The sequence below is a fragment of the Candoia aspera genome, chromosome 4 (genome assembly GCF_035149785.1).
Source record: "Candoia aspera isolate rCanAsp1 chromosome 4, rCanAsp1.hap2, whole genome shotgun sequence".
In the NCBI taxonomy this organism is placed as follows: domain Eukaryota; kingdom Metazoa; phylum Chordata; class Lepidosauria; order Squamata; family Boidae; genus Candoia; species Candoia aspera.
Genome location: NC_086156.1, coordinates 107,306,254 through 107,378,342, shown reverse-complemented (window position 1 = coordinate 107,378,342; position 72,089 = coordinate 107,306,254). Strand labels below are relative to the sequence as shown.

The window sequence follows — 72,089 nt, the reverse complement described above, 5'->3', positions numbered from 1 at the left end:
CTAGATATGAGCTCACTAATACTCCTAAGGAATATGCAATGGAGGTGAATAATCAATTTAAGGGACTGGACTTAGTAGATAGGGTCCCAGAAGAACTATGGACAGAAGTTTGCAACTTTGTTCAGGAGGCGGCAACAAAATACATCCCAAAGAAAGAGAAAACCAAGAAGGCAAAATGGCTGTCTGCTGAGACACTAGAAGTAGTCCAAGAAAGAAGGAAAGCAAACAGCCACAGTGATAGGGGAGATATGCCCAATTAAATGCAAAATTCCAGAGGTTAGCCAGAAGAGATAAGGAATTATTTTTAAACAAGCAATGCACGGAAGTGGAAGAAGGCAATAGAATAGGAAGGACAAGAGACCTCTTCCAGAAAATTAGAAACATTGGTGGTAAATTCCAGGAAAAAAATGGGTAGGATCAAAAACAAATATGGCAAGGACCTGACAGAAGAAGAAGAGATCAAGAAAAGGTGGCAAGAATATACAGAAGACCTGTATAGGAAGGATAACAATGTTGGGGATAACTTTGATGGTGTGGTCAATGAGCTAGAGCCAGACATTCTGAAGAATGAGGTTGAATGGGCCTTAAGAACCATTGCTAACGAGAAGGCAGCAGGACATGATGGTATCCCAGCTGAACTGTTCAAAATCTTGTGAGATGATGCTGTCAAGGTAATGCATGCTATATGCCAGCAAATTTGGAAAACACAAGAATGGCTATCAGATTGGGAAAAAAACAACTTATATCCCCACACCAAAAAAGGGAAACACCAAAGAATGTTCAAACTATTGAACAGTGGCACTCATTTCACATGCCAGTAAGGTAATGCTCAAGGTTCTGCTTGGTAGACTTCAGCAATTCATGGAGCGAGAATTGCCAGATGTACAAGCTGGGTTTAGAAAAGGCACCAGGAACTAGGGACCAAATTGCTAATATCCGCTGGATAATGGAAAAAGCCAGGGAGTTTCAGAAGAACATCTATTTCTGTTTTATTGACTATTCTAAAGCCTTTGACTGTGTGGACCACATGGTGGGGAAAAGGCTGGCCATCACTCTTGTCCTCTCCTGTTCCCTGGCACAACTGACCATTTGTGTAGTGTGATTGATAATTTCTCCCTCATTCCCAGATTCAGATATACATTCAGTGGTTGAAGAAATTGTCCTGCAGTTTAATGAAAGTTCAACCACAATGTTTTATGTTGTCCTTAGTTTTTTGGGGTTCCTGACTGCTATCAGTTTGACGGTGGCTTTTGCAGCCCGGAAATTGCCAGACAGCTTTAATGAAGCCAAATTTATCACCTTCAGCATGTTGGTCTTTTGTAGTGTCTGGATATCGTTTGTTCCCACCTATCTGAGCACCAAGGGCAAATACACAGTAGCTGTGGAGATCTTCTCCATTTTGGCTTCTGCAGCTGGCTTATTGTGTTGCATCTTTTTTCCCCAAATGCTACATTATTGTCCTGAGGCCTGATCTGAACAAAAAGGGACAGCTGATAAAGAAACAAAATTAATTTGTTTGGGCCACTATGATGTGAATCCTCTGAATTTTGACAGAAACCTCATTTGCCTCCTTAGGAGGCTACTGTCAGTCTTGTAGAACTGAATGGAAACTATTTTGTTTTGGTTTTTATACCTAAAGAATGCAGGTGTGAGATGTGTGACTGCAGTCCTATTAATATGGTTCCTTTATATCTCATTTTGGTGGCTCTTGGTGAGAGATACAGAATTGTATCCCAGCTGCTATTAGAGCTATTGAAGGCTGACCTATATAAATGAAATAATAGGAAAATGAGGAAGGACAAACCAATGAAAAAATATAGGGAAGGGAAGTAAAGTGAATGGGGAGGGGAATGGGGAAGGGAGGGAGGGAGAGAGGGAGAGAGAAAGGAGAGGAGGGAAGAAGGAGAAATGTGGTAAAATTTGAGTGTACTGCTTCTCATGTTGTTCTATTTAAAAAAAAAAAGTAGCCCAAAAACAGAAGAGAGAAGTAAAAAGGTGAGAAATAACTCACTTAGATAATGCAGGAAAAAAATGGCGACCGATTAACATCTAAAAGAGAACTGAATAAAATAAAAACAGGGTACATATACTGTGCGAGTATGTTGTGGTGATGGGGAGATGGGCAGTTGCAAAATTTGAAAAAAAAATAGAGTTAGTGTGAGTGATCACATTTAAATCTTGTAGCAATCTTGACATTACCTGCTTCCCAATGTACGTTTCATAAACAAAATAAATAATGAAACTAATTATTCAATAGTAAGTAATAAACAGCAAAGCTGAAAAAAAATGTGCATGTATGTATATGCATTTCTCTGTGTGTTCATATACAAATAAAATCTCTCTCCCTCCTTCTCTGTATATATACAGTCAGACAGACAGACAGACAAAAACTTATAAAAATATAATTCAAATATAGAAAAGTGTGTATTATTAATAACTGGTTGCCAATCTGTACTGAATGATAAAAGCCTTTCAACTCTACTTTAACACTTTTATTCTGTTATTGATGTTTGTTATTATTTAATCTTGATCCGATCATTTTCAATCTTGTATTTGCCATAATTGAGTGATGTGCTACTATATGAATCAATATAATAAACAAACTAATTAATTAATTAATAATGAACACAGTTGTCTGGTTAGTTTTGGAGGGATGAAAGCATACTCTAAAAATTTCATTGTCAATCTTTTAAGTCATGCCATAGTCAATGTTCATCATGGAGAACATGTAAAATATTCTAGTAAATTTTGCTGATATATAATTGGTTGTGTTATTCAAGAAGAAAGTGACAGGGTGGGAAATGAAATCAAAACTAGCAAGTTTTCTATATTGACTTATATCCCATTCTAAAACCATTGAGCTTTTCAACAATTCCACTACAAATAATATATTTGTAATTCATTATCACATTTCCAAAGAATATCAAAATATTTGGCATTCAGGTTAAGAATCATAACTGGGGTAATGTGCGAACACATATCAATATTATCTAATAATGAAATTTACAGTAAAGCTAAGTCATTCATTAATAATCCCATTGCTGCATATCAATGGTCAGTAATACATGAGGTATCAAACATACAGCCCCGAAAGTCTTTAGTTTAAGAATATAATTCACAAATGAAGCCTACTGAATGTCCAGAGTTTTACATTATAACATTTCCAAATTCTTTGAAGACTCTCATATGCAAAAGAGCTGATCCACTCAATTAAACCATGTCTTCTTTGTTGCAGCACCTGCCCTCTGGAACAAGACTTTCTAGAGTTCCTTGGATGGTGGCATTAATTTGAGTAACTCATGTCCCTCCTGGTTTGCCAAAGCTTTCTAGGAGATAATATGTGGTTAGGTCCAGACAGTGGTGAATTCATCCTTGAAATAAGTGGTGGTCCAAATGATGCAGGAAACCAAGGATGGGCCCAGCCATATTGGATATATTTTGCCCTGTACTCGATTTTCCCTTAAGGAAAGGTTGTTGAGAAAGTGATCATGCTGTAGCTTCAGATAATTGCAGAAAAAACAGATAATCTAGACTCCTTTCATTGAGGTTTCAGGCCTGGGTGTGGAATGGAGGCATTGATCATGCCTGTGAATGATCTCTTGTGGGAGTGGGAGATAGTTGGCCACCCATCCCAGCTTTCTTGATCTCTCAACAGCTTTGAAAGCCAACAATCATGGTACCCTGCTGGATTGGCTTAGGGGGTTAGGAGTGGGAGACACAGTGAAGCTGTGCTTCTCCTCTCTTTGAGGACAGTTTGGATGGGGAGGAGAGATCTAGTCCAAGGTTCTACTTTGTGGAGTCCTTCAGGTCTTGACACTGTTTGATATGTACATGAAGCCTTGGGTAAGTCATTTAATGACATGGGGTATAGTGTCAACAGTAGAACTGATTCTCAATTATACTTCTCCGCCCCAGGGGCCAGATAATACTGCTGGAGTAATTGGAGGGAGAAGAACAGGCTTCAGCAGAAACCTAGCAAGAACAAATAGCTTTCTTGAGGAGTGGGGTGTTGTTTGTGTTTTTGTATGTGTGTCTTTATGTCAGTTTTGACTCCTGGTGATTGCTTGGACTGTAGTTTTCTTGGTAAGAATTTTCAGAAGTGGCTTCGCTTGGCTGCTTCCTAGCTGGAGAGAGGAACTGACCCAAGGTCACCCAGCTGGCTTTGTATCCAAGCCAGAACTAGAACTCACAGTCTCCTGATTTCTAGCCTGTTGCCTTAACCACACCACTTGACTCTTGACCTATCCTTAATGTCTCACAAGTCAAGGATGAAACTGGATGTACAGTATAGTGGCTTGCAGTGGTCAGTAGCAAACATAACTTCTTTCAGCATATTGCTCCCTGCCACTGTGTTAGATCCATGTGCAATAACCACTGTACCTTTTGCTAGCTATACCATTAGTAACGTATTGAGTAACTATTTTTTATTGGGATAGCTAAAAGCAAAAGAGAAAGAAAGAACAAGTGTGCAATTCATAGTTCATGGTAAACATTTTCATTTGTAATTAGACATTATCTCAATTCAAAAATTCTAGTATTTCTTCATTCTCCTTTTTGAAATGTCACCTTTGCAAATTAGAAAAGGAGCTGACCTTTTTACTTTCTGAATTATTATTTTTTTCCAGACTTGAATATTTTGCTTTTAATTACAGGCTTCAATTGTCATGGTGTTTCAAAATTGGCCATAGCTGATTAAAATAGTAATAATAATAATACATGACATATTCCTCAGCCACATCAGACCAAAAGGTTCCCAAAGCAGGGGTGTTTTGCCCGATCATTATCAAATTCTCTATTATTATCTCCAAGACCCTAAGGAGTTTCAAGAGATGGAAAATAACAAAGAATTAAGACAATAGACTATATTGCATCTGTGCTGTGCAAGATGAGGTTGGAGAGAGAAAACTCTTTCAGTCTTATTCTTCACAGAGTATGTTTCAGCCAGAGGAAGGATTGTTCTGCACAATGATTTTATTCCTTGCAAACATATTAATGTTACTGCCTCATATCAAAGGTTCTATTCCCTGTGGTAAATGTACTGTGGGGGACCCAGACCTTATTAAGCACAAGAAATATCATTCAGAATATTTGGTTATTGGTGGCATAACTTCTCAGATTTACATGGTTTCAAATGAAGTAACATTCACAAGGAATCCATCTAAGGAACTAATTGATGATTTCATGTAATTATTTTTACAGGAAGCAAAAGGGGAAAAAATAGATATTATTTATTGCAGATATGCAGTATTTGATGGAAATATTTGGGAAGGGAGCAAGGGAATCATGGATTGAAAAAAATACTTGCCTCTTTAATCCATATTAATGTTTTTGTGCTTATGATAATTATTGATATGCTTATTGGTGTAATCATTTCAGTTATAAACAAGTTTTCTCTTTCACCAGATGTTTCCTCATTCTACCATTATTATTAGCAGTATTTTTAATCACATTTTGTTTTAATCCCTTGACATGTTACCTTTGTCTTCAGGTATCTGAAACTTATCTCAACTGCTACATTATTATTAGATAAAGAAAATCATATCTGTTATCTTGTATCCACAGCTTCCATCACCCATTTCACTCATTGCCTTTTACTTATTCATGTATCTATTGGCATCCCATTCCTTTGAACAAACCATCACTTTTAAAGGGCAGACAAAGTGCTAGGTAGTTCTAAAGGAACTAGTTATAGAACTTGTACATATTTATGTTATATATCCCTATATAGGTATTTTGAATTTTTTGGATACACAATGGACTTCTAACTGAATCTCCCCTCAGAATTATTTGATAAATCAGAGTGAAAAAGGGAATATGTTGTATTGGAGGTAGTCACAAGGACAAAATGGTAGTTGTACACATGGGGGAAAAACAACAACAACAATGGATTGGGGAGATCCTAGAATGACTTTAATTTTTTCTGCTGAATTTGAATATTTTAAGGTTAAATTAAAAGTTTCGAGGTTTGAGTCTGAGTCAGACTCCAAAAACGAAACTTATCCGAAACAGTCTGAGGGAAATGAAACTTATTGTTTTGGAATCAGGGAAAGACATACCTAGAATGATTCAGCAGAGAGGGAGAAAGTGCAAGACCTGATTGGGCAAACTCCAGAGGAAACTGCCCATCAGCGCATGAGACAGGAGAGCAGAGAAGCACGCAAAACAGAAGGCAGCCCGATAGGCTGCTGAAGAGAAAAGGCATGGAATGGAATGCATTAAAAAGCAAGCTCATGCTTAGCAAGCTGCCGGAGACAACCGATCCTTTGAGCTCAGAGTCTCAATGGACGGGTCCTTACCGGAATCAGAAGCCTCGTCTGTAGCCATTGCAGAATCAAAGCCAGCTTCTCCTACTATCGTGGGATCACTCCCTTTGCATGTCACTCCGGCTGAGTCCAGCTTTGTTGGTCCAGCAGATCATGTACAGTTCCAAGTCTTGCCTTGCAATTTCTGCCATGTGCGATCCTGCCTCCAGTGTCAAGCCTCATTGTGCAGCTCCAGTCAAACCCACCTGGAGTTCCAGATCCATGTCTTGTCTTGCTACTCTTGTCCAGTCCAGCCTTGCTTCCAGTTCCAAGTCTAGACTCACTGCTTCAGTCATGTCCAGTCTTGCCGCCATTTCTGGGTCCAGTCTTGTCATTCCAGTCAAGCCCAGCTCCACATCAAGTCCCTTGCCTTCTTCCATCATTCCAGTCATATCCTGCCTTGTGTCTGGATCTGAGACTTGCCTCATCACTCCAGTCAAGCCTAGTGCAGCTTTGAGTTCATCATCTTGCCTCGCTGCTTCAGTCGAGCCCTGCATCACCTCCAGAACCTGAGTTGTGCCTTGCCCAGCCTCCATGCCCAGGTCGAGCCACGCATCTCCAATCTCCTTCTTGCCATGTGTAATCACCACCCTGAGTCTTGCTACCTCCTTGAGGGGTTTAGCTGAATTCTGCCTAGCTGTTTTGCCTCAGCCCCCATTGGATCCTGATCCTGCAACCTTGCCTAGTTCTCCTCCACTGCCTGGGTGGATCTGATTTATCACTGTTGCATAATTATTGAATAATTCCTTACTGTAAATAGTTATTTATAATAAAAGAGTTTAAGTAATCCTGCCTGGCCATCTCATAGTCTTAACAGGATAAAAGTACTGATAGAAGAAGGAAAAGTAGGAACAAAAATATGGTGGAGATGATTAGGGTAGAAATTGAAATTGCAAGCAGTCTCATTAAATTGAGGTTGCATTTTTTAATTGCTCTGATCATTTCACTACCCCAGCAATATGATCTATTGATCTAACTTTGCATAGATTAGTACAGGTAAATTAGAATGGAGCAAAGTTATTCCAAAATGGTAGAACAATAAAGGTTCTAACTCTCTTTTTAGGATTCATATGCAGAATTTTCAGCATATCCTGACCTTCGAATTTGCTATCCAAGAAATCAATGAAAATCTCAGGATCTTGCCCAATATTACTCTGGGCATTCATGCCTCCAATAGCTATTTCCTGGCAAGTTGGATCTATCTCGCTTCCATGGAACTTCTTTCCTCAAAAGGAAGATTCATCCCAAACTACAAGTGTGATCACAGGGATGGTGTGGTAGCTGTTCTTGCAGGACCTAATGCTTATATTTGTCAGCTCATGTCAAATATTCTGAGCATTTACAAGATCCCACAGGTAAGAGGTTTTCTTCAGGATTGGTTCATTAAAGAAGGTTGGTTGTCTGGACATAGAAAATGGTAAATAAATAAAAAAATAAAGACATAGGAAACAATGCCTTGGGTGTATTCTTCCACATTCTGATGGCTATGTAAACGTAACTTAACAAAACCTCTATGTTCATTTTAATGGTCACTGATGCAAATACCAGGACTTTCTGTAATTGATCCCATTACACATTATTGCTGGTTTTCGAAAAGTCTATACAATATTTATCCATTCAGAGAATTATCAAATATGTGTACATTTAGAGACTAACATTGGTTTTTGTATTCAATCATTGTAACTCAGTATATTCTGAGAAAATGATTTAACTGCTGATTATCAATTATTTTATTCCATTGAAACATTAATATATAACAATTGGATATGAATGGAACTGTTGATTTAATTTTATTTCTAAAGATAATAGGACCAGCTGTAAATCTAACATTTGCAATAAACGAAACAAAAATGGTGATTAAAATATATGTTATAATGAAATTGTTTCACTAAATATTGAAATACATTGTTAGGACTTACTGTAGTTCAAAGTTAAATGCTCCATAGAACCACTCCTAGTGAAATGAATGTATAATAAGACCATCTTGGTATAAATATCATTTAATGCACCACACATATTCTCTATAATTTCCCTAGTATTTAGTATCCTAATAGCTATATAAGATCATCACATTCATAGAACTTTAGAGGAAAACCCTCCTTTAAGTATTCTACTTCAGAGTGGAAACAGAAATCTAGACTGGGACTCGGTTGCATTGAGATACAGTAATTATCACATTATAGCAGTTGGTCCTGCAGATATTTTTACAGTTCAGTACAAAACTTTTGTAGGGAAATTCCTGTTTTGTCATTTTCTTAGGTGGCATATGGCTCTGCTCCAGTGATAGATGACAGCACACAGGCTGTTTTCTTGCACCAGGCATTTCCAAATGAAGATCTTCAAATTGAGGGGATGATCCAATTGTTGCTACATTTCCAGTGGATATGGATTGGGCTGATTGTCCAAAGTGCTGAGAAAAGAGACAGGTTTCTGCAGAATAGGCTTGCCATATTTTCTCAGAAAGGTATTTGCTTTGACTTCGTGGAAGAATTGCCAAAGGAACCTGTTTCCAATGAAATAGATAATCTCCTTAGACATTATATAAGAATGTACAATGTCATTATGACAAGTAGTGCCAACGTTGTGATCATCTATTGTGAAAATGAGAAAACAGTTGTATTCAGAATGTTACCCTATATTTCAGAATTTGAGGACACAGCAGTGAAGAGAAAAGACAAAATCTGGATATTACCAGCCCAGATGGAATTCTCATCACTGCCCTTTCAAAGATATCGAAGTATGGATTTCATCCATGGTTCCCTGTCTTTTCAAGTAGCCTCAAAGGAGGTCTTGGGCTTCAAGAGATTTCTTCAGATGAGAAAACTTGCTTCTGCAGAGGAAGACAGTTTGATGAGAGTGTTTTGGGAAGGTGCATTTGAATGTTCTTTCTCCAATGCCATGATAGAGGAGGATGCTGAGAAGAAATGCACTGGTGAGGAACCACTGGAGACCCTTCCTAAGTCGGTTTTTGACACTGTTATGACTGGTCAGAGTTACAGTGTCTACAATGCCATCCATGCTGTGGCATATGCTTTGCAGGCCATGATTTCATCAAAATGCAAACTCAAGGCAAGAGGAAATGGCTCAAAACATAAGACATTAAATCACTATGTGTGGCAGGTAAGGGTGGAATGAATCCTTTTACCCCCTTAAGCAGGAATCACTCATACAACAAGATCCTTCTAAGTATATCCAACAGGATCTGAGTCATATGGTAGACTAGCAAAAGAGGGTTATTTTTTCTTTATATGTTTAAGGAAGTGCATTTTATTGCAATATGCTGTGCAGAATGTAGGGAAAACAGGAGGAAGTGGCATTATTTTGGAAGCAAATGCTGCGGGCAAAAGGTAGGCAAAAATTGAAGAAAGCCAACAAGGCAATCAAACTGCCTAGAGTCACTGGGACTTGGCTAGCATACAGATTTAATGTATTATTATTATTATTGAGGTTGAGCAGGAATTTGATGAGAGGTAGCAATGAAGATGAGGTGGTGATGCATACAGAAAATGGGGGAAAAGATGGGCAGCAATAAGGAGAAAGAGGAGGTTGGGATTGAGGATTAAGAGGCAGGTGGACCACAACAGAATGATGTTTTGATTTGAAAGTGGGAGATGGTGGCGGGGAAAAGTTTCTGTTGAACATGATTTGGAGACCAAGAAGAAGAACAAACTGAGACTTCAGCTTGGACCTCATTGATGGACAAATGGCTCAGGTTTCTGTAAGATGCATAAAGGCTATACAATGAAAAAAAAAAAAGGTTACAAAAACATTAGAACTATGTAAGTTATTTCTTCGTTTGTTTGATGACCAGAGACATAGCCTGATTCAGAATTATGGAATTTTAGTCTATCTCAGAAAACTCATGCCTCCTTGTTTTGTTTTGTTTCACTTTGTTTGTTTTGTTTTTATGAACTGAAGAAAGAAACATGGAATTGACTTATTATCTTAATTCAATCACTGGATCCATTCCCCAGCCTGACAGCCACCAATTATGGTTTTATATAGAAGTGGAAAAGGGTTTTTTTTTTCATTCTTTGATTTTGGCATGGCTCCTGCAAAGTAACATTTGCCATTCATGGGACCTCTGGAAGAAAGTCTACTTACCAGGTCTCATGCTGGGTTTTTATGTGCTACACCCTGAGATTGAGCTGACTGCTACAACTCAGTTAGATGAAATTATGCCACCCAATTTCATCTAGATGAGGATTTTGCCTTTTTGACATGCATGGAAACTCTCAAAGTATCTTTAGCCATTACTTCTGAAAAAAACATTGTTCTACAGTAGATGTGACTATTGCTATATATTCTCACCACTTCTTTCCATTTACTTTGGTTTAGCTTCATAAATACCTGAGAACTGTTTCATTTAACAACAGTGCTGGGGAAAAGATTTTCTTTGATGAAAATGGGGAAATAGCAACTGGCTTTGATGTGATCAACTGGGTCACTTTCCCCAACCAATCCTTCCATCGAGTCAAAGTGGGAAAATTAGATCCATTTGCTCCCCCAAACCAGCTGCTCTCCATTTCTGCAGAAAACATTATCTGGCCCACCATGTTCAACCAGGTAAGTTCTCCATGTCCATGATGGGAGGGCTAGGAACATCTTTCAGGGTCCTTGTTTTACTCAGTCAATAGACCAGATAATCCACCTGCTGAAATTATCAGGATCTCCAGAGAAAACTAGTTTCAAAACACATTAGAAATGTTTAACTAAGACATAATAACTGGATGAGTAAGCAAGATAGCATATTTATTTTTGTTTAAAACATTTGAGAAAAGAATATAAGCAACAGCAGAGAGAAAATGTGTAAGAGAAGTAAAATAACACAGTACAGATAGGGAGATACAAATAGAGAGGAAAACAATCTAAAATATCATAAAGACTAGGATTTTCCAAATGTTATTAATCCTGTTATGCTAAAATCAGTCAAGTTTTTAAAAACCAAAAATACCTGAAAGGTTGTATGCAGCTTTAACCTGAAAATACCTGTTTAAAACAGTGTAAATCATCATGTAAAGCAATAAACCAGAAATCTAATTTCCCATAAAAAGAGAAGGTAGATTCCAGACATAAAAGCTCCTAACTTTAGGATACGTTACAAACCCATTTATAAAGTTACAGGCCAAGAATAATTTCCAGTTAGAATTAACTTCACCATTTTTAAAAGCAAAGATCTTCTGGACATTGATGTGTACTTTCACAATTTAGTTATCCATTCTTCCAAAGAACAAAGAAATAACACTTTTCAGAAGACGGTGTATAAGATCCTTGCAGCCATTCAGATCTTATTTCATTATATATTAGGTCATACCTGACATTTCTCTCACATGGTGACCTAAGGCTGTATGCTGCTTGGAAGAAGGTCAACCCATTATCCAGCCTGCTTACTTGTTTAATTTGTAAACACTTGCTCAACATCAAGATCTTTGCAACAGAGTGGCATTTCCCATCTCCCGCCCTTTGTTTTTAAGGTGACTAAGGCTGTTTGCTTCCCACAAACTGGATAGTTTCTGGCCTGTTTGGTTATGCTTTGTTAATCTAGAATTGTGTGAATATTATCTCAAAATCATAATATGTGCAATAGTATCCAGAATTTCTCAAGGTTCCAAAAGAACACCAGTTTTAATGTAAAGTGATGTCAGCACAATTTAAATGAGTCATGCTATGTCTAGTAGGAAAAAAAAATACTGACAAACATGGATGAAAATATTTGATAGGCCTAACAAAACCAATGAAATCCAAATTCGACAGATCCTAGGATTTCTTCATGTTATAGAATAATGTCTGATTTTACCTTCATAATGTCCAACAGGCACAGCCCTTTTCTGTCTGCAATGATAATTGCTTGTCAGGTTATAGCAAGATAAAAAGAGAAGGAATGCCATTTTGCTGCTATGATTGCCTTCAATGTCCAGAAGGGAAGATGTCAAACAAAACAAGTAAGAGGTTGAAAGGACAGACTTCATTGCTGTGTGTTTTCTGTGCCCCCATAGCCCTATTTTTTTAATATATATATATATATTATTAATATAAAAAGTAGTTTCCAAACCCTTTAAATATTGTGTAATTATTATGTTTTTTTTAAAATATCCTCATGAATATCTTTTAATATATCCTCATGTCATCATTTCTCTTTTTGGGAAAGATAAACTAGAACTTAAAAATAAATCATTTCACATAGGGTATCTGTCAAAGGAAATAGATTGCAAGGCTAGGTGGGATGAACCTCCTTTCAATTTGGAGAATTCCAGTTCAGAAGGAGATTTATTGAAATGTTAAAGAGAAGGTCTCAGTTAGTTAACCATACTGAAGCAAGTCAAATGTCTGGATAGTGTATTCTTGGGACCATATAGAAATGTAAGCAATAATATGTCTCAATACTGTTCTTACAAAAAGTTGACTGTAAGAGAAGTCAAGTCTCTGGTGATTGCTAGAAGATACATTGCTAGTTAACTATTGGTTCCTTAATCATGGAAAAATAATAAACCAACCAACAAAACATGTGTAGAACTAAATGTTCATCAGATTTATTTTCCAGAGAGACGTTCTAAATTGGTAGGTAATTCAAGGTTTATAGAAAGATTCTGGCTAATTTTAAGTGATGCTGCATGATTTCTCAGATTGGGGAGCAAAATGAGGAGCAATAAAAGAAATTCAAAAGGTCCCTGTCTTACTGTTGATCTACTTCAATTATATTCCTCTACTTTATATGACTGGAATCTTTTGGCATTTCTGTCCAGCCACAGAACCCTGAGGATTGAGAGAGGACCGTAGACATTTTCCACATAAAAACAATCATAAATTTATTTTTCTTCATGCAGGATAGCTATCAGAATTAAAAGATGAAGAGAAAATGTTGATCGGATTTTGATATGTTAAGTCTTCATGACCAGAAAGTGGGCATCCAGACACTATCAGGCTTACATCGTTCCATGATTAGACTCAGCTAAACTAAGCTTAGAATGCCAGATTAGCTATTTTTCCTCCAATTCTTCCAATAACATTTCAAAATTTGATTCCAATGCTTTCTTTTTCAGATGCAGATGACTGCTTCCCATGTTCAGAAGATCAGTACCCAAACATTGGAAACAGTCTTTGCATTCCAAAACACATCACTTTTTTGTCTTCTGAAGAATCTCTGGGAATCACTTTGACAAGTGTTGTTTTCTTCTTTTCTTTCATCTCAGCCGTGGTGTTGGGGATCTTCATTAAAGAGCGGGACACTCCCATTGTCAAAGCCAACAACTGGGAACTCACCTACATTCTTCTCATGGCTCTCCTTCTCTCCTTCCTTTGCAGTTTGCTCTTCATTGGGCAACCTGACCAAGTGAAATGTCTCATGCGACAAACTGCTTTTGGCATCATCTTCTCTGTAGCCCTTTCTTGTATATTGGGGAAAACAACCATTGTTGTTCTTGCTTTCATGGCTACCAAGCCAGATGACAGAATGAGGAAATGGGTGGGGAAAAGGCTGTCTGTCTCCATTGTGCTATCTTGCTCCTTGGCACAACTCACCATTTGTGTAGTGTGGTTGGCAATTTCTCCCCCATTCCCAGACTCAGATATACATTCAGTGGTTGAAGAAGTTGTCCTGCAGTGTAATGAAGGTTCAACCACAATGTTTTATATTGTCCTTAGTTTTTTGGGGTTCCTCGCTGCTATCAGTTTCACGGTGGCTTTTTCAGCCCGGAAGTTACCAGACAGCTTTAATGAAGCCAAATTTATCACCTTCAGCATGTTGGTCTTTTGTAGTGTCTGGATATCATTTGTTCCCACCTATCTGAGCACCAAGGGCAAATACACAGTAGCTGTGGAGATCTTCTCCATTTTGGCTTCTGCAGCTGGCTTATTGTGTTGCATCTTTTTCCCCAAATGCTACATTATTGTCCTGAGGCCTGATCTGAACAAAAAGGAACAGCTGATAAAGAAACACAATTAATTTGTTTGGGCCACTATGATGTGAATCCTCTAAATTTTGACAAAAACCTCATTAGCCTCCTTAGGAGGCTACTGTCAGTCTTGTAGAAATGATTGAAGACTAGTTTTTGTTTGTTTGTTTGTTTTTTTTATACTAAGAGTATGCAGGCGTGAAACATGTGATATTTGCAATGCAGTCCTTACAATATGGTTCCTTTATATCTCTGCCTGCTGGCTTTTGGTGAGAAATAGAAAAGTGTATCCCAGCTACTATAAGACCTATGGAAGGCTCTCAGAGAAACAAGAAACAATAGGGAAATGAGGAGGAACAAGCAAAAAAAATAAAAGGAAAAATAAAGGGAAGGAGTGGGAAGAGGAGGGGAGGGGAGGGTGGAGGAAGGGAAGTAGGTAAGCAGGGAGCGAGGGAAGGAGGGAGGAAGTGAGAAGGGAGGGGAGGGGAGGTGGGGTAGGAGAAATGTGATGAAATTTGAACCTGTTTTTTTTTCTCATTTTTATCTATTTTATTTCCTAATAATAGCCCAAAAGAGAAGAAAGGAAGAAAAAATGACAAATACCTCACATAGTTAATGGAAAACATTTGGCAGTAGATTATCATCTAAAAGAAAACTGAGTATAATGAAAACAGGTTATTTATAGGGTTAAATTTAGGGATCACATTTAAATTATGTAGCAATCTTGACATTTACATAATATTACCTATATCTTTGTGTGTGCATATACAAATAAAATGTGTCTGTCGCTGTCTCAGTCTCTCAATCTCTCCCTCTCTCTCTGTTTACACACAGACACACAGACACAAAGACACACATAGAAATAAAATGAGAGCTCAAATATAGGACAGTGTTTATTACCAATATCTTGTTGCCAATCTGTACTGAACTGATAAAATCCTTTGCAACTCTACCTTAACACTTTCATTCTGTTATTGATGTTTGTTATTATTTAGTTTTAATCCATTGATTTAATCTTGTGTTTGCCACAAATGTGAGATGGGCTACTATATGAAACAATATAATAAACAAATAAACAAATAAATTAATTAATTAATAATGAACTCAGTTGTCTGGTTAGTTTTGGAGGTATAGAAGCACTCTAAAAAATTTGTTGTCAAGCTTCCCAGATATGGCATACTCAATCTTCGTCATGGAGAACATATATACCATTTCAGTATATTTTGCTGATATATGATGGGTTGTGTTATTCAAGAAGAAAATTACAGCATGGGAAATAAAATCAAAACTAGCATTTCTTGCATCATGACTGATTTCCCATTCTCTAACCATTAAGCTTTTTTTCACAATTCCACTACAAATAATAACATGTTCCTAAATATTTCTCACTTTTCCAAGGAATATTAAAATATTTGGGATTCAAACTCACAGTTGTAACTGGGGTAATATATGAATGCATATAAATGTAATCTAATTATGAAATTTGCAGTAAATCTAAGTCATTCCTTGATCCTTCCATAGCTGCATATCAATAGTCAGTCCTACATGAGATATTAAGCTTACCGTCTTGAACATATTGCGTTTCAGAATATAATTCTTAAATAAAGCCTAATGAATTTCTAAAGTTCTTCATTATAACATTTTCAAATTCTGGTAAGACTGTCATATGCAACAGAGCTACCTACTCAATTAAACAATGTCTTTTTTGTTGTGGGACCAGCCTTCTCAACAAGATCCTTCCAGAGATCAATGGGGACATATTAAGACCTACTTTGTGGCAATAAGGGTGGAAAAACATGATGTCATTGTATTGAGTCACTCATGTCCCTCCTGTTTAGCCAGGGCTTCCTGGGAGATAATATGTGGTTAGGTCCAGACAGTGGTGAATTGAATTTTGAGATAGGGGGTTGTCCAACTGATGCAGGAAATCGAGGATGGACCCAACCGTACTTGATATTTTTTTCCCTGTACCTAATTGTCCCTTTTAAGGAAAGGTTGCTGAAAAAGTGATCATGCTATAACTTCAGAGAATCCCGAGGGCGGGGGGAGATTATCTAGATTCCTTTCATTGAGATTTCAGATCTGGATAAGAAACTGAGGCATTGAGCATGCCTGAAGATGTCCTCTGGTGGTAACAGGATACAGGTTGTGCACCCATCCCAGCTTTCCTTGATCTCTCAACAGATCTGAATATCAACAATCATGGTATCCTTTTGGACTAGTTCAGGGGATTAGGAACAGGGACACAAATATAGTCCAAGGCTCTTCTTTCTGGAGTCCTTCAGGACTTAACACTATTTGTTATATACATAATACATCTCTCCTGATATTTTAAAGAAAATAATTACACAATATCCTCCAAGGATTGAACAACACCCCTAACAACACAAGCAGGGCAAGCCATGGTATATAAACTGAGAGCAAGGTCCACTCCCTCTTTGCACTGAAGATGTTGCCTAGTCTGCCAATGAAATGTCTGCCTCTGTTTAGAAACTCATGGTAAAAACTTGTACAGATTACAACAGTGCATTTTAGCATTCTCCAGGGATAATATCATGGTTTGCAAATATGATTAAACCCAGTACATATCCGTATTTTCTTTGGTTTTCCCTCAGATAAAATCTGATTCTGAAGTTGAGAATTCACTTTTCTCCAATGCCAATTTACCCCACCTACTTCCTGCTGTTGAACAATGAAAGTAGATTTAATCTGTATTGCAGAATGAACCTCCAGTTGATGGTGGTTTGTACTAGTTGCTTTAATTTGAAGGCAACCTGTTAATCACCAAAACAATTTCTTCTCCCCTGTTCCCTCCCACAGTGGCATTTTATGCAAGTAGCAACAAAAGGGAAAAAAAAAAAGAACCTTGCTTCCTTGCTTCCTTGCTTCCTTGCTTCCTTGCTTCCTTGCATCCTTGCTTCCTTGCTTCCTTGCTTCCTTGCTTCCTTGCTTCCTTGCTTCCTTGCTTCCTTGCTTCCTTCCTGCTTCCTGCTTTCTTCATTATAAACATTTGTTAGTGCCTATTTCTATTAATCTTCAGCAAGGATTGTTACCTTGTCATGGTGCTGGAGCTTGAGCACCTCAGTGATGCCATGAGCTAAATCGTGAAGGGCCAAACAAGACGGGAAGGTCATGACAGAGAGGTCAGACCAAATGTGATCCCTGGGGAAGGTAATGGCAACCCACCCCAGTATTCTTGCCATGAAAACTAAATGGATCAGTACAACCAGAGATATGTCGGTATACCATCGGAAGATGAGACTCCCAGGTTGGAAGATGGTCAAAATGCTACTGGGGAGGAACAGAGGATGAGTTCAAGTAACCCCAGATGTAATGTCGAAGCTAGTTCAAAGCCGAAAGGATGGCTAGTGGCTGACGGTGCTGGTGCTGAAAGGCGAATCCGATGTTCTAAGGATCAACACACCATTGGAACCTGGAATGTGAGATCTATGAGCCAGGGCAAATTGGATGTGGTTATTGGTGAGATGTCAAGATGAAAGATAGACATTTTGAGTGTCAGTGAACTGAAATGGACTGGAATGGGCCACTTCATATCAAATGACCACCAGAACGACTACTGTGGACAAAACCACAGAAGAAATGGAGTAGCCTTCATAATTAATAGTAAACTGGGTAAAGATGTGTTTGGATACAATCAAAAAAACAATAGAATGATCTCAATTCAAATTCAGGGCAAGCCATCTAACATCACAGAGATCCAAATAGATGCTCCAACCACAGTTGCTGAAAAATCTGAAGTAGATCGGTTCTATGAGGATCAGCAGCACCTACTGGACAAAACACCTAAAAGAGATGTTATTTTCATCACGGGAGAATTGAATGCTAAGGTGGGCAGTCAAATGACACCTGGAATTACAGGTAAGCATGGCCTGGGAGAACAAAACTTAGCAGGACATAGGCTGATAGAATTTTGCCAAGACAACTCACTCTGCATAACACGCTCTTCCAACAACCTAGGAGATGGCTTTATACATGGACTTCCTCAGATGGACAACACCGAAATCAGATTGACTACATCCTTTGCAGCCAAAGGTGGTGGAAATCTGTACAGTTGGTAAAAACAAGACCCGGAGCTGACTGTAGTTCAGATCACGAACTTCTTATTGCACAATTTAACATCAGACTAAAGAGATTAGGGAAGACCCACAGATCAGCTAGATATGAGCTCACTAATATTCCTAAGGAATATGCAGTAGAGGTGAAGAATCGATTTAAGGGACTGGACTTAGTAGATAGGGTCCTGGAAGAACTATGGACAGAAGTTTGCAACATTGTTCAGGAGGTGGCAACAAAATACATCCCAAATAAAGAGAAAACCAAGAAGGCAAAATGGCTGTCTGCTGAGACACTAGAAGTAGCCCAAGAAAGAAGGAAAACAAAAGGCCACAGTAATAGTGGGAGATATTCCCAATTAAATGCAAAATTCCAGAGGCTAGCCAGAAGAGATAAGGAATTATTTTTATACAAGCAATGTGTGGAAGGGGAAGAAGACAATAGAATAGGAAGGACAAGAGAACTCTTCCAGAAAATTAGAAAAAAATGGAGGTAAATTGCAGGCAAAAATGGGTATGATCAAAGAAAAAGATGGCAAGGACCTAACAGAAGAAGGAGATCAAGAAAAGGTGGCAAAAATATACAGAAGACCTGTATAGGAAGGATAACATATATCGGGGATAGCTCTGATGGTGTGGTCAATGAGCTAGAGCCAGACATTCTGAAGAATGAGGTTGAATGGGCCTTAAGAAGCATTGCTAACAACAAGGCAGCAGGAGACCACGGTATCCCAGCTGAACTGTTCAAAATCTTGTGAGATGATGCTGTCAGGGTAATGCCTGCTATATGCCAGCAAATTTGGAAAAGACAAGAATGGACATCAGATTGAAAACAACAACAACAACAACTTATATCCCCATACCAAAAAAGGGAAACACTAAAGAATGTTCATACTATCGAACAGTGGCACTCATTTCACATGCCAGTAAGGTAATGCTGAAGATCCTGAAAGGTAGACTTCAGCAGTTCATGGAGTGAGAATTGCCAGATGTTCATGCTCGGTTTAGAAAAGGCACCAGGAACTAGGGACCAAATTGCCAATATCCGCTGGATAATGGAAAGAGCCAGGGAGTTTCAGAAAAACATCTATTTCTGTTTTATTGACTATTCTAAAGCCTTGGACTGTATGGACCATAACAAATTGTCGCAAGTTCTTAGTGGTATGGGGATTCCAAGTCATCTTGTCTGCCTCCTGAATAATCTATATAAGGACCAAGTAGCGACATTAAGAACAGACCATGGAACAACGGACTGGTTTAAGATTGGGAAAGGAGTATGAAAGGGCTGTATACTCTCACCCTACCTATTCAACTTTTATGCAGAACACATCATGCAACATGCTGGGCTTGAGGAATCCAAGGCTGGGGTTAAATTCGCTGGAAGAAACATGAACAATCTCAGATATGCAGATGATACCACTTTGATGGCTGAAAGCGAAGAGGAACTGAGGAGCCTTATGATGAAGGTGAGAGAAGAAAATGCAAAAGCTGGCTTGCAGCTAAACCTCAAAAAAAAAAAAAAAAAAAACAAGATTATGGCCACCAGCGTGATTGATAACTGGCAAATAGAGGGAGAAAAAGTAGAGGCAGTGAAAGACGTATTTCTCGGTGCGAAGATTACTGCAGATGCTGACTGCAGTCAGGAAATCAGAAGATGTTGAATCCTTGGGAGAAGAGCAAAGACAAATCTCGATAAAATAGTTAAGAGCAGAGACATAACACTGACAACAAAGGTCCACATACTTAAAGCAATGGTATTCCCATTAGTAACATATGGCTGTGACAGCTGGACCATAAAGAAGGCTGGGAGAAGGAAGATAGATGCCTTGGAACTATGGTGTAAGAGGAATATTCTGAGAGTACCTTGGACTCCAAGAACATCAAACCAGTCCATACTCCCAGAAATAAATCCAGACTGCTCACATGAGAGAATGATATTAAAGGCAAAACTGAAATACTTTGGCCACATAATGAGAAGACAGGACACCCTGGAGAAGAAACCGCTGCTAGGGAGAATGGAAGGCAAAAGGAAGAGGGGCTGACCAAGTGCAAGATGGATAGATGATATTCTAGAGGTGACAGACTCGACCCTTGGGGAGCTGCGGGTGTTGACAACCAACAGAAAGCTCTGGCGTGGGCTGGTACATGAAGTCATGAAGAGTCGGAAGCGACTAAACGAATAAACAACAATTTCTGTTAATATTCATGGAGTGTCTGATTGAATTTTTGTCCATAGTTAATGAAAAATCTTTAGCTGTGTAAGATTACTTTTTATTACCTTTTGTATTACTTTTCTAGCTTCATGAGCATCTGAGAACTGTTTCATTTAATAACACTGCACGAGAAAATATTTTCTTTGATCAAAATGGAGAAGTAGCAACTGATTTTGATGCCATCAATTGGGTCACTTTTCCCAACCAATCCTTCCATCAAGTCAAAGTTGGAAAGTTTGACCCATTTGCTCCCCCAAACAAGCTGCTCTCCATTTCTTCAAGGAACATTATCTGGCCCACCATGTTTAATCAGGTAATATCAGAATAGATGGAATAATTTCCTCAGTATTTAAATAGGTTACTGAGAATTTTCTATATATATGGGAAAGTATTAAGTAATTACTAGAATGAGTGGGAGAAGCATTGTTTAACGTTCCATCCACAAACTGATTTCCAACCAAGCCAGTAGAGCCCAATTGTGCATCAACTGAAATATTATGAACTTCCTACATCCTGTCCATTATCTCTAGGATGACTGGGTCGGTTTGTTTCCCACAACCTGGCTAGGTTCCAACTTGATTTCTTCAGTTTGGTATAATCTTTTTGAATATTTGCCTAGAATCTAAAACTCTCATGGTTCTAAAGGAATGCCACCCTTGGATTGGGAATCCTACAAAACACTTGAACTGATCATCAATTTTTAGACTGTCTTAAATAACTTACGATGTGTCAAGTGAAAGGAATATTCATATCAACCCAGATAGAAATGTATCTATTGATATATATATCAGAGCCAGGGGAATCCAAGGTTTTAACTGCAGTAAGTTTGAATATGAAGGACAAATTTATCAATATTCCATTATTGATTATCAACAGGCACAGCCCTTTTCTGTTTGCAATGACCATTGCTTTCCAGGCTATAGCAGGATAAAAAGAGAAGGGAAGCTGTTTTGCTGCTACAATTGCCTTTGATGTCCAGAAGGGGGGATTTCAAACAAGACAGGTAAGAGATGTAATAGACAGTAAGGCTTCCCTGCTTTAGGAAATGAAGCAAATGAAGATCCATGCTGAAGGTGTCCAGCTTGGATAACCTACAGTACACATTGCTATGCAATCCTGCAGAATATAATAAAAATGACCTTAATCAAAATTGGAGCAGACATGCGACATCTGCTAATGACTGTGCAAGAGGAATGGAAAACAAGAATTCTATTACAGGAAGATTCTATGTGACCTGAAGTCTGTTAAAAGAAATGAAAAATATGTAGCCTAAATAAATCTTACACCTGTTATTTTCATCAAGGAAAATCATTCTTAAAAGCAGTGAACTAACTATTTGGGGTCACAGTTAAACAGAATAGTTTCATTCTGATTTATTGATTGGTTTATTATCTGAATATATAGCCTTATTTTAATATTTCATCAATAACCAAAGGGAAGTCCTTGTTGCACAAAAGCAGCCTCAATGCAATTGATCTGAAAATATGGTCAGAAACTCTTTATTGAATCCTTAATACCACGAATATTGAAATTTTATGTAGTTTTCATAGATGGGGCTACAGTCTCCTCATTATAGAGGAGAGGAGAGGAGAGGAGAGGAGAGGAGAGAGGAGAATAGATTCCCCCCCCCCCACTCTCCATTATTCTTCTCAATAAAATTCTAGGTTGTGAATCTAAATTATTTACTCTAACGATTGCATTTATTTTCAAGTTTGTTTCTTGATTATATTTATATATTCAGCAACAAATGTATATTTATACCACCCCTTCAGCCCAAAATGGCAATTCAAAATACTTATCATTGCAACTATATATTTTTAAGATGCAGATTACTGTTTTCAGTGTTCAGAAGATCAGTATCCAAAGAAAGCTCACAAACTTTGCATTCCAAAACTTATCATATTTTTGTCTTATGAAGAAACTCTGGGACTCACCTTGACAACTATTGCTTTATTTTTTTTCTGTCACCTCCGATTTGGTGCTTCAGATCTTTATTAATCACCATTATGCTCCCATAGTGAAAGCCAACAACAGGAACCTCACCTATGTTCTTCTCATTGCTCTTCTGATCTCTTTTCTTTTCACTCTGTTGTTCATCGGGCAACCGGGCCAAGTGAAATGTCTCATGCAACAAACTGCTTTTGGCATCATCTTCTCTGTAGCTCTTCCTTGTATATTGGGGAAAATGACCATTGTTGTTCTGGCTTTCATGGCCACCAAACCAGGCTCCACAATGAGGAAATGGGTGGGGAAAAGGCTGTCTGTCTCCATTGTGCTATCTTGCTCCCTGGCACAATTCACCATTTGTGTAGTGTGGCTGGCTATTTCTCCCCCATTCCTTGTTTCTGACATGCACTCCATGGCTGAAGAAATTGTCCTGCAATGCAATGAAGGTTCAACCCCAATGTTTGTATAGTCCTTGATTTTATGGGATTCTTGGCTGCTGTTAGCTTTATAGTGGCTTTCCTTGCTAGGAAACTACCTGACAGCTTTAACAAAGCTAAATTTATCAGCTTCAGCATGTTGCTCTTTTGTAGTGTCTGGATCTTATCTATTCCCACCTATCTGAGCACCAAGGGAAAATACATGGTGGCTGTGGAAGTCTTCTCTATTTTGGCTTCTGCAGCTGGATTACTGGGTTGCATCTTTTTCCCAAAATTCTACATTATTGTTCTGAGGCCTGATTTGAGCAGAAAAGAGCAGCTAATAAAGAAATAAAACTGATTTTTGCTCCATACACTATAAATCATCTAAGCTCTGACCTGAGATTTATTCCTCTGGTTAAGAGGCTGCAATCAGCTTTTATTTATTTTTTCTTTCCTTTTTCCTTTAACTATAAATAAAGTTATGGAACGTGCGTAATGGTTTAGAATGCAATTCTCATAATGAAGTTTCTTTATAGGTAAGATATAGGTGAGAAACAGAGAAGTGGAATGCAGCTGTCATAAGAGCTATTGAAAGCTGCACCAGAAAAGCAATTATTATAGGAAAATGCTAGTGAGAAGAAGAAGAGGATGAAGAGAGGAGGGAGAAGAGGAGGAATGAAGCTTAGTATATATGATTTGAAGCTTATTTTTCTCATGTTGCACTAAAATGTATGACTTATTTCTTTGCTTTAAATTCATAGACCAAAAGAGAAGAAAAAAATAGAAAAAATATATCTTATAAAAGTGTTGGCAATAATTTAAATGTCTAAAAGAGAATTGTGACATGAGAAAAGAGGTTATATAGGTGTTAATGTATGTGATGGGGCAATAATCAGGGTGGACTAAGTAGAATTGGGGTCAAGGCCTTTCATGTAAAGACATTGTCTTCTAACTGAGTTTGCAGTCATATATAATTTTATGAATTTTGTAGAAAAAATATTGGGCTGACCTGTCAGTAGAAATAGCTGCAATTACAGACATTGAAAGATCAAGCAATGAGGGGCGAGATTATCTCTAAGCATCCAGATAAATTACAGACAGAATTCAGGGAAACACATGAAATGGATCTCAACATCTCCATCTGAACAGATTTAGAGGTTTTCTTCAAAGTGGATGTTGTTAAATCTCTTTCTAATAATTTGAAAATAGTATGTCAAACTTTCCCAAGGAGAATAGCCTTTTATATGGAGAAGCCCTGTGTTCTCTCTGAATTTAAACCTTTTAGAAATTTTGAAATGTACTTAATCCTGCTTGCTTTTCAATAGAAGTTTAATAAGAAAAATAACACATACAGCTAATGAAGAAAAGGCAGCATTAAAGCAAAAAATTGTATATATGAAATATATAGTAAAGCAGATTAATCCATAATTTGGATGTGAAAACTTTCCTGAATGTTAGAATCAATAAAAGGTTGCTGAGTTCAAGTTAAGTTCAAGTTGCTGAGTTATTGAACTGATCAAACCTGTTGTACTATGTAGTTATTTTTTTTCCATTGAATAATACTCCCGCAGTATCAATCGCCAGGCTTCAAAGAGAAGTATTCTTGGAAGTTGCCAATATAGGGCACATTTAGTCCCTGACTTTATATATCATGCTAATTCTCTAAATAATATTGATGCAAAATATTTTGTGATATTAAAAAGAAAACAATGGGATGGCAAATGATATGAAACACTACAATTTATTGTATCTTTATATATGCCACATTCCAAAACTCTTTGTATGTGTTTGTGTATGTGTGTGTGTTTGTATGTTTGTGTGTATTAAAGTTTTTCAACAGAATTTAAAACAATACAAATTTTGAATTAAAAAAGAATAAAAAAAAATAATAAGAAAGTGAAAAAGAGAAAAAGAAAAAAAGAAAAAAAGAAAAAAGAAAAGGAGAAGGAGAAGAAGGAGAAGGAGAAGATAAAAAAGAAGTGGCTTCTGATCTTCTTGACAGTGGTTATAGATACATTTGCATTTTTTCCTCTCTCTCTAGGGTTACTTCAAAATTTCTTTCTTTCAATAAACTACACTTTCTAATCATCAAATCCATAAATTAACAATTCATTGTTTTTTTTCTTTTTTGAGCAAAATATCCATAAGAGTTTCAAGTCACAAACAAATGCAGTTTTTGTTCATTCCTTAATCCAACAAGTTATTTTTTTTTCCATCTCTGCTAGCTCTGTCATCTTTACCAACCTATCCTCCATTCGCACTGCAGCCAATGTTGATAAGGATGAAACTTTCTCCCATACTTCTATTAAATTATTTATAATAGTATATTCTGTTCTTTTTTAATCCCTTCAATTTGTTTGGATGCGTAATAATGTATGCATTAGGATGGTCAAATCCTCTCCTTCTGTCATGGGTATTTGGTCACAAAGGGCCTCTATCTATTTCATAATCCAATTCAATTGACCAGATAATGATGCAGTTTAAGATTCAGAGTAATCAAGCCACCTCTTTCTTTTGTACTTTAATTGTAACTCTTTCCAGCCAAGAAAAACTACTGTACGTCTAATGTAAGGTTTGGAGGTTGAGATCACCCAACACTAAAGGCCTTGGGAATGCAAACACCGACCCTGAGAGCAGAACCAGGAGCTTGTGGAGTTCAATCATTACTGCAGCAGGAACTCTTGATTGTCTCAGCATCCAAATTCCATGAAGACTTTTATCCTACTACTTCCAGGGCAAGGAAGTTACACATTCCTTTGTTGTTTAATTCTTCATGTGCATTCTCTCTCTCTCTCTCTCTCTCTCTCTCTTTCCACACACACACACTGTATATGTATGTGAAAAATGAAAAACAAAGGAAAGAAAAAACTAAAAGTGAAAAAAGAAAAAGAGTAGCAGAAAAACAGAAAAGAAAGAAAGAAGTTATAAAGAAGTGGCTTTCAATCTTCTTTAAAGCAATTATAAGTACTGTACAATCCTAAATTGACCTCTCTGTCTAATGTTCAGTTGTGACTCTCTCCTTTCTATAATCTATCCTATCTAATCATCAAAACCATAAATCTTAAGTTCTTTTAGTTTTTAATTTTTACACAAAAGTCCATTAGGGGTTTCCAGTCACCAATAATCACAGATACTGTCTTTTCTCTAATTAAACAAGTCAGTTTGGCCATTTTGGTGAGTTTTGTCAACTTCACCAACCATTCGTCTTTCGTAGGTATCTTTCCATCTTTGTCCGTACAGTAATGTTGCTGCAGTTATCATACATAAAAACAACGCACCATGATTTTTTTTCCAACTGCTTATCCATCAGTCCCAAGAAAAAAAAAATGTGGTTGCAGTTGAATGTTAATCCTTAAAAGCCTCTGAAGCACTGTATGTATTTGAATCTAAAATTCTATAGCTTTTTTGCACATCCACTGGCCATGATAAAATGAGCCTTTTTCTTGTTCACCTTCCAACATAAATTTGAACTACCTTTATACATTCTAGATATTTTTGTTCTGGTGTCATATACCAATTGTATATCATTTTATAAAAAATATTTTTTTTAAGATTATAACATAGTGTAAAGGTTAGCCCTTTCAACCATATATTTTCCCATTGTTCCATCTGTATATTATAACCAAAGTTTTAGCCCACTTTATCATACATTCCCTAACTTGTTCTTCTTCTGTTTCAAATTTCAGTACAAGTTTATACATTTTAGCAATCACATGTTCATCATTTGTACACAATTTCATTTCAAAATCAGTCTTACAATGTTCAATACGATAAATTATTTTACCTACTTTAAATATTTCTGATAACTGTCAATAAGAAAACCATTGACAACTGTATGCCTCTGCCATCTGCTTTTATTTTTCCTTTCCTTTATTTTATATTCCCCTTGACAAAATTCTAGTATTTCATGATATGTTAACATGTTTGTGTTTGTCTATTATTTCTCATCTATAGAATGATTCTTATGCTTAGGACCACAATAGCATTTTCAGGCACAGCCTGGATTTGTATTTATTCCATATTCTCAATATGGCACTTGTAATTTCTCCCATCTTAACATATATTTTTAAATTTCATTCCATGTCTTGACGTAATTATTTCAAAATAAAATACAATTCATATTTGTCATAGTGATACCCAAATACTTGCTTTTTTTTTCTCAATCTTAAGACCTGTTTTCATCAATTCATTCTAATCCTCTATTTTCATGATTTTTGTTAATATCTTATTCTTCTAATTATTAATCTTAAAATCTGCTAATACACCAAATTCTTTTGATTTTCCCATTAACGTTTCTATTTCCTTTAGTGGATCCTCCAAAAACAACACCAGGTATTCAGCAAATGCCCTTAATTTATAAGATTCTTTTAAAATCTTTACTCCCACAAATCTCTCATCTTGTCTTATATGCCTGTTCGATATTTCAAGAACTAAGATAAATAGCAGAGGAGACAACAGGCATCCCTGTCTTGTCCTTTTTTGTATCTCACAGGGTTTTTTAAAATCTCTATTGACAGTTATTTGTGTGTTCCATAAATTTTAAATTGATTTTAACCATTTAATAGCATTCTCTCCAAAATTCATATCTTCCAAAACCTTGAACAATAAAGCCCAGTTCCAATAGTCAAAGGCCTATTTTGCATCTCAGAAAAACAATGTGGCTTGTTTTTCATATGTTGCTCCAAGTATTCCAAAATGTCCAACACATTTTGTGTTGAACATATATTGTATTATATTTGATATATCTAGATAGATAGATATTTGATATAGATATAGATATAGATACAGTAGAGTTAGATATACAGTAGATATAGATATATATGATATACATATTATATATATATATATATATATATATATATTCCATATTCTCAATATGGCACATGTAACATAATGATTTTTGAAATCTACATTAAACTTGACTTTATTGTACCACAAATATCCATGCTACCCAAATCTCAGGTCATGTCCTGAGATGTACTATACATACATACATATATAATTTTATCTATAGTATATAAAATTATACTTTAACTGTCTTTTAGGTAAAAACTCACATTGACATTCACGAATAAATTCTTGCAAAATTATTTTCAACCTCTCAGACAAAATGATTATAAACAACTTATACTTATTATTCAATAATGATATCAGCTGATAGTTTCTTGTTAAAGGCAAATCTTGTCCAGCTTTAGGTAATAATGCTATAGTAGCCTCTTTCCAGCCCCCTGGTATCTTTCCCTTTGTAAAATATAATTCATTGTATTTTCTAAAGTTTGTAAAAGTTCATCCTCAAAGCATTTTTATTAAGAAGCAGGTAACCCATCTAGTCCAGGCATCTTTCCTAATCTTTTTTATAGCTTCAAGAACTTCCCTTACATTAAAGCAATGATCCAAAAAGAAAGCTTTTGGTAGCTTACCTTGTGTTATGTTAATATTAAAGCTATGTTATATAAAGGACTTATGGACAGACCGATGGGCTTTTATTATGAAACTTGGTGTTTAATGCAAGATTGGAATGGTTTTCTCCTCACAAGTAAACAGAACTTCTGAGGAAAAAAATGTTCATGTGCATTCTCAAACTAGAGACCTCACAGCTATTTGTTTTTGCCTGAGCATCATACAGAGGCTTCAGGACATACCCCCATCCCTCCCTCCCCCCAGTTCAAGGTCTCTGAGTTCAAACCTCAGTAATGGGTTGAACTTACATATAGAAGAGCTAATATTGAAGAAAAAGCTAACCTATCCTTTTGTTTGATTTGGTTTTTTGCGCCTTCAAATCTGTGTGGACTGCTGGCAACTACCCAGACAAGTCCCTACACTTTTCTTTGCAAGATTTTTTAGAAGTGGTTTGCCATTGTCTGCTTCTGAGGGCTGAGAAAGAGTAACTGGCCCAAGGTCACTTAGCCAGTGTTTGGATTCTGAAATTTCCTCACTTTCTCAGTTTAGACCAGTTCACAATTTGTCCTCCATTTCTTACATTTTAGAAATAAGGACTAATATACCTTTCCCTCTCTGCATTATTTTTTCCATATTCTATTCTGTCTGATCCTATTTAATTACTTAATTATGTCACTTGCCATGACTTCAGATTTCCCTTGATTTTCTACAGTGTCGCTGAAAAAATATATATTTGTGACCTGTACCAACCCCTTTAACCTCCTATATGTAGGGAATCTTGAGCTTCTCCATCTGGAGACAAGCACACAAGACAAGCTTGCTCTATATAAGAGATGAACTTCTGTTAAGTACAGAGCTTTGAATGGTACCTGGAATGCCACTAAAACATTTTGCAGCACCTGAAACAGAGATGACATGTTGCTGTAGAGGGCCTTGCCTGACAGAAGGTGGGCTGCTGTATATTGCACCAATTACTGTTTCTGAGGAGTTTTCAAAGCCAGCCTCATGTAGAAAACATTGCTGTAGCCTTCTTCTGCAATGCTCAAAGCATGGTTGCTTTAGCCAGTGCTTCCCACTCCAGATAAGGACAAAAGTGGAGCAGCAGCAGTAGTTAGAAGAATGCTCCCCTAACCATGGTCTTCACTGGCAAATCCATCGGTAGCCAGAAGTCCAAGAGAACTCTCAACTTAGAGGTTTGCTAAGTTATGCCTGGAGCAAGAGCAAAGAGAATAAAGAGCAAGCCAGTCTTTGGAGGACTGAGCCCCAGCTCTTTGCATAGCTTCCAGGCTCTCATACCCTTTAGACCCTGGGTCACAAGCTGTACAGCATCTCAGGTGTAGCATGGGTAGAGTTATTTAACTAAGCATCATCATGTAGATATCAAAAAGTAGCCATATTAAAGATACTTCCCATCTGTATGCCACAGAGACTGGACTGAAGAGCATATTTTCAACAGCCATAATATAATAATCCAACTGGTACTTCATCAAAGCTCTTACATCTTGCAATCATGGAATTCCACATAGTGAGATCCAAGATTAAGATCCATTTCCATGTTTTCACCAGTAAATCCCTCAGTAGCCAGGGGTCCATGAGAATTCTCAGCTTAGAGACTCACAACCTCAAAGGCAATGTCATCTTACCCACAGTTAAGATTTCAGCAGAGAGAATAAACAGCAAGCCAGCTTTTCTTGGGTCTCATTTCAGTTATTTTCATCTCATCCAGTTTCTCATAGCCTTAAGCGCCTGTCAGAGCCTCCACTTGTGTTTGACACAAAATTCACCGGGATAACGTTGAGCCAGTCACTCCCTCTTAGCCCTAGGAAGAAGAGAATGGCAAACCACTTCTGAAAAAGTTGACCAAAAAAAAAATATATCCATGGACTTGTTCTTGTAAGCACCACAAGTCAAGGTTGATTCAATCAACCATTAAATATATATATATATATATATATATATATATATATATATATATATATACATACATACATACATACATACATATACTGAACATACATTTTGTAAAATGAACCATTTCATTATAATTATATAAAGGATTGTTGGCCAGAGAAGAGGAACAAACTCTTGGTGATTTAAAACCATGGATGTTTTGTGACAAATAATGAAGGTTTTTGTTTTAAAAAAATCAAACTTTATATTTATCTATCTATCTATTTATTTATTTATTTATCTATTTATCTATTTATTTATGTATTTATTTCATTTTGGAAGTCTACTCCAAGTGCAAAACTGACTTCCATGTCATGCCGCTTGTTCCAGTACAAAGCTGACAAACTTGTTATTTTTCACTCATCAAGTTATTTGTTGATTTCCCTTGGTCTTCTTTGCCTTTGATTGCAATATGTTTTTCTCTTGCTGCTACACACAAAGCCCCAAACCATTTACACCAAGGTGAGATCAGTTTTTTGTCTCTGCGATTTCAGAAACAATTGATAAGAGCTGCTGTGCCCTATAATTGACCGTGTGTAATTCTACCACTCTGGACCCTAGGGAGTTCCAAACAGCAGAGCCAAACTTGAACCCAACCAAGACTGACGGATGTTATTAATATTCCTTGTTCCTTATCATATTCAAATATGAGGCATGAGAGCAAAGCTGTGTGAGTCTGAAAGTTTTTGCTATACATTTCTGTTTTCAGATCACCGAAAAGGAACAGCCAAACTGTTAGGCTGTCCTATATTCACAAGCTACTATCAATGATCATTTGGGAAACAGACATCTGTAATCTGCTATGTTACTCTCCATGCTGTGCATGATAATATGGCTTCCTCAGGTCATATGCCAGGAAGCTAAATGTACCATGAACAACCGTAGCATTAAATACAAGTCTTACCATTCAGGTGACCTCACCATTGGTGGCATTATTTCTCTGATCTATATGATATCTAATCTGATCACTTTCAAAACAATTCCATCTGAAGAACTTCTTGATGATCCCATGTACGTAGTTGTCATTCTTTACTATACCAGCTCCCAAATCTGGCTGGATAATGAGTCAATGTATTTTGGGGAGGGCATAAACGATAGAAATATAACTTTAATCTTCTTTCAGTTATTCTTCTTCTGCTCAGGGATTCTGTTCTATCTCTTACATACTTCATAATATGAAAGACAGTGATTTTTTTTTCCCCACTTCATTTCAGGCTTCATAAATTCGGTAAAACAGTACTTGCCTTAGTCTCACTTACAGATATCTGAGTGTTTTCCAAACCCCCTGCTTCCCGGTTTTCCAATGCTTCTGTCCTAAACTTTCATGACACACCAATTCCATAGTATATCTTTAAATGGTCAGATAAGGTACTGCACAGAAAATAAATTTGGGTGAGGTAAACCTAAAGTTGACCACTGTATCTATCACATTATATCCCTGTTCTATATAGAAGAATTTCTACTGTTTCCATTACTATATGTGGGTATGATTATACTGTATGGTTCATGTTACTTTTTCTGTTGATTGAGTTTGGCAGGAATTCAACACTGAAATATAGAGTAGACATAACCACAGTTTTGTCCCATAGACTTCCGTGGTCTACATCCCATTTCATCAGATATATGGAATAAGACAAGAGGTGGGGGGCGGAATGGTGCTAGAGAATGATATAGAAAAAATCTTTGAAGAGGGATCAGGAAAAGAGCATTATTTTAGAGGTGAGGGAAAAGCAAGATTATTATACATCTTGACTGTAAGCAAACTAGTACAAAGGGCCAAACATGTTGCTTCCAGAGGTACACATGGGCCATTGTTTTGTAACAAAAATAAAGAGTCCTAGATATCCCAAAAATAAATTAATTATTTCATGAGATTATTATTTTGAGAAAGGAGTTTATTTACACTTGAATAGTGAAGGAAGACAGAAGGGGGATGGGAAGAAATAATGGAAAGGAAGGTTAGAGGCAGAATCCTTTTAAATGTGACCACATAGAAAGCACAGATATAGAAGCCTGGCACTCTGGCTTTACCTAGTATGTAGGAGGAATGTTGAATCTTCCACTGAATTTCACCTTGGTAGTTTTACAGCCTAACCCATCTGTGTTATTCCTTTTCTTTTTTCAAACCCCCTTGACATCAAAGACAGGATTTCTTAGAAGCTGGAAATACTTTCTTTCCAGGTTTTAGATATTGCCATTTCTAATGTGGTTTAGTGTAGAACACTGGATCTTTTAAAAGAAGGTGGAAATATACAAATATACAAACACTATGAAGAGGTTATTTGCCAAAGAGCTTGTTCTGTATTAACTTATGGAACAGTGAGGGCAATTATTTTCTACACACTAGATAGATAGATAGATAGATAGATAGATAGATAGATAGATAGATAGATAGATAGATAGATAGATAGGGTGTAGAGTCTATTTTTGGACCTTGTTAACAAAGATTTTTTTTTTTTTTTTAATTTGAAATGCAACTAATTCTCTGTTTGGAAATGCAAGTGTTGTGACAGAGGCATTACCCTCCCTTGAAGTTTGTTTCTACAGAACTATCTGCATATCTTGTCCTTCATCTTTTCTGTAAAGGAGATTAACGAAAGTCCTCAGATCTTGCCCAACATCACTCTGGGCTTTGGCATATCTAACAGCTATTTCATGGCAATGTGGACCTACCTTGCTTCTATGGAGCTTCTTTCTTCGCATGACAGATTCATTCCCAACTACAAATGCAGCATCCCCCAAAACTCTGTAGCTGTTATTGCAGGACCCAATTCTCATATCTCTCAAGTTATGGCTGACATCCTGAGCATGTACAAGATTCCACAGGTAGGATCTGCTCAAGAAAAAACAAAACAAAACAAAAATCCTATTGATGTGCCTTCCTCTTTAATGATTTTTTCTGTATTGCTTGTAACTAAAGGAACCAGAACATAAGTAAAATCTGGCCACACAGCACTTCCATATTTTCCATTCCTAATTTACTGAAGATTGTGCAAAGAATTTTAGGAGAAGACATCTTGTCTCTAATTAAAACAAAAGAAAAAAAAAAAAAAGGAAATGAGGTCAACCCTCTTGGTATTAAGAGAGATTTTTCTTTTAATTTGAAATATTTCTCTCTTGGTTTCCATGGAAGTTCCATAGCAGTTAAGATAATAACAAAACCTAAAATAACAACTATAATAAAACATACTATACATCTAGAAGATCAAATGGTACAGTCATAATGAAGAACCAAAATATGGATGAAGAGTGATTTATATCTACAAATAATTCAAAATAGTGTTTTGGCTTCTCTGCAGTCAAGTGTGGAAGAGGCTGCTCTGTTGAAGCTAGAAAGTTTTTCTTGCTTCATTGTTATCCCTTTCCCTCAATGGAATCTGGAGCAGGTAAACCTAAAGTTAACCACTTTAGATAAACCTAAACTCATCACAGTTCTGAGAAGGGGGATTGGAAATTGCACCTGGGAGGCAGCTAAAACTATGCAGAAACTATAGAAGACATGCAATTGTAATAATGGAGTATTACTGCCATGCCAAATCTCTTCTGTTGATAGCTAGTGATAAACTGATACAGAGAGCTATAGATCAGATAACCTCAGTCACCGGACTTTCTTCTGTGAAAGGTTATGATTGCTTCAAGCAATGCATTCATACTGAAAAATCTGCTCCAGCATTTATGTACTGAAGAATTTAGCTGCATTGTGATTCTTAGGGAAGGGAGGGAGGGAGGAGGGAAGGAGGGAAAGAGGGAAGAAAGGAAGGAGCCCAATAACTAGAAGGTTCTTCACCCCTAGGAAAAATGGCAGAGGGAGAAAATTGGTCATCTTCAAAACGAAGGTGCAGAGAATTAAAACTTTATTAATTTACCTTCTCAGAAATACAGATTCAGTGAATGAGCAAAAGAACTACCCTACCCCCACTCCCATGTCTGACATTGTCTGAAAGCACTCATGATATGTTCCCAAAATGCTAAATATGTCCCTCGGGCCCAGGGGACTGGGAACTCCTTCACTGGAGTATTTCCTAGGGAGCTGTTAAGCAGTGAAACAGTCTACCTCATGGAGTCATCCGTGTTCCATCACTGAAGGTCTTCAAGAAAAAGCTTGTACAACCATCTGTCAGGGATGGTACGAGGACACCTGCCTCATATAACGTCTCCAAGGTACCTTCCAACACTCTGCTGTATGGTGCCACAAAAGAAAGTTGATCGTGTCCAGCTGGCACAGTCACTCATAATAATGATGCTTCTTTATCTAATTTCTGTTCTTGAACTTGCACTTTTAGAAAAAGTGTGTGTGTCTGTGTGTGTGTGCACGTGTGTGTGTGTATGGATGATGTGTTTCTGAGCAATCTTAAAAAAAAATGTTGTTAGAGACATCTACTCTTATGTAATAAATTTTGTAAAGTGTGAAAAAACAACAAGGTAGTGCCAATAATGCATTACTGTTAAGCCAGTTTGGTCTAGTGGTTAAGGCAACAGCCTAGAAACCAGGAGACTGAGAGTTCTAGTCCCACCTTAGTCATGAAAGCCGGCTGGGTGACCTTGGGCCAGTCCTCCTCTCTCAGCCCAACAGCCAATTAGGTGTGGTATGAGAGTTCTAGTCCCGCCTTAGGCATGAAAGCCGGCTGGGTGGCTTTGGGCCAGTCACTTTCTCTCAGCCCAACTCACCTCACAGGGTTGTTGCTGTGGGGAAAATAGGAGGAAGAAGGAGTATTTGGTATGTTTGCCACCTTATTTTTAAACACAATAATGGTGGGATAGAAAATAAATAAATACTTAAGTAGTGGAAATTCAGTGTCACAAATTCTTAAGAATTCAAATTTTGCTGATAGAACCTTTTGCTAGCCTCTTATCTCTCCAGTTTTGTATGGATAAAAATGCAGCAGGGTTGTGCCCATCAGCATCAGCTATGCCTTGGCAAAATTCAGAGGAAACTTGGTACTAGATGGTTCAATTAGACCCCATGCACAAATTAGATGAAAAGCAGTTTTTCAAAGGTTCTAAGTACTCCATTGATGGTAGAAAAGAAGCAGTTTGGGGAATTTGGGGTAGTGAATGATTTTTTCAGTCAATTCCTAAATGTCAAATAGTGGCTTACTGTTGATTACATCAATCTTGAACATCAACTGCATATTATGTAGATAGCCTCTTGCTACACAGAAAGAGGCTATCTACATAATATGTCATTGTTTCCCTAGACCTAACACATTCTGCCTACACTGAAGGTGATCAAGCTACATCATATTTAAAATGACAACAACAATAGGTTTCCAAATATGGTGTCTGGGTAGTGCCATTAACTTCATAGAAATTAAAGGAAGACCCTCATAGAATAGGAATACACCCTGAAAATCAAAGCAACAATATGAATTGGTCAGGTTGAACAATTTAAAAATTATATAAAATACTCTAACGGTATGTGGGAATGACCTTGGGAGACAGGAGGAAGGGCCACAGAATAGACAACCATCAGGCAAAAGGTATCACTGCCCACAGAAGGAGAGGTGAAAGGAAAGTGTTCCAGAAGGGACCCTCCCTAGTTTTCTGGAGAGTAAAAGGAAAAGAGAAGATCAGTACTTGCAGACTTGTACGATTGATGTTAGTCCCTCAATACAGTCCAGACAAGAAGCACAACAATGAATACTAGCACTATCTTCATCGTAAGATTACATTAACATAATCTTGTTTGCCTGAAAGTATCTAGAAGGGTCCCTTCTAAAAGGTGTCCCATGCTGTCTCTGTTTCTATTGTCTGGTCTACAGCTCTTCCTTCTGACTCCCAAGGTTGTTCCCACATATCATTATAAATACCTATGCATATATTTTCTTTTCTATTTATTTTTTCTCTTTAGCTCACATATGGCTGTGCTCCAGTGATTGATAACATGGTTCATACAGCTTTTTTTCACCAGATGTTTCCAAATGAACATCTTCAAATTCTGGGGACCCTTGGGTTGCTGCTGCATTTTAAGTGGACCTGGATTGGGTTGATTTGTCAAGGAAATGAGATTGGTGAAAGATTTCTGCGGGAAGTGCTTATCATGTTTTCTGAAAGAGAAATCTGCTTTGATTACATTGAAGAGCTTCTGCTAGAAGCTTTTTCAAATGAGCTGGGAGAAAAAATCAGTAAGGCTCTTAAAGTATACGAAATCATTATGAGAAGTACCTCCAGTGTTGTGATTGTATATTGTGAAAACCAGGTCATGAGTTTTTTCAGAATGATCTCATCTGTTTCAGAATATTTTGACACATCAGTTGAGAGAAAAGACAAAGTCTGGATTTTTCCAGCACAGATGGAATACACTTCAATTCCATTTCAAAAAGACAGGAGTATGGACTTCATCCATGGTGCTCTTTCTTTTGCAGTTTCATCCAAGGAATTAATAGGATTCAATACATTTCTTCAGATGAGAAACAGTGTTCCAGAAAAGGAAGACAGTCTTTCAAGGGTCTTTTGGGAACAAGCCTTTGAATGTTCTTTCTCAAATTCCACTTTAAACCCAAAGTCGGAGAAAAGGTGCACCGGGGAAGAGAAGCTGGAGACTCTTCCAGAGTCTGTTTTTGATCTGAGCATGACTGGGCAAAGCTACAGTATCTACAATGCAGTCTATGCTGTGGCACATGCTCTGCAAGCCATGCTTTCATCTCACTCCAAACACAGAAAAGTGGCTGGTAGTGGGAAACAGAAGCTTCTGAATCATCAGGTGTGGCAGGTAATCTCCTATATCTTTTAATCTAGCAGATGATATTGCTTCCATATCTACAAATTATGTCAAAACCAATTTAAATCTAAGGTTAGAGGAATGATTTAGATGGATAAGAACATCCACACCTTCCTATCCCATATCAAGTGGTTGGTTTCTCCCAGATTGTTTTTTATGACACAAAGTTCCTGATATTTTAATTACTTTTTATAATAATATTTTATATGGACTTTCTGTAATATTATAAATAAATGTTACCAGTTCTGGTTTGTAAAAATATAGCTAACTTAGTTACCTGGTGATCAAAGTGTGAGTGCAACTATATCCTCCTCCATGCCATTGTTTGATTAAATTGTCAGTGACGATTATAAAAAGGGAATGTCTCCCATAGAGATTTCCCATTAGGGGTACTACTATCACTTAAAGGTAGAGTTCTGATGTTTGGAATGGAGGCAGAAGCTCTTCTTCCTCTGGAAAAAATCAGGGAAATTATGCATGCTCTTTCTCTCTCAACACATAAAGTAAAGAATTTTGAAAGGTGATTTGTGCTTTAAAGATGGATGCATAACTATTGGAGGGAAGGACAAAACAAAATGTTGGTGGCTTCAGACACTGAGAATGAAAATTACAACACAGATAGGAGAGAGGCAGTGGTAAGGAGGGAGATAGAAGAGGATGACAAATGCTAGTAAGGGGGAGGACATGCTCCTGCTGGTGGTGGCATGTACCTCTGGGTGAAATTCAGAGAAATCATACACTATTTTTCTCTGTTAACACACATAATAGAGTTTTGAAAGGTGATGTGTGTCTTTATATTGTCATTTTGTTCTCCCTCTCCCTCTCTCTCCCCTTCCTCTCCTCCTCCTGCTCCTTTTCCATCTCCAATCTAATCTAATTGATGTGTAACTATGAGAGGGAGGAAGAGAACAAATGTTGGTGGCTTCAGGCACTGGCAATAAGAGCTACAACATGGGGAGGAGGGACACAATGGTAAGGAGGGAGATGGAAGAGTGTGGTGTGGTTGCCAAATGCTAGTAAGGGGGAGGACATGCTCCTGAGGGTGGTGGCATGTACCTCTGGGTGATAGCCATGACAAGAGGGCTGTTAGGCTCCCTTAGAAGTTCTCTGTCTCTCCTGGTGATTCTTCTGACTGCTGCTGATGGAAATGATGAATTAATGCTATTATTATTATTATATGTAGGGGGCACAACAATTTCTTCAGAAATAATATTGCTGTATATTTTTGCCATTCTTGTATACCTTAATGAATTACTGTCATGTTCTTCCCTTGAGCTTCATCACTACCTGAGAAAAGTCTCTTTTAACAACAGTGCTGGAGAAAATATTTTCTTTGAGAATGGGAAGGTTGCAGCTGGCTTTGATATTATCAACTGGGTCACTTTCCCAAACCAATCCTTTCTTAGGATCAAAGTTGGAAAAGTAAATCCATCGGCTGAACAAGAAAAGCTTCTCTCTCTATCAGCAGATAACATTATCTGGCCCAACCTTTTTAACCAGGTATCTTTTATTCTTTGTTCAAGGGGTGCTTCACTGCTCATGCTGCAACTGATCTCCAACTAGCTTGCTTCAACAGCCACACAAATCAAGGAATCAGGTTGCTGCTGATCAATTTTGAAACTATAATGAGAAAAAAAACAACATGAAAAGGCTAGATAGATTTCAGTGCATTTTTTGCAAAAAAAATGTACCTTAAGCCAGAACACAACCAGACTTCATTGCAGTCTAGAATTTTGGGAATATTTCTCACAAAATCCATCAAAGTATCCAGCAATATTCTTGATGCACAGGACTTCAAAGAGGATTTTGCATAATAAATAGTAACTCAATATACTCCTACCTCTGAACTAATTAGCCCTAGTCTTTGAGATCTATCAGATGAATAACAGACTTTTCCATTGACATGGACTCATTATGCCCAAGGATGTTTTAAGAAATAATACAAGCCTTGCACACCAGCATAGAATGTTTTACAACTCTAACCTAGTCAAAAAAGGAAAGAAAGGATTCCAGAAAAATGGTAATTTCTAGATTGCTAATGTTCTAAATGCATTACACTTTCATTTCTTAACAGACACAACCTTTTTCTTTGTGCAATGACCATTGCTCCTTGGGTTATAGCAAGATCAAAATAGAAGGGAAGCCATTTTGCTGTTACAAATGCCTTCCTTGCCCAGAAGGGAAAATTGCTAACCAGACAGGTAAGAGATGTCCTGCAAAAACTGTTGATATCTATTAGCTCTGAAGGTCAAGAGCCAATATCCAGCATTCTGATGATGGGGCATTTAACCTTACAGACCCTGAGGATAGGGATGGTGACCATAACAACCATGGGATTGTCCCAAGTCAACACTGCTCCAACTCACAAAAGGGCCAACAACAACTGAACTAGTCGTCAAAACCACTAGAATGTCATCTGAAGTCTCCCAAGCTTTTGGTTAGGGTGGTTGGTGTATGGAATATGGGAGTATGATATGATTGTTGCTGTTGACCAGATCCGCCATCTTCTTACTCTTATATACTCCTTTTTTCGACATTCTATATTTATTGTTTTGTTTTCATGCTGTGAGACGCCCAAGGTCAACTGGAATCAGGCGATGACTAAGTAGAGTAAAATAAATAAATGATAAATGATAAATCAAGGATATCAAACATAATTGGCACAGTCAGATCCCTTTCCAGTCACCATGAGTCTCGCTGCCAGTGCCATTAAGAGGGAGGAGGGACCTAAAAATTTGTCCACCCCAGGCATTTATGGATACAAATGAGCTGAATCCTAGCAACATGGAAGCATTTGTTATGCTCAAGCCCTCCATCTAAGTCCACACCAGCTCTGGATTAGATGGCACTGCCCCTGAAGGTACAGGTGATTCAGCCCTGGTTAGCCTACTGTAATTTGTTTAACCAGCTGCTGCATTTGAAGAAAAGTCAAAGCTTCAGCAGGCAAAAGCCACTTGCTGGTTTTAGAAGCCTGAGTAGAAGAGTGACAAGTATCCTGAAGCACCTGCAATGGTTGCTGATTGGCTTCCAGGTCAAGTGCTGGTCATCACCTACAAAGCCCATTATGGCTCAGATTCTTGCTACCTTGAGGTCCATCTACTCTTGTTAAATTATATCTGCTGAATATCTGCAAGTCAAACAAGAAAGCACTGAATTGCTGTCTACTGCAGGAAGTTAGTGGTGGGAATAGGAGCTTTGAGGAGGAGAGCCTCATAGAAATCAGATAGCAATACTGGAGATTATGATTAGGTGTTAGCATTATGCTGATTATGCTCTCAGATTTAGTTTAGGTGCTATTTACCAGTTATAGTTTTAAGTAACCCAGTAACAATGGAATAGACAGCTATATAAAAATATATAAAGCAACAACCCAATAAATATAAAAATAAGTTTATAATTTTTGCCATAGTAGTCACTATTAAAATCTTCCTCTACCATGAGCATAGAATACAGATAAATTTGTCCAATGGAGGAGCATCTCAAAAGGAAGGATGTCTCCCCTCCCCTCCCCTCCCCTCCCCTTCTGTTCCCTTCCCTTCCCTTCCCTTCTTTCCTTTCCCTGCCATTTTAAACAGAGTAGGGAGTATGGGAGACATCCTGTTCATCCTTTGAGGGAGCTTATGCATTGCTTTCGGATTTGAGCTAATAGCCCTAACTTATTCCTCTTTTTTCTTTTTTTCCACTGACATACTGTATATTTGTTTTTGTTTTTGTTTTTTTTTCCCTTTTCTTTCTGCCATTTTAAAGGAGGAGAGAGTATGGGAAACATTATGTTTATAATCGTGTTTGGAGAGAGCATATATATTGGTGTCAGATTTGAGATAACTGCCCTAACTCACATCTCCCTCTTTTTTAACACTGAAATACACTTTCAAAAAGAGAGATTATTATGAAAATTGTTCACATGTATTCACAGAATCAAATTATATCTAACTAAGTAAAGTCAAAATAATTGCAAATGATCTGCTCGCAGCCAATTTAGTTTTATAACTTTCCTGGCCTAGAGTCTTACATATCAGTTAGATTTCAAATTCCCAAATTCCCAGTCTGTGTGATGAAAGTCTGGAAATTCCAGGTACTGAAATACTATATTCTGAAAACTGGGGAAGGCTGAGCTGACTCTGAAATCTTATATGCTTGTCTACTCTGTTTCCTCTTCCAGATTTAGATGACTGTTTTCCATGTCCTGAAGAAAAATATCCTAACAAAGACCAGGCTCTGTGCATTAAAAAACACACAACTTTCTTCTCTTACAAAGAACCCTTGGGAATCACATTGACCAGTGTCACTTTCTTCTTTTCTCTCATCTCAGCTGTGGTGTTGGGGATCTTCATTAAACACCAGGACACTCCCATCATCAAAGCCAACAATAGGAACCTCACCTACATTCTCCTCATGGCTCTCCTCCTCTCCTTCCTTTGCACTTTGCTCTTCATTGGCCAACCCGACCAAGTAAAATGTCTCTTGCAACAAACTTCTTTTGGCATCATCTTCTCTGTAGCCCTTTCCTGTATATTGGGGAAAACAACCATTGTGGTTCTGGCTTTCATGGCCACCAAGCCAGGCTCGAACATGAGGAAGTGGGTGGGGAAAAGTCTGGCCAACACTATTGTTCTGTCTTGCTCCCTGGTGCAAATCACCATTTGTAGTGTGTGGCTGGCAATTTCTCCCCCATTCCCGGATGTTGACATGCACTCAGTGTCTGAAGAAATTGTCCTGGAATGTAATGAAGGTTCAGCCATCATGTTTTATACTGTCCTTGGCTTTATGGGGTTCTTGACTGCTATCAGCTTCACTATGGCCTTTCTGTCTAGAAGGCTACCAGATAGCTTTAATGAAGCCAAATTTATCACCTTCAGTATGTTAGTCTTTTGTAGTGTCTGGGTGTTGTTTCTTCCCACCTATCTGAGCACCAAGGGGAAGTACATGGTGGCAGTGGAGGTCTTCTCCATTTTGGCTTCTGCAGCAGGATTATTGGGCTGCATCTTCTTCCCCAAATGCTACATTGTTGTTCTGAGGCCTGATTTGAACAGAAAAGAGCATCTGATAAAGAAACAAAAGTGAACCCCAGTTTTTGTTTTTATTTCTTTGATAAGCTTATTACTCTAGATCAAGCTTCATTCTGATGAACTGCTTTCAGTTTGCAAAAATTGGTTCAGAAACAAAATAGTCAAGAGCAATGTATGCACTGCATAAGAAAGACAGCCCCATTCTTTGTCCTAGCACTGGATACATTTTCTTTTAAAAACAGAGGAAAAGCCATATATTTCTGTTTGAGCTATTTATATGTGATGCCCAAAGAGGCTGCATCATTTCCCCCAAATGCTATATTATTGCCCTGAGGCCTGATTTGAACAAAAGGGAGCAACTAAGAAAGAAACCAAAGCAAATTATTTTTCTCTGCATTTTATGAGGTGCCACACCTGCCTTTCCTTTATAGTGCTTATGAGGCTAAAGACAGAGTGCCAGAGTACCTGCAAGTTTGGATATTATGACTAATTAGAAAATTGGCATATGCTGAACCCCAGAAGGATAACTTTTGCAGAACTGTAGGTTGTATTGGAAAACAGAAATATGATTTGTATATTATCTATAAAGAACTTGTCCTGATAATTGATGGATAGAGGGAGGAAAGAAGGGAAAGGCCAATCTGTTCATACACACATAGTGTATGGTGAATTTTTGTCCTGCATTTTGATGATAATGTTGAATTTTGAAGAAGCAGAATGTCAAAAGAAAGTTTTTTTTAAAAAAAAAAAGTAAGAGAAATAATTATATTTCTCAAGTTTGATATCTGAAAACCGTGTTAAATCTGGCCACATGAAGATTTTAATGGACAAGAGTGAGAAGTCACAGGATTTGAGGATGAAACATAGGCCTTCAAACCTTGCTTTGCAAAGAGAGGTTATATTTATTCCCCAAATATCTCTTACAGCAATGTAGATGTTTCAGCACTGTCATCTGATGCACAGTTCTACAGGCTAGACAATTTAATTCCTGGAGGTAAGAAGAGGAATTGGGGCTATCAGAAGGAAAAAAAGATCCATATGGTTCACAGTCATACTGAAGAATAGAACAACTTGTGAAAAAGCCTACTTACTGCCCAGCCCTAAATAAACAAATTTGGAAAAGGGCTCCATTTAGGGGTTTGAAGGCCAGGTGCACAACTTAATACTATAACAGGCACTGGAGAATTCATTGTTAAGCTCTGTGGTCATTAAGCAAGGCATCACATGACCACACACAATTTTATGATGTTTTTGCAGCAGCTGTCAAGCGAATCACTGTGGTCATTAAGTGAATCACATGGTTGCTAAGGGAATCATGTAGCTGTTAAGTGAATAAAGCAGTTCCCCATTGATTTTGCTTGTTGGAAGCCAGCTGGGAAGGTCACGAATGGTGATCAGGCGATGCTGGTTGCCAAGCACCCTAATTTTGATCATGTGACCACAGGTTGGCTGCAATGATTGTAAGTGCAAGTGTGACCTGGAATATTTAGCTTCAGTAGCTTTTTAATAAAGGTGATATTACCCTTTAAGCATGGCATCCATGCCTTCTTTTCAAGTTCAAGAAACATGTTTTCCATCTACCAAAAACCCTTTCTTTCTTTTACATGCAAAAACTAGCCTTTTCAGCAACTAAACAGTAGAAGGCGTATTCTGAAAGTCCTTGAATACACTTGCAAGTTTTAAGATGATACAAACCCGGCTGGGGAAGGGACTGACGTAACCCATACGTTTGGCATTTGTGGAATGTTATCTAGAATCAGTGTTGCCTATTGTTCAACTCTCTCATGTAATCAATGCCTGTTATTGTTTGCTTTCTTGCTTTATGACGTATCACTTATAATGAATGTATGTATCATTTGTTTCTGTACCCTATAAAAGGACCCCCCCTCTTAATAAATGCTTTGGCTTTTGCCTGAATTGCTGTGTGATTTGTGTTTTCAGGTAGGCAAAAAGCCACTTTGCAAAGTTAGTCTGTCTGCCGAATTCAGGGACCAAGTTTCCATCAGCTCCGTGTCAAACTCAGAGTGCCTGAGTTTCTTGGCAAGACGAGTCATAAGTTACTTTTTTCAGCACCATCTTAACTTTGAATGGTTGTTAAACAAATGATCACAAGTCAAGAACAACCTGTAGAAGCTTCTGTTCAAAATATTTGTGCAACTTGGTTGTTGTCAGTGGTAACATGTTGCAGTGGTAAGAATCAGTAGGATCTGATAATCTCTGGATATAAATTTGGTTGAAAAAATAAGGAAGTTTCTAACCGCAAGTAGCATTAACCAAAAAACCAGAGTCAAGCTATTTAGACTCCTATAAAGGACAAGCCCTCCATAACCATACTGCAGATGACAATACCCAAATGTCCAAAGGTAACTTACTGCATGCTTATGTCCTTTTCAAGGTTTTCTGGTGGATGATGCTCTTCACCCAGATAGTGCACAAGACAATCACATTTATTACAAGAGAAAATAATGTACAAATTAAACTTTGGTGCTTCAAGTGAGCTCATATTATTATTTACAGTGAGGTTGTTCTATTTCTTAAATTGCTTATATCTTTTAAAGTTTCCTTTAAAGACACTTTTCAATTATTATTGCTTTCAGTCGCTTTGTTTTGTACCTTCTCTGTCTCTCCTTATTTGCTTCTGATTAGATTCTAACGAGGAACTTTATTTTACTTTTTTATTCTTTTTTTACTTTCTATTCTGTCCTGGATATGTTTCTTTATGGCTGACTTCTCTATTTCTTTGCTCCTAATCTCTGTATATCTCTATTCTCCCTCTCTTTAGGGCTATACTCTTTTTTTCTACAAAGTTCAATCTGTTTTTTAACTTTTTAAGTTTCTGCTTTCTATTTCTGTTCTGTCAGTCTTTTCTGCTTGTGTGTTCCTGGCTGGGCTTCTTAATTCATCTTCTCTTCCAAATCTTGACTCCATCTGAGGGAATTGGCTTCAAGAACTTTTCCCTCATGCCTGTGTGGGGGGAGGAAATGAACACCTCTCCCTCCCCAGTTTTCTCGGCTGCTGCCTCCTTTCTTGTTGCCTCTCCTCATCATAGCTGTCTGTCTTTCACTTTGCCTTTTCACTTTCACTCCTGGCTCTTGGCTCTGTTTATTCACCCTCTTCTTCATGAGGCCTGTGGCTGCAGAGCTCCCTGGCCACCACTTCTCTTTGTTCCTCCTCCCTGCCTCCTGCCTAATGCTGCTGTTTGATTGGCAGATGCTCTTGATTGGAAGCTGGGTTATCCTGATGATGGGGGTGTGCCAAGAATGGAGGGGCACAGGGGCTTTTGATCTGCTCAGGCAGTCTGTCCTTCCACACTGTTGTCTTTATATTTGGCCTATTCAAGGGCTAAATATATCTTACCAGTGATCTTTTTCCTATTCTTCACAAGTACTTAAAGTCTGGACACCTCATTCTTGCTGCCATTATTTATGAGATTTACATGCCTTCAGAGCAAATGGTTTTTGCAGAACATCCATCACACAATCTCCTTGATGAATATGTGTGAGGCACTCTTAACTCGGTTATTTATTCCTCCATTTTCTAAAACTTGCCACTTCTTGCCTACCTATTTTTTCTGAGTAGCACCCTATGACTATGAGAAGCTGGAGGAATACCAAAGCCTGAATGAAGAATTAGAGAGGATGTGGAAAGTGAAGGCCAAAGTGGTCCCAGAGATGGTAGGGGCACTTGGGGCTGTGACTCCCAAGCTGGGAGAGTGACTCCAACAGATCCAGGAACAACATCAAAGCTCTCTGTCCAGAAAAGTGCAATGCTAAGAACAGCTATGATACTGTGCAGAACCCTCAAACTCCCAGGCCTCTGGTAGAGGACCTGATGTTGAAGAAGACACATACCACCCATAGGAGGGAGAAGGGATTTTTTTTTTTTTTTTTTTGGTAACACACACACACAAGTTATATATTTTTGTTTTATTGCACCATACAAGAAAGACAAAGGAAATACCGTATCTCACAGCATGTCTCTGAACACCAGAATGTCCTTGAAAGGGTTTTGGGGGTGACCTTATTATTGTGCCCCTGCATTCTTTCCAACTATAAGGATTCTATCCTGTCAGATACCATCAACATGTTCTGTAAACAGTTACATTTATTGTATCAGCATACCTCCCCCTTTCACACATTCCATTCACACTCAAAGGAAGGACAATTGTCTGCTATCAGTATCTGCCTCCACTCCAGGGTCACACACTAGCTTTATTTCAATGTGTGTTTTTACTACATTGCTGCTTTAAGTCATGTATGGTCTATGCCTAGAATTATTAAAGATGATAATATTTATAGAATGAAATTGTTTAATCCTCCATAAGTGGTTAAGGTGCTAGACTGATTTGGGGCAGACCTAAACTGGGTTTCTTAACCCTAGACTAGGAAGATGAAAAGCTTCAGTCTACTGATCTACAAGGGACCAGACACAAGAAGGGAAAACAAGCAGATTTTTTTTCCAAGTGTGTGTATGTCTATGTCTGTGTCTGTGTGTGTTTGTGTCTATGTGAGCAGACATAATTTAATTTCCCTTCCTGTATACTCTAATTCCCTGTATCTTTTGTTATAGTTACCAACCAATGTTTTCTGAAGGTACTGTACATGGTAAACATGTTTTCTTCTTAAATACATTTGTAGTATGTAGGTTTTCTCCCCTGTAATTATTTCTCCCTGTGGGATTCCAGGAGTTGCTAGGAAAATTAAACAAAATCTGAACAATGGTTTAAGTATCCCCTGTTTTCCTTGACAGCTCTTTCTGTAGACTCATAGGATTTGGTATGTTGTTGTTTTAAATTCTTAGTTTTATATTCTTCTAGTTTTCTTCATTCATAATGGAGTGGTACTCCCACTGGGGAAATAATAATATATATTAAAAAAAAAAAAAAGAAACACTTCCCAATGAGATGTGATGAACATGTTTTCTTCTAAATAATAATTGAGTATATGATGTCAGGCTTTGTGAAATTTCAGTGGTTGGTAGCACACCCAAAAATATTAATATTTCCCCTGCCACAGAGAGAAACAGCTAGATCTTTCTAAGTTTCCTTTCTTGTTGTTTTATGCTCCTTGTTATTAAAGTCAGGCTGTGCAAGTTAGAGTCAAATGGCAATGTAGCAGGATGTAAAAGGGTCTCTTCAGTACAGAGTTGCTTGCTCAAAATTAAAGTAACTGTAGCAATTGTGTTATTATTGCTACCTGAGAAAATGTGCGAGATTACTAAATGCCACATCAGGGATCCTCCTCCTATTTTTCATGAGTATTTAAAGCCTGGGGGACTAATCTTTGCTGCTGTTACTAATCAAATCCACCTACTTTCAGAACACTTAACTTTTGAAAAGTATCCTTCTTATGAACAGTCAGACTTCGTGTAAGACATTAGGCTTCTTGTTTAATCAAATTAGTCATTGGCATGTATTCTGATTCTAGCAACTGTACTTTTGCCCATCCGTTTTCATGAATTTTCAGATGAGTGGCCAGTCTATGAACAAGAACCTTTGACTCCCAGGCTTCTTGGGAACAGATGGTATTTGGGTCAGTCAGATTTAGAACTTGCTGAGATGTGTTCTACTTTGATCACTGGGATTCCTTCTCACATAAATGTTACCTGGGATTTTAGTGTGTGTACGTGTACAGTATGTCTATGTGTACTGTATATCCATTGACACACATGCACACGCACACACACACACACAAAAGCTAGCATGCTATGTGTTTGTCTTACACCTTCCATAGCCATGGTGAAAGCCATATTATAACTTCTTTTAACTGCAGAATCTCAAGACAGAAGACACAGTGGGCATCACCCTTGGCGGAATATTTGCAATATTTGCAAAATGCAAACTAATGCATCTTATATACTTCTCCTTCAAGGTTCCTGACTCACAACTACCAACACATCCTGGCTCTGATGTTTGCTGTAAAAGAAATCAATGAAAATTCCCAGCTCTTGCCCAATGTCTCCCTGGGTTTCCATATCTATAATGATTATTTTATTGCAAGCTGGACTTATCATGCAGCAATGCAACTGCTGTCTACAAAGGACCAGTTCATCCCTAACTACAAGTGTGATGATCAGGGCAAAGTAATGGCTGTAATTGGAGGACCCAATTCTAATCTATGTCTTGATCTGGCAACTATCCTCAACAACTACCAGATACCACAGGCAAGGAATGAAATAAGGGACTTTTAGAAGCCATCCTCACTCCACTCTTTAAAAAGTGGTGGCTTGGGAATAGAAAGTGATATAATGGAAAGGAATATAATAGGGATTCCATTCTGCTTGAAAGTAAGGATGTCCATGTATCAGACTTGACCTAGTTATTACCTTAAGGCAGTTTTCACAGCAACAACATAGATCTAGATGCACTACTGTATAGATATATATGATATAGATGGTATCAATAAAGATCCAGATAGAGATATGTGACTTTCCAATGCCTCCCTTCTTATTAATGTGATAATCTTTCCACTTCTATAATTTTACAGTATAATATTGCTTGTGCACTTGCCAATCTATCTTCTTTCTCCCCCCTCAAATTTGATTATGCCACTGTGTTTATGTGCATCTTCCTTGAGTATACAAATCATTTCCAGATTTTGGGGTGAACTTGATCATCATCTTTTTCTTAAGCTATTTGTTTTTATAGTATGGCTTGTATTACCACTATTTGTGGATGGATATGCCTTTTCTATTTTGACATCTCACAGTTTAAAACATGTATGAATTGTGCATACTTTCCATTTCATTTCAAGATGATTGAATGAACAGTCAGTTGAATGATTGGTTGGCTCGTCTGTTGCTTCCAACATTCATTCATTTGTAATATTCATAGACCACCTCAATCAACTGAAACTCTGAGTGGTTCATAGTAAGGAAGAAATGCTACAATGAACTTGTTAAAACAGAGAGTACTAATGCAATCCACATAGTTCAGTTAAAATCACTCTACAATTCAAAGTTTTATTGAGATAAAATGGTTTTCAGTCTTTTTGGAAAGCAAGGAGCATACATCTGAGGGCAGCATGATCCATAGTGTGGAGGATGCTATAAAGAAAGGCTGATGGTGAGGAAAATCTGTATACTGTGCAAATTTCCTAAATTAAACTTTTCCCTAAGCATCCCCCCCCCATGTAAATTCTTATGGTTAGAATTTTCTGTGACATTTACATTTTAGCATTTCCTCCCCCGTAATAAGGTGCATATTTTAATAAAACCTGTTTGCTAAAGGAATGTTACTAAAACACGTGGAAGAGTGCAGCGACCAGAGGCTGATTGATTTTGCATTCCCTTTGTACTTTGAGGGGGGTCACTAAGACCATTTTATATAAAACATATTTGTTTTCCACAATTGTCTATGCTATACACATGTTATTGCCCAGACTATTTACTGGGAGAAAGAGACTCCAGCATTTGGAGGAGTGTTTTCCATTTCATGTTTTCCATTTCATGTTTTCCATTTCAGACTCAAATTTAAGGTGGTGACTTTATGTCACCTAACCAGAGTGGTTCACCGTTTTTGGAGAAATCTGGAAGCCAGAGCAAGAAATACAGTTTTAAGGCATACCCAAATCTCTGGCCTTCCTTTCCTGAACAGATGTATTCTGTGTTTTTTACTGTTTTTTACCTGTTTTTTCTATCTGTACAGCTGGGAAGGTCCTGCTGGTATCGAGAATTCTCAGTTGTGTATGCTCAGTAGCTGAGATCCTAACAAGCAGTATAAGGGTTAAACTATATATTATTTTAAAGATGTATCTTAGTATTATGTCATTTTATTTTACTTTTTTTTAAATCCAAAAATAAGCAAAAGTTTTCCCCTGCAGTTCATTAAAAGCATACATAAAAAGACAAATCTTAGTGGCTGTTAATACACATACACATAGACATACACATAGACATACACATAGACATACACATAGACATACATACATATACATATACATGTTTTGCCCAAGAGCATTTTCCCTTTCATCAAAAATAATGTTTTAGGCCACTGCAAAATATCTTTGCAGAATATTTCAATTTTAAGTATCTCATGAGATTTCATACTCTTCCATTAGAATATTCTACATTTGGTGGTCATGTGATTTACACATTACTCAAATGATTCAGGGCATCTGTAGAAATGGAAAAAGTTTCTGACTGCTAATGCATTTTCATGATTCCCTGCACAGTACTATACAATCTATTTTTCTGTATACTGTTTAGCTGAATTATCACTAAAGTATATGAAATGTCATATTCTTTAAGAGAAGAAATGTGATCTGGAATGTATCTCTCATTGCAGATTTTTCCTGCAGAACTACCAACATATCCTGGCCTTGGTTTTTGCTGTAAAGGAGATCAATGAGAACAACCTCATATTATCCAACATGACTCTGGGTATTCACATCTCTAACAGTTATTTCATGGCCAGATGGACCTACTTTGCTTCAATGGAGCTTCTCTCAACACAGGGCAGGTTCATCCCCAATTATAAGTGTGATGCCAAGGACTGGGCAGTATCTGTTATTGCAGGACCTACCTCTAACATCTGTCCCTTCATGGCAAACATTTTGAACGTCTACAAGATGCCCCAGGTAAGATTTGCTTTTGAAATACGTGTAATGGGCTGTGAAAATAACCTTGAGAAAAAGAAGGAATAAAAGCAACCTGAGCCCAAACCAGAAATGTCATTTGAGAAAGGATCTCAGAATTGGCCCTCCCTAGTTCTCTGGAAGATAAGGCAGGGGAGAGGGGAAGCTCTTCCAGAGTTGCAAGATTGATTCAAGGTAGTCCTGACCAGGAAACCAAAATCACGAACACTAATACAACTTTTATTGTAATGTTACAGTAACAGAATCTTGGAGGCCTGAAAGCACTTCCTCCTCCCTTGTTACATTTACAAAGTTATATTTACAAAAGAACAAGAAATAACCAACAATAAATTATTATTATTATTATTATTATTATTATTATTATTATTATTTAATTTGGAAATAAAGTGGCAATCCAAACAGGGATGAAAAAATATGGGGTGGCCAGATGACATGGATACTTGATTTATTCCTCAGTCTGAATCCAAACCAATTAATATACTATCATTCCTTGACTTATTTATGAATACACTGTAAAAAATGTCAATGAATTTTCATGAATATATTTTCTCACCATGTTTAATAATATTATGGATTCATGGGCCTGATTATGAAATTCAATATATTATAATTTGGGAATCATTATCTTGATCTTTATTTTGCAGAATGACATCCTCCCTACCTCCCTCCCTCCCTCTCATGACTATTCCATAATAATTCAAATACTTTTTTAAAAAAATGTTGTACAAATGAAAGAAAACTGCATAGAAAGTTAAATGAATCACTCTGTGGATGAGTTACCATTAATTCCCTTATATCACATCCAAACACAGCTGTTTTACTGGACTGTGGAAAGCATGAGAGGAGCTAGGAAAAAAAGCAGACCTGAAAGATTAATAGCCAACTGAGTTACCACACTGCTCATTACACATTCCTGCTAATGTTTGCTGATACTTGGTAAATACAATCAGAGTATTGTGCTATTTAAATAATATTTCCTTCTTCTGAAACCAGAATAATTAATGGATTAATAAATCCTAAGTGAACATGTGCAATTCCATCAAATCGAATATCAGGATTTCCATGGAACATTGAATTTGGCAGCATTGTGGGACATTTTATTCCCAAACTTAGTGACTTGAGTCTCTTTAAAGCATTAGACACCACTTTTTGCATTTCCCAAATTCTGAAAATGGAAAATAATCCAAAGATTGAACACTGGTTGCATTTCAGGTTTAACTATGTTTATTACTGGGGAGCTGCATATTTTTGACTCCTGTTTGAAAGTGGGGAGGGACAGTGTTTGATCTGTACGATACTTGCTCCTGAAATTCAGACAAGATAGTATGGAAAGTAAGAGGCTGATGCATTACCAAGTTGTGAAATAATTTAAATGAAAAGGAAGAAAGTCATTCATGTGCCCTTCCAGTACTTGTGGGATTGCAAGTTATATCCATATTTGCATGCAAATTGGTATGCATACAGATTATGAGATGAGAACTAAGAAAAACTGAAAAAAGGACAGGGTCATACTGAACACAAAACAAGGTTCTTGCATTGCTCATCCTATCTCATCTGCATCCCACCATGACTTCATTGCTTCAGTTATTCTGCTGTTTCCTATCAGGAGAAGACTAGCTAAATGCTGGGATGGGTTTGCTTCAGGACCAAGACGCTTTAGCCCTTAAAATTTGGGGTCCATTTTTAGTATAACATTTCCGGAATTAATGCATTTCTGAGGCCTCCAGCTTTGTACTTATACTACAATTACAGCTATTGAGTGAAAATTCTGCACATCAATTCTTTTTGAGTATGATTAGGTTAATGATTGCAAGGAAGACCATAAATTAAGAACAGCATTTTCAAACATAATGAATATTTCATTTTGGAAAACCATGTTCCCTGTGTTTTCCACATTTAGCTCATATATGGATCTTCTCCAATGATAGATGACAAGATACAGGCAGCTTTCTTTCTTCGTTTTTTCCCAAATGGTGACCAACAGATCATGGGTATTCTCCAGTTGCTTTTGTACTTAAGGTGGACTTGGATTGGGCTAATTTTCCAACGTAATGAGAGTGGAGAGAGGTTCATACAAAATGGTGTTACTTTGTTTTCCCAGAAAGGTATCTGCTTTGACTTCATGCAAGAGATGGCCAAGGAAACATTTGCTAATGATATACTAGTTGCATTGAAAGATTTTATTAAAATGTACATGATTATCATGAAGAGCACTGCCAATGTTATTATCCTATGTTGTGAAAACCAGGTCACTGCCATTTTTAGAATGGTGCCCTATTTTACAGAATTTGAAGAGACAGCAATTAAGAGAAAAGATAAAGTTTGGATAATTCCAGCCCAGATGGAGTTTACATCACTTCCCTTTCAAAAAATATGGGGTATGGACTTCTTCCATGGTGTTATAAGTTTTGCAGTTTCTTCTAAGAAGATCTCTGGATTCAACAAATTCCTTCAGATGAGAAACCCAACTTCAGAAGAGAAAGACCATTTACTGAGAGTGTTTTGGGAAAAGGTTTTTGAATGTTCTTTTCCTCAAGATGAGTTTGATGAAGATACTGGACGGCTGTGCACTGGAGAAGAGAAGCTTGAGAATCTTCCTAAGTCTGTCTTTGACACCACCATGACTGGGCAGAGCTACAGCATCTATAATGCAGTCTATGCGGTGGCACATGCTTTGACAGCCATGTTTTCATCCAAATCCAAATACAGAGCAAGGGCAAACAGTGGGAGACTGATTATTCTCAATCAAGAAACGTGGCAGGTAATAATAGAATGAACAAACATTTCCCTTTGCTCATATCTCTAATGCAATGGGCTGTAGCACTTTGGGTATGACCAATGAGAACAATGGAGTGATGATTTTATGTCTCTTGCCACTTGATTTTCCTCATAGTTTCAGGACTGAGTGAAACTTTTGTAATTGCAAATATTAGTACATGGCCCAGAGTCGCTTGTTTGTGAGGTGGGCAGCAATATAAACTTGAACAATAAATAAATATTGCCACAGCAATATAGAAGAAAGGATTAAGATGCAGCAGCAGCTGCATGGTTGGCAGAGGTTCAAAAGATCTGTGGAAGGGAAGAAACAGATGAGGGGTGGAAGAGCACTAATTCTATTAATGTGCCCAGCCATATTAAATTGATGACCCATAACTTAATACCATTGCAATTGATCCTTCCTTCCTTCCTTCCTTCCTTCCTTCCTTCCTTCCTTCCTTCCTTCCTTCCTTCCTTCCTTCCTTCCTTCCTTTTTAATTGTCTTGCTTTGTTTCTGTTCAGCTCCATCACTATTTGAGAACCATCTCATTCAATAACACCGCAGGAGAGAAAGTTTCCTTTAATGAAAATGGGGACTTAGAGACTGGATTTGATATTTTCAACTGGGTCACATTCCCAAACCAGACCTTTGTTAAAGTCAAAGTTGGAAAGATAGACCCAGTAGCTTCACCAGATAAGCTTCTCACCATTTCTACACAGGACATCATCTGGCCCACCATGTTTAACCAGGTATTTCCTGCTCAGATTTCAAACTGTGCACATTCATCCTTTCTTGTTTTCAGAATTATAGATTTTAATAGATCCTGTCCTTCAAGTTGTCAGGTTTAAAACTGTGAAGAGGAAGAAATAATCACCAGAGATTTTGAAATACAAAGACTTAAACCACTGTATAGGAAGAGTTAAAGTAATTTACTTATATCTCCTTATCAAATCTTTATGGTTTTTAGCAGACTTTAAACAAAGAGTCTATTCCTGCTGGTATTTCAAGGTTGCCGAGTTGAAAACAACAACAAGAACAACACACATTAGAAAGTTCATTAAAGTAATTGAAGCTATATATAATATAATTCAGAAAGCTTTAACAGTGAGAGTGCTAAAATTTTAATGCTTACTATATGTGCTGGGATATTTCCATAATGAAGAGAGGGTATGTTTGGGAAATCCAAGGTTTCTTTCCAAACAGTGACACTGATTTTATTCAAGCTAGAATTCCAAACTGTATGCAATTGGAAGTTTCCTCTTCATTTGATAGGGGAGATAACTTTACAGAACATTAGTTTTGCTTAAACAAATTGCAAAAAATGCAGTACGAACCAAGCTGGCATCTCTTTTCTTGAGGACTATTCTAGTTGATGGTTATTAGGTGCCTCTGAGTTGAGTTCTTCACTAGTAACTATATAGATAAATGTTCACTATCTTGACATAATAACTCATCACTTTTTCACAGGTATTCAAGCAATTACTTTCATCCCATCAATTCAGCTAGTCCATTGTCTTCCTCTTCTCCTTGCTTCCAGATTTTTGGAGTTTCCATTTGCTAATTATCATACTAGGGGAGCAGTCAGGCTCTACTTGATCCAGGAGTGATTGAGTAGTTCTTCTTAAAATTGATGGTGTTTGTGGTAAAAATCTGGGAATTTATAATTTGCAGCTATCTACCATTTTCTTTCTTGTTCAGCCTCAATGTCCCCAGTTCCACAGCTGGCAAGACCATCACTTTTCCTGACTGTCTTGTCATAACTGTCACTGAAATATCCCCAGCCTTCATCTTCTTTTTAAAGTTGTCATTTGGATTCTTTCCTAGGGTTAATCTCTTCCATATGTCTTCTGCATACTGTCCACCTTTACCTGTTCTTGTGTCCTTGGAGACAAACTTATCAGCAACCTTTCCTTTGTTTCTCTCTGTCGTATGTGCAAACAAGCATGCTGGTAGATTTTACCTTTTTTCTATTAAATTTTCACCCCAGATTTTTCATTTTCTCTTTTACTTTAATACTGAGGGCTGAATCACCCTTTTTCCTTCCTCCAGCAACAGGATGGGCCACCTAATATTTTGGGTACAGAGGAATTAATAAGATTTTCTCAGCCTGTCCTTAGGGTTTGGGGAAGGCTGTTTCTAGTCATGTGTTCTTTCCCTGCATCAAAAGCGACGTTTTCCCCCATCTGCTTTATCTCATATAAATACTAGTTTGCTCTGGCAAGTCCCCATCCCCCCACCCCCCAGCATCCTCAGGCTCTGCTTTCTTTCTTCAGTGGTCTTTCATACTAGGATTCTGGGCTGCCTGATTGCTTTTTTATTATGGGATGGGTGGTGTTCAGCAGTGGAATGGAGAAATGTTGTTTAAAAAAATGATTCAGGAGAGGAATAGGGAATGCTGGATACAGAGATATATACTGTGGATATATCAATGGATGGATGGATGGATAGATCGATGGATGGATAGATCGATTGATGGATGAATATTCTGCCAAGTTCCCCTTCATGCCCCAAATGACAGGAAGAATGATAAAACTGCTGCTCCTAGATTGCGTGATTATCAGAATGCTTATGCACTCGTTCAATTATAACTCATAAGCTTTTGCTTAGAAATCAATTTTAATGATGCAAAGCATTAAGTACAGAGAAATAGTTGTGAATGAGATTTCCCACGTGTTCCTACAATTAAAATCACAGTAACTTCAAATTCCCCCCCACTGCCCCTTTGGTATGTGGCCCCGCCTTCTTGTGCCAGCCGATGGCTGCAACTGTTCTTCATGGATGACCTTGGTGCAAAGGTTATAAAGGTCACAAAAAAACAAACAAACATAAAGACCTTGATGATTCACACACACACGCTCCCCCTCCCTGCTGGCCACTTTGCAGGCTGACACGAGTTGTACCAAAATGGATGCAAGGATGATCAGATGTTCTGGGAACATTTGATCGGGAAGCATGACAGCTTGCTTGTTTTTCCACCAGTCAATGAAATACATGACCACCCAAAGGAAAGACATTGATGCTTACTTTCCTGGCATGGATGAGAAGGAAAAAAGAAATGGGGGAATCCTGTGTCAGGGGTCATGTTAACCTTGGTCCAGACAAAATTCCTGACCATTGCTGTGGCCAAAGTAGAGAAAGGAATTGAAATCAGGGGAAAAAATAATTCACCTCTATTTCCAGCTAATGTATGCATGGGAAGCAAGTTCTTCTGGACCTCTACTTCCACATAGCCAAATGATGGTACCTTCATGTCCCCAATTCTTTGTGTTGCTATCTTCATTTTTGATTCTAGCTCTCATTCCGTACAAAACTGCCATTCATTAAATATGATTGCTCTAAAACATAAGGAGATTTTTGGACATCTACATCCTACACTCATTATTTAAAAGTGAAAGCCCCACTGAAATTGATTTTTTAATAAATCCCGGTTTCACTTCTTTATAGGTTCTACCTCTTTCTGTATGCAATGACAAATGCTATTCAGGCTACAGTAAGATGAAAATAGAAGGGAAGCCTTTTTGCTGTTATGATTGCCTTCCATGCGCAAAAGGGAAAATTTCAAACCAGATGGGTAAGAGTTGTCTTGTGCAAAACTATTCAGACTTCTTAACTGTGATTCAAAATACTAATATTTAAACGTCCTATAACTGACTTCTAATGTGGTGACTGAACCAATGATATTGCTCTGTAAATACTAAAAATGAGAGGATATTTCAGAATGTCCAAAAATACATGTCCAGTCTGGGTTCTTCTAGATTGTTCCAGATTATGGCTTCTCATTGCTGCAGAACTGAATAGAGATCAGTTCTGCAGCAATAATTGACATTTTTTTTATTATTATTATTTTGTAAGATGATGGAAGATCTATTGTGTGTGTGTGTGTATGTGTTTGTAAAAGAGGAACATGGAAAATTGGGATCTAGTTGCTGTCATTAAGAGCTTGATTCCATTAAATTGGGATCAAGTTGCTGTCATTAAGAGCTTGATTCCTTAAATAATATGATATCATGTAATAAAAATTTTCCTCCCCCATCTAACCCTTAACCATCTTTTGCTTTCCATTTTTTCAGGAAAGTTCTGAATGATAAAAGATTATTACACAAATCTTTATTAGATTTTGTCATAAGGCCAGTTCTTACCACAAAGCAATATATCTGTCTCAGAAAAATTGCTATACTTACAGCCTAGCCCTAAATATAAACAGGCATTACTTAACTAGGGATAAGTGAATCCCATTAATTAACTCTCAGTCCCACTACCTTCGTATTTCTAGAAACCGACCTTGATGTTTTCTTTTTCCAGATGCAGTTGATTGCTTCCAATGTTCAGAAGATCAATATACAAACAAAGCTCAAAACCTTTGCATTCTAAAACAAACAACGTTTCTGTCTTACAGTGAGCCACTGGGAATCACCTTGGCGACTGTTAGTCTCTCCTTTTCATTCATCACAGCCTTGGTGTTCGGCATTTTCATTAAACAACGGGACACCCCTATAGTCAAAGCCAACAACAGGAACCTCACCTACATTCTCCTCATTGTTCTCCTGCTCTCCTTCCTTTGCACTTTGCTCTTCATTGGCCAACCTGACCAAGTGAAATGTCTCATGCGACAAACTGCTTTTGGCATAATCTTCTCTGTTGCCATTTCTTGCATATTGGGGAAAACAACCATTGTTGTCCTTGCTTTCATGGTCACCAAGCCAGGTTCCAAAATGAGGAAATGGGTGGGCAAAAGGCTGGCCAAAGCGATTGTCCTATCTTGCTCCCTAGCTCAATTCACCATTTGTGTAGTGTGGCTGGCAATTTCCCCCCCATTCCCAGATTCAGACATGTACTCCATGGCTGAAGAAATTGTCCTAGAATGTAATGAAGGCTCAACCACTATGTTTTATACTGTCCTTATTTTCCTGGGTTTCTTGACTTCTATCAGCTTCACAGTAGCCTTCCTGGCTAGGAAGTTACCTGACAGCTTTAATGAAGCCAAATTTATCACCTTCAGCATGTTGGTCTTTTGTAGTGTCTGGATATCATTTGTTCCCACCTATCTGAGTACGAAGGGCAAATACATGGTGGCAGTGGAGATCTTCTCTATTTTGGCTTCTGCAGCTGGATTACTGGGCTGCATCTTTTTCCCCAAATGCTATATCATTATTCTGAGACCTGATCTGAATAAGAAGGAGCAGTTAACAAAGAAATAATCCTGAATAGGTAATTCAGTTTGCTCATTGATTCAGTGGATTACAGCCTTCCCCCTGCTCCATCCAAAAATGCAGGGGTCATTACATGCTGGAGTTTGTTGATCCTGGAATCAGTACCAAAAATCTGAACATATCATCATCATCATCATCATCATCATCATCATCATCATCATCATCATCAACTCAACACAGACCACAAAGTTCTATCAAAACTCTGACACATACCCAAGAAGAAAATTCATATGCAGAGATCTATGACCAGGAAAGACCTACAGCATTCTGTCAAGTGACACTAATTCTGGTTCCTTTGAGGACGATCACTACTAAAAGGAACAGGTATTGACATAGAAGCAACTCAGATTTTAGAAATATGAGGAGTTGCATTGAAGTTACAGAATTTAGAAGGCATGACTTTGTAAATAAGGTTTGAGAATCTTTTCATTAGTCCTCCAGTATGTGAGTTGAAGACAAGGTCCATCACTGATGAAGAGTATTTCAGGCTAATCTTTATTCTGAGGACTGATTTAAAGAAAAAGGGATGATTAATAAAAAAATAAAATAAAATAAATCTGTGCTTGTTTGAAATTATTTTGCTTGTTTATTCAGTGCCAAATAGCCCTTCAGCTTAGAAGCTTTTAGACATTTAATTGTTATATTTCAGCAATAAAGAAAATAATAATAATTATGCTTCCATGCCTTATAAACTCATCTTACTGTACATTTAGTGTTTAGTGGTCTATATAAGAGGATGCTGTTAATGAAGGAAAACTGTGTGAGAAAGTAGGAAATATTTAAAAAAATACCAGAGAAATGCTTATACAGTATTAGGAATGTGAATTCTAATTATTATGCCTTATAGGTAAGAGAACAACAGCCAGTTTGGTGTAGTGCTTAAGGTACCAGGTTAGAAACTTGGAGACCATGAGTTTCAGTCCTGCCTTGAGCACGAAGCCAGCTGGGTGACCTTGGTCCAGTCCCACTCTGTCAACCCTAGGGAGGAAGAGGGAATGGAAAACCACTTTTGACATATTGCCAAGGAAACTGCAAGGTCTTGCTTGGGCATTTGCAAGGAAAGGGAAAGGGAAAGGGAAAGGGAAAGGGAAAGGGAAAGGGAAAGGGAAAGGGAAAGGGAAAGGGAAAGGGAAAGGGAAAGGGAAAGGGAAAGGGAAAGGGAAAGGGAAAAGGAATAGCAGAACTGTTACTAGGCCCATTTTAGAAGGTTATCCATGGTAGTAAAATACTAGGGCCAATCTGGATGCCTAAGACTACATATTTATGGAATTGCATCTCTGGGCTCAACTTCATTTCATCACCTCTGAGATCTTAGGGGCTGGGACTTCTTTTTCCCCAATAAATCACATTTTGTGCATTTTGGGTTTCTACTTGCAAAATGTCCCCATTCACCATCTATGACCCTTTGTTATAGTGCTTCAGAAGGCCAGGTCTTAGCAGGGCACTAATGCATAAAGCAGCCAGGTTCTCCACAGAATAGACAAAGTTCTGCATGATATGGGACTTTTCACAAGCAGTACTTAGAGAGTTAGTAGCATCCAGCTGCATAAGTTCAACTTCTGAAATATCTGATCTACAGGTCAGGGAAGGAGAGGAGAATGAAAGAGAAAAAATGTGTTTTCCATTCCCATACACATTTCCCTTTCCTTTGCAAATCTTCTATTGATGCCCAAGCTTATGTGAACTGATGCTATCTTAATTACCGAATGCCTTGATGAATGAGCTCTTTGACTTATTTCCTTTTTGGACTGATAAGTTAGGCCTCTTTCCTTCCAACCATCAGCACGGGAGAGAATGATTATCTGCTGTAATAACTCTGCTTATATATTAAAATTATTACTCTTTTTAATATTTCTCTGTGTCTGTCTCTCTGTGCCTTTGAGTTAGTGTTGGCTCCTGGCAACTTCCTGGCAAGTCATTGCACATTTCTTGCCAAGGTTTTCTGGAAGTGGCTTGTCATTGACTTCTTCCTAGGGCTGTGAGAGAGTGACTGGACCAAAATCATCCAGCTGGTTCTGTGCTTAAGTTGGGACTGGAACTTTCAGTCTCCTGGTTTCTAGCCTGATGCCTTAACCACTACACCAAACTGGTGTTTTATATATTAGGTTTTATTTACTCCATTGGGTTTCTGGTGAATGACTGTAATAAAGTTTTGAAATGAATGGTAGGAACTAAATGATATGTAGTGTCTGTGTGCATGTGAGTGAGTGTTTTGGTCAGACTAGCTTTGAAATTGGTTTTGGAATTTATCCCTAGTTTTGTAGTATCTTTGCACACAAAACTTGACAAAGATGCATTCTTTTCAGCAAATTCTTCCCCTTTCCTCACATGCAGTATGGCATGTGTGAGATGTCATGCCCCGTTCTAAGGCATACATGCCCTACAACGTGATCATGCCTTCCTGTTGGAAGGGAGGGGCAGGAAGCATGCATAGGCTGCCCCCCTCAAGAACAGATTGCACGGGTGGCACGCCCAAGGCCGGGCGGCCATCAACATAATCACCAGCCACTCCAAAGGGCCCCAGGGCATTCACCTGGGGCGCACACAGAAGGAGGATAATGGCAGTTGGACGGCCCCACCCGAATCACCCATCAAGAGGGCCGGGAACGGACACACAGACGGGGTGGGGTGGAAAGGGGCAAGGCCTACAAACGTGTATATAAAGGAAAGGAGCCCAACACATGCTCATTCCCATCTTTCTCTAGTGACCGTATCCTTCTCAATAAACCAGATTTCCTTAGCCAGCCTAAGTTCGAGTCTGCACCTTATTGGGGAGAAGCTACTCATCACATAAAGACGGGAATCATTTTTTTTTTTTTCTCGCTAGCACCTTTCCAGGTATTCCTGTGAGGGAAGAATGCAGCAATGACCCATCTCCCGACGCAATGCGGCGGAGGCCCAAGAACCAGTGTCGGCACCCCAACCTTCACAGAAGGGGCCAGCGGACACCAGGCAGGGGAGGAACCGAGCCGCAACCTCACCTTGACGCCCACCGATGAGACGCTGCCGGAATGGGTTACCCTTGACGGCACGGGGGATTCCCTGCCCGTGATCCTCAGGGTGGCATGGGAGCCATTGCATGCGACCTCAACCAGTGGCAAGGATTGGCAGTGGAGCAAGCAAGCCATGGGAGGCCTCCCGGAAGACGCAAGCGACGGGGCCACGGAAGCGCGCCTGGCGAGGATCGAGCGGCTACTCCACGACCTGGTGTGGGAACGCGGAGGCAGCGAAAGGGGCGCCAGCAGCGCATCCCCGCCCCCACGTGATTCCACAGCATGGCGGCAGCAGTGGCAGGAGGAAGCTGAGGACGCCGACGCTTACCGCGCGGAGGAGAAGGAGTTCCCCCCCCTTTGCAGGGCGTCAGCTGGGAAGAGGCCTATGATGAATCGAGGGCAGCAAACGAGGTGAGTATGGACGGGGCAATGGAAGCGCGTCCCCGCCCCCGCTCGTCCCCAAAGCATGGCGGCCACGGCGGCAGGAGGAGGCCGAGGGCACCGTCGCACATGGCGCAGGGCTGCCGGGGAAGGGCTTTCCCCCCCCTCTTTTGCAGCTCGTCAGCTGGGGAGAGGCTGGAGACAAGCGGAGGCAGATCCAGCGCCACCCGGAGCCTCATCGAGGGAATCCCCACGCTGGAACCACAGCGGCCTACCAGAAGTAGGGATGGCGGCGTGCCTGGCGGGGGAATCCCTGCCTGAAATCTTCAGTGCGGTGCGGGGGCCACCCCACGTGCACACAGGCAGCAGCAGAGGCCGGCGACAGAGCGAGCAAGCAATGGGAGGTGGCCTGGAGGACGTGCACTGCGGAGCCATGGAAGCGCGCCTGGCGAAGATTGAGAGGCTAGTCCAGGACCTAGCGCTGGAGCGTGGAGGCAGCGAATGGGGTGAGTATGACCGGGGCGCCAGAAGCCCACCCCCACCTGACCCCAAAGCATGGCAGCCACAGCAACAGGGTGTAGCGCAGCAGGAGGAGGCAGAGGACGCCGGCACACTCCGCGCAGGGTTGCCGGGGAGGGTTCCCCCACCTCTTCTGCAGTGCATCAGCTGGGGAGCAGCTGGGGACAAGGGGAGCCGAAGCCGGAGCCACCTGGAACCTGGCTGGGGGGACCCCCGCATTGGAACCACAGCTTCGCACTGGAGGAGGGAGTGAACAAGCACCCAGAGGTACCCTGGAGCCCACCAACGATGGCAGTGAGAGACCTAGCAGCGAAATTCAATGGCGACCCGGCCACGCTGTCCTTCTTTTTGATCAACGTGAAGAACTACATGGCGGAATACGGACCCTGCTTCCGAACGGAAAGGGGAAAGATCAACACTATTGCAAATAGACTCAGAGGGAGGGCGGCTGACTGGTATGTCCACCTATGCCAGGCAGATGCTCCAGAACTCAAACATGTGGATGCATTCCTCAACGCCCTGGACTGCCATTTCCGAGACCCCCTCGAGGCCGAGACAGCGAAGAGAGCTCTACGGGGAATCCGGCAAGGGCAACGCTCCGTGGCTGACTACGCCTGCGAATTTCAAGCTCTTGCGGGCAAAGTGCGGGACTGGTCACAATCCACCCTCACTGAAAAATTCAAGGAGGGACTCAACCTAACCACTTTAAGGTGGGCACTGAACCGGGATGACCCCGCCACCCTCCGCAAATGGATTGGACTCGTGGGGAGGGCGGAGAATGCCCAGGAGACCTTTCGGCACATCCAGAGGTCCCTGCAACCTGCAGCAATGGCAAGAGGACCCCGACCCAGCAGTGCTCCAGCAAGACAGACACCCCAGCCCTGGGGGGAGGAACGAGAGCACCAGTTTGCCCAGGGACAGTGCTTCCTGTGCGGCAAAATGGGCCACAAGGTGGCAACCTGCCCAAACGCAAAGCCACCAGATCAGCAGAGATGAGCAGCGAACAAACCAGCCGTGACAGGAAAAAAGACCACAGCAGCCAGTGGAGTAGTAGGCGTAAAAGCCCTTCATTACTCCACCGAAGGAGATGACAGCGAGGATGGCGAGCCGGCGGGAAACGCCAGCCACCTGCTTTAGGAAGTGCCATGAAGCAGGTGGAGCTGAACAGCGGGCGCAGCAGAAGCTAGGTGAGCGATGACTGCCCCACCTTCTACATAAAAGTCAACCTGCGGAGCAAGGCCAACTCGGTCAACGCATGGGCCCTCATTGACTCTGGCTACTCGTGGTGCCTCATGCACCCGAGCCTGGCTACCGACTTAAAGCTCCGCTGCCACCTGCTACCGCAAAGCCTCACATTCACACAGCTGGACGGCTCAGCCATGGGGGGGGGGGCGGTCATCCACTGCACCGAAAACGTGACTTTGCAGCTCGGCAGCCACCAAGAGAGACTGCAATTCATGGTGGCACCAGTCGGCCACCCCTAATAATTCTCGGGATCCTGTGGCTGGTGCGCAGGAACCCGCACATAGACTGGGTGACCAGAACCATTACACTTCCCGATGGCAGCTACACAGCACCCACGGGTGAGCAGGTCCCCCGCGCGGCAGTGGGGAGGGCGACCTCCACAATGGTACACCCAGTCCCAGAGCCCCTGGAAGGCCTACCCCCCCAGTACACAGTTTTTGCAGACATCTTCGGGGTCAAGGAGGCGGACAAGCTCCCCCCCCCACAGGAAAACGGACTGCTCCATACAACTGATCCCGAACGCACCCCTACCTAAACCGAGGATCTACCCGTTGTCCCAGAGAGAGCTGTCGACATTGCGGGAGTTCATCAATACAAACCTGGCATGGGGTTTTATCGAACCCACAAACTCGCCCGTTAGGGCCCCGGTCCTCTTCAGGGAAAAAAAGGATGGCACCCTGAGTATGGATTACCGGGGCCTCAGCACAGTGACCATTTCTAATGAATATCACATGCCAATCATAAAAGATATCCTCTCCCATTTGGCCAAGGGCAGGATTTTCACAAAACTGGACCTGCGTGAAGCATACTATCACATCAGAATAAAGGAGGGGGACGAGTGGAAGACGGCGTTCAACTGCCCGTTGGGAGCATTCCAGTTCAAAGTCTTACCCTTCGGGTTGGCAGGTGCACCTGGGGTCTTCATGCAGTTGATCAATGAAGTCCTGCACAAACACTTATACAAAGGTGTCCTCGTCTATTTAGACAACGTATCTACACAGAATCAGAGGAGGAGCACGAGCGCCTAGTGAAAAAGGTACTCAGGAAACTCCGCAAGGCCGGACTATTTGCCAAACTCTCCAAATGCGGGTTTCATCAATCCCAGATCGACTACCTGGGGTACAGAATTTCAGAAAGAGGTGTCGAGATGGACCCGGACAAAGTCCAAGCCATCCTGGCATGGGAACGCCCATGCACAAGAAGACAATTACAAAGTTTCCTGGGTTTCACGAACTTCTATCGGGCGTTCATACCAGGCCTAGAAGAAATCGTCCTGCCCCTCACCAACTTGTTACGTACCAAGGGTTTAGGGGACACGCGCAAGTCACACAACCCGGGAGCGCTCCTCAACTGGACTCCGGCTTGCCAAATGGCCTTTGAGCACCTCCAAAAACTTTTCACCACGGAACCGGTCCTCCTTCACCCCGACCCTACGAAGCCCTTCGTGGTCCAGGTCGATGCTTCCGACTTCTCGATCAGGGCAATACTCCTACAGAAGGATCCCAACGACCAGCTGCGGCCCTGCGTGTACCTCTCCCACATTTTTTCCGAAACAGAATGGAGATGGCACGTGTGGGAGAAGGAGGCTTTCGCCATCAAGGCTGCCCTGGAGGCATGGCGACACCTATTGGAGGGAGCCGCCTGCCCTTTCGAGGTCTGGACGGACCACAAAAACTTGGAAGCTCTCAGTACCCCAAAACAGCTTAGCCCCAAACAAGTCCGATGGGCGCAGTACTTTAGTCGTTTCGATTTCAAACTAAAATTCATACCGGGGAAAAAGAACTTCCTGGTGGACACCCTCTCCCGCCGGCTGCAAGACGCCAGCCAGGCATCCGACATCGTCGGAACCGTATGGACTAACTTGCAACTGAGCTGCCCAGCAATCACACGCAACCACACGGAAATGCAATGCACCAAAGCGCAACCACCAGCGAGGGCAGGGAGAGGCTCACACATCCCCTCCGATATACAACAGTTTGCCCAGGCACTAGACACGGATGCCTGGCTGCAAGTAAACCGCTCCAACGTCACCATCAAAAACAGCCTGGCATGGCGGCAGGACAAGCTATACGTCCCGGAACAACTGAGGCCCGAAATCTTGCGGCAATCACATGACGACAAAACGGCTGGCCACTTCGGATTTGTTAAGGCACTGCACCTTGTCCAACGATAATTCTGGTGGCCTCTACTGCGGAAAGATGTAAAAGACTATGTCGCAGCTTGCCCCACATGTGCCAGGGTGAAGCGCAAACCAGAGAAACCTCAGGGTCTCCTACAACCAGTGTCAAAACCCTCACGCCCATGGGAGGAAATATCCATGGACTTCATAGTTGACCTCCCACCCAGCCAGCGAAAAACTGTCATATGGGTGGTAAAGGACTACTTCTCGAAGCAGGCACACTTTGTACCTTGCGCCTCCACCCCCTCCGTGCAACAGCTAGCACGCCTCTTTCTGACCCACGTATACAGATTACACGGGACCCCCTCCAGAGTGGTCATGGACAGAGGGACACAATTCACTTCCAGGTTCTGGAAGGAATTCCTAAAGTTACTCAGCACCAAGCAAGCACTGTCCACTGCTTGGCATCCCCACACAGACGGGTCGATGGAAATTCTGAACTCCACCCTGGAGCAGTTCTTACGCGCCTTTGTAAGCTACCAACAGGACGATTGGGTAGACCTACTCCCCTTCGCAGAGGTAGCGTACAACAATGCCGTGCACCAGAGCACGGGCCACACCCCCTTCCAGGTGGTTTATGGCAGGGAGTTTGTCCCCATTCCAGAACTCCCACAGGCAGACACTCCACCCTGCTCCCCTGACGACTGGGTGGCACAGCTGGCCAACGTTTGGTCGGTCATCCAACTGGCCCTCTCCGAGGCCCAGGCAACATACAAGTGCTTCGCGGACAACCACCGAGCAACACAACCAGACTTCAAAGTGGGAGATCAGCTCTACCTCTCCCTGAAATTCATCAAATCCCCGCAGCCCTCGAGGAAACTGGGGACCAAGTTCATCGGCCCATTCCCGATCCTGGAGCGACTCAACCCAGTGACATATAAGCTAGACTTGCCGCATAACCTGCGACGAATACACCCGGTTGTTCACTGTGCTCTGTTGAAACAGGTCGTCCCATCCAAATGGCACAGTGACCCCCCCCCCACCTCCTCCCATCATGATCGATGGACACCAACACTTCGAGGTGAGGGAAGTGTTAGACTCCAACAAGCTCCGTGGCACCCTTCAATACCTGGTCCGCTGGAAACACTTTCCCCATCCAGAGTGGGTACAGTCCCGACACGTCGCAGCGCAAAGACTTGTAAACCGTTTCCACGCAGCCCACCCGGACAAGCCAAAGCCATGACTTCCTTGGGGAGGCAGTATGTCATGCCCCGTTCTAAGGCATACATGCCCTACAATGTGATCATGCCTTCCTGTTGGAAGGGAGGGGCAGGAAGCATGCATAGGCTGCCCCCCTCAAGAACAGATTGCACGGGTGGCACGCCCAAGGCCGGGTGGCCATCAACATAATCACCAGCCACTCCAAAGGGCCCCAGGGCATTCACCTGGGGCGCACACAGAAGGAGGATAATGGCAGTTGGACGGCCCCACCCGAATCACCCATCAAGAGGGCCAGGAACGGACACACGGATAGGGGGGGCGGAAAGGGGCAAGGCCTACACACATATATATAAAGGGAAGGAGCCCAACATGTGCTCATTCCCATCTTTCTCTAGTGACCGTATCCTTCTCAATAAACCAGATTTCCTTAGCCAGACTAAGTTCGAGTCTGCGCCTTATTGGGGAGAAGCTACTCATCACAGAAAGAAAAGAAAAAACTCCCTCATCGCTAGTATTTTATATACCTTTTTTTCTTTTTATAATTCCAGGCTACAGGGGAAAGAGTAGGTTTAATTGAGGGAATTCTCGGGGCTGACTTCTGCTGAAGAAGTTACTAATTGCTTAAGACTAGGGATACAGAGGCTTCCCTAGCCTTAAACAGTTAGTAATTTCTTCAGCAGAAGTCAGCCCGCAGAATTCCCTCGATCAAACCTACCCTTTGCCCTGTAGCCTGGAATTATTAAAAAAAAGAAAAAAAAAAGGCATATAAAATACATACAGGCTGCCATATCCTTCCGACATGTTGCAAAGGTTTTAGGACCAGGCTGTCAATTCACGTTGGCTTTCTCCTCACTAACTGCACTGGTGCAACAACTTAGACTATACCCCATGCTTTCTTCTGCTAGTGCACTGCAAACAGGAATGGTACAGTGGAAAATAAATTGGGAAGCACCGGGGAAAGGGAAAGAAAAAGGAAAGAATCCCAGGAGAAAAGGAAAAAAGAGTTCTATGGAAAGGAATAAAGGACTAAGCCGATCTGAAGATCCTGTTACGGGTGAAACAGACACATACAATGCTTAGCTCTAATTAAGCTGCCCATGAGAGCATCCAGCCGAGCCTAACCACCAACCGAACTAGGCTTAACCCAAGGACAGCCCTGTCGGAGCTGAAGCCCAGAACTTCCCCCGCCGGGACTGATTGGAGAGGGCACCCACCCTTCCACTCCCTTGCTTTCCGTCTTAGTGGCCAGGGGTAGACTGCCTCTGAACTCGGAGACTTCCCTCAGCCACGCTGGTTCAGGACCAGGCAGGGCTCACTCACTTTCAGATCCTCCAATGCCACCACTTCGCTGAGGACCGACTCCATCACGCCCAAACCCGGAATTTGCATGTTTTTGAACTGCTAGGTTGGCAGGAGCTGGGACTAGCAATGGGAGCTCACCCCGTCATGCAGATTCGAACCGCCGACCTTCCGATTGGCAAGCTCAGCAGCTCAGCAGTTTAACCTGCAGCACCACCACGTCCCTTTATGTGTGAGATAAGAAACCCCAAATTACAGTGTAACGATTCAGTGCTGAATTTGAAACATAAAGAGAAGGGGGAAAAGGAACACTAACTGTTGAATTAGTCTATAAAGAATGTAAGTGCATATAACTGATCATAGAAACAATCCTCAAATGCAATTTATTTATGTGAGAAAATTCTGTTTGTATTTATTAACAGGCATTACCTCTCTCCATGTGCAATGATATATGTCATTCAGGCTATAGCAAGTTAAAAGTGAAAGGGAAATTACGTTGCTGCTATGACTATGTAGTGTGTCCAGAGGGGAAGATAGCCAACCAAATGGGTAAGGGAAGGACTATATAGAATGTGTTGATTATGTAATCAAGATTGGAGTGACTGAAAATCAGATTGCACAGCTCAGCAATGACAAATTTGAAGAAATAAGTAATAAATAGTTGAAGACAGCTGATGATAAAACCCATGAGACCACTGTACACAAGGCCATGTTTCTCAAGCTTCAGTAACCCTCTGAAATTTGGATTGTTCCTGTTTATCTTTTCCTGGAAAAAAAAAATCACTTTAAACAGTTTTGCAGGAAACCACTGTTTGGTGGAGTGTCTTTCAGAGATAACATCTGTGAGATAACAAAGGATTCAGTGGTGAATCTAAAAAAAAAAGAAAAAGAAAACTGGAAAATGTGTTGCTCAGTGTTTTATTTGCATACAAACATTTTTTTGCACATATTCGTAATGAAAAGAAAATTCCCAAATATAATTTATCCATGTAAAAGAATTTTAAATATTTTTTTTTTTATTAACAGGCATTACCTTTTTCCATCTGTAATGAGAAATGCACTTTCGAACATAGCAAGATAAAAGTGGAAGGGAAATTATTTTGCTGCTATGTCTATGTATTGCATCCAGAGGGGAAGATAGGCAAAATGGGATAACCACATGGGTAAGGGAAGGACTATATAGAATGTGTTAATTATGTAATCAAGATTAGAGTGACTGAAAATCACATTGCACAGTTCAGCAATGACAAATTTGAAGAAATAGGTAATAAATAGTTGAAGAGAGTTGATGATAAAAACAATGAGACCACTGTATACAGCTGTGTTTCTCAAGCTTCAGTAGACCTCTCAAATTTGGATTGTTCCTGTTTATCTTTTCCTGGAAAAAAAATAAATAAACACTTTAAAAAGTTTTGCAGGAAACCACTGTTTGATGGAGCATCATTCAGATTGTTTCCTTTGCATCTTCCTTTTCGAAGTAATGTAGAGATGACTTGGCATGAAGCTAAATGCCTGATAACTATATTTCATATTCTTTTCTTGAATGACTTCTGGTGAGGCATGGTGAACTGAAGACATCCCTGAAACATGGGGACAACATTATGGCTGAAACTCATGGCTGGATGCAGGATTCAGGCTGGGAGAAGGAGAGATCATGAGATTGCCCACATGTACTCCAGACTGCTAGTCCTGATGAGGAAACTGCAGGAACTCATATTTTTGGAGGTTGGCTCGTGAGTGGAGTGGCTGGGAGCCAAGAGAAAATTCCACCTACGCTCATAGTCGTAACATAGCCTTTTTAGACTCAAAGTTTGGCCGATCCTCATTTCTTAATCACTTTGGAATTATTATTTTTTCTTGCTTCTTAAATACTGAGAACCTCCAGAACAGAAAGTTTTATAATTTTCAGCGCGTGAGTTTCCTTCAATCCTTTGCAAAAGAAGTCTTAAGTATGAGTTTAAGGATTTATCAAAATTTGTTTCTTGGAATTAAGAGCAAAAGGATGATTGGAGTGTTGTTTTTAGAAACTTATAAATGGACTAAGGCTCCAGATGGATTTGATATTAATGGATTTAAATTAAAGATAAGTATCCTTCCCTTGGAAATCTAGATATGTTTTACTTTGGGAATAAAAATAACAAGATAAGATGGGACTTTGGAGGTTGGAAACTAGAGGGCGCCACAAGCAAACAAAACATTGAATATATTGAGTGTGTGGTGTGTTTTAAATCAATTGAAATAAATAAATTATTATTGCATTAAATGATAATTATTTAATTGTGTCTGATTCTTGGAGGCTGCCTGGACAAGTCCTTGCAGTTTCCTTGGCAAGGTTTTTCAGAAGTGGTTTGCCATTTCCTCCTTCCTAGGGCTGAGAGAACTTCAGCAAAGGATTGTTACCTTGTCGTGGTGCTGGAGCTTGAGCACCTCAATGATGCCATGAGCTAAACCGTGAAGGGCCACCCAAGATGGGAAGGTCATGACAGAGAGGTCAGACTAAATGCGATCCCTGGGGAAGGTAATGGCAACCCACCTCAGTATTCTTGCCGTGAAAACTAAATGGATCAGTACAACCAGAGATATGTCGGTATACCATCGGAAGATGAGACCCCCAGGTCGGAAGATGGTCAAAATGCTACTGGGGAGGAACAGAGGATGAGCTCAACTAGCCCCAGACGTGATGACGCAGCTAGCTCAAAGCCGAAAGGACGGCTAGCGGCCGACGGTGCTGGTGGTGAACGGCGAATCCGATGTTCTAAGGATCAACACACCATCGAAACCTGGAATGTAAGATCTATGAGCCAGGGCAAATTGGATGTGGTTATTGGTGAGATGTCAAGATTAAAGATAGACATTCTGGGCGTCAGTGAACTGAAATGGACTGGAATGGGCCACTTCACATCAAATGACCACCAGATCTACTACTGCGGACAAGAGGACCACAGAAGAAATGGAGTAGCCTTCATAATTAATAGTAAAGTGGCTAAAGCAGTGCTTGGATACAACCCAAAAAACAACAGAATGATCTCAATTCGAATTCAGGGCAAGCCATCTAACATCACAGTGATCCAAATATACGCCCCAACCACAAATGCTGAAGAAGCTGAAGTAGAGCAGTTCTGTGAGGATCTGCAGCACCTACTGGACAACACGCCTAAAAGAGATGTTATTTTCATCACAGGAGACTGGAATGCTAAGGTGGGCAGTCAAAAGACACCTCGAATTACAGGTAAGTATGGCCTGGGAGAACAAAACGAAGCAGGACATAGGCTGATAGAATTTTGCCAAGACAATTCACTCTGCATAACAAACACTCTCTTCCAACAACCTAAGAGACGGCTTTATACATGGACTTCACCAGATGGACAACACCGAAATCAGATTGATTACATCCTTTGCAGCCAAAGGTGGCGGACATCTGTACAGTCGGTAAAAACAAGACCTGGAGCTGACTGTAGTTCAGATCACAGACTTCTTCTTGCACAATTTAGGATCAGACTAAAGAGATTAGGGAAGACCCACAGATCAGCTAGATATGAGCTCACTAATATTCCTAAGGAATATGCAGTGGAGGTGAAGAATAGATTTAAGGGACTGGACTTAGTAGATAGGGTCCCGGAAGAACTCTGGACAGAAGTTGGCATCATTGTTCAGGAGGCGGCAACAAAATACATCCCAAAGAAAGAGAAAACCAAGAAGGCAAAATGGCTGTCTGCTGAGACACTAGAAGTAGCCCAAGAAAGAAGGAAAGCAAAAGGCAACAGTGATAGGGGGAGATATGCCCAATTAAATGCAAAATTCCAGAGGTTAGCCAGAAGAGATAA

The 72,089-nt window shown here is 39.7% G+C and overlaps 3 protein-coding genes across 3 annotated transcripts; all 3 read left to right on the top strand.

The window, feature by feature from the left end:
• Positions 1 to 4,992: 4,992 nt before the first annotated feature.
• LOC134496952 (vomeronasal type-2 receptor 26-like) lies at positions 4,993 to 14,244 on the top strand. The gene is made up of 6 exons (XM_063302666.1): positions 4,993 to 5,183; positions 7,480 to 7,657; positions 8,562 to 9,422; positions 10,641 to 10,868; positions 12,118 to 12,244; positions 13,343 to 14,244. The coding sequence occupies exons 1-6, from the start codon at positions 4,993 to 4,995 to the stop codon at positions 14,242 to 14,244; spliced, it is 2,487 nt and encodes an 828-aa protein (XP_063158736.1).
• A 16,823-nt stretch (positions 14,245 to 31,067) lies between these two features.
• Positions 31,068 to 41,981, top strand: LOC134496951 (vomeronasal type-2 receptor 26-like). Its single transcript, XM_063302665.1, has 6 exons — positions 31,068 to 31,207; positions 32,845 to 33,022; positions 36,048 to 36,908; positions 38,193 to 38,417; positions 38,992 to 39,118; positions 41,080 to 41,981. The coding sequence occupies exons 1-6, from the start codon at positions 31,068 to 31,070 to the stop codon at positions 41,979 to 41,981; spliced, it is 2,433 nt and encodes an 810-aa protein (XP_063158735.1).
• Positions 41,982 to 47,129: 5,148 nt separating this feature from the next.
• On the top strand, positions 47,130 to 58,476 carry LOC134496950 (vomeronasal type-2 receptor 26-like). The gene is made up of 6 exons (XM_063302664.1): positions 47,130 to 47,293; positions 47,797 to 48,088; positions 52,421 to 53,281; positions 53,800 to 54,027; positions 56,723 to 56,849; positions 57,581 to 58,476. The coding sequence occupies exons 1-6, from the start codon at positions 47,130 to 47,132 to the stop codon at positions 58,474 to 58,476; spliced, it is 2,568 nt and encodes an 855-aa protein (XP_063158734.1).
• The last annotated feature ends 13,613 nt before the right edge of the window (positions 58,477 to 72,089 follow it).

What these genes read in the sequence shown, in the direction of transcription:
- LOC134496952 (XM_063302666.1), top strand. Translation starts at nt 4,993, where the DNA reads ATGTTACTGCCTCATATCAAAGGTTCTATTCCCTGTGGTAAATGTACT. An exon ending in TAAATCACTATGTGTGGCAG is followed by an intron (nt 9,423 to 10,640) that starts GTAAGGGTGGAA and finishes ACTTTGGTTTAG; the next exon opens with CTTCATAAATACCTGAGAAC. An exon ending in GGCCCACCATGTTCAACCAG is followed by an intron (nt 10,869 to 12,117) that starts GTAAGTTCTCCA and finishes AATGTCCAACAG; the next exon opens with GCACAGCCCTTTTCTGTCTG.
- LOC134496951 (XM_063302665.1), top strand. Translation starts at nt 31,068, where the DNA reads ATGAACAACCGTAGCATTAAATACAAGTCTTACCATTCAGGTGACCTC. An exon ending in TGAATCATCAGGTGTGGCAG is followed by an intron (nt 36,909 to 38,192) that starts GTAATCTCCTAT and finishes TCTTCCCTTGAG; the next exon opens with CTTCATCACTACCTGAGAAA. An exon ending in GGCCCAACCTTTTTAACCAG is followed by an intron (nt 38,418 to 38,991) that starts GTATCTTTTATT and finishes ATTTCTTAACAG; the next exon opens with ACACAACCTTTTTCTTTGTG.
- LOC134496950 (XM_063302664.1), top strand. Translation starts at nt 47,130, where the DNA reads ATGTGCGAGATTACTAAATGCCACATCAGGGATCCTCCTCCTATTTTT. An exon ending in TCAATCAAGAAACGTGGCAG is followed by an intron (nt 53,282 to 53,799) that starts GTAATAATAGAA and finishes GTTTCTGTTCAG; the next exon opens with CTCCATCACTATTTGAGAAC. An exon ending in GGCCCACCATGTTTAACCAG is followed by an intron (nt 54,028 to 56,722) that starts GTATTTCCTGCT and finishes ACTTCTTTATAG; the next exon opens with GTTCTACCTCTTTCTGTATG.